The following is a 72,089-nucleotide window of genomic DNA, read 5'->3' on the forward strand; positions in this document are numbered from 1 at the left end:
TTGATATGTTGTTTCTGTGTTCTCATTTACCTGTAAGAATTTTTTAATTTCCTCCTTGATGTCTTCTGTAGCTCATTGTTCATTCAGTAGCATATTGTTCAGTCTCCATATGATGTATATATTTTTTTTCATTGATTTCCAATTTTATTATATTATGATCTGATAAAATACATAGTAGTATCTCTACTTTCTTGTATTTGCTAAGAGTTGCTTTGTGGCATAGTATGTAGTCTATTTTAGAGAAGGATCCATGTGCTACTGAGAAGAAAGTGTATCCACTTGATGCGGGTTGAAATATTCAATATATGTCAGTTAAATCTAAGTTATTAATTGTGTTATTAAGCTCTATAATATCTTTAGTCAACTTTTGTTTGGAAGATCTATCCAGCAGTGATGGGGTGTGTTAAAGTCATCCATAATTATTGTGTTGTGGTCAATTTGACTCTTGAACTTGAAAAGGGTTTCTTTGATGAATATAGCTGCACCATTGTTTGGGACATATATATTTATGATTGTTATGTCTTGTGGGTGTATGGTTCCCTTGAGCAGTATGTAATGTCCATATTTATCCCTTTTGATTAACTTTGGCTTGAAGTCAACTTTACTTGATATGAGTATGGCAACCCATGCTTGCTTCCGCAGTCCATGTGAATGGTTTGATTTCCCAACCTTTCACCTTTAGTCTGTGTGTATCTTTTCCTAACAGATGAGTCTCCTGTAGGTAGCATATTGTTGGATCTTTTTTAATCCAATCTGCTAGCCTATGTCTTTTAATGGGTAAGCTTACGCCATTAACATTTGGGTTTACTATTTAGACATGGTTTGTATTTCTAACCATATTTGTTTATTTTTGTTATTTAATTTGACGTGGTTTTCTTCTTTGATTTGTTTTTCCTTCAATTCACTATCTCCCTCTGCTTGTTTTCATTGTTGTTTTTCATTTCCTCTTCATGAAATATTTTGTGAAGGATGTTTTGTAGTGCCAGTTTTCTACATATAAATTCTTTTAGCTTTTGTTTATTGTGGAAGGTTTTTATTTCATTTTCAAATGTGAAGCTTAATTTTGTTGGATACAAGATTCTTGTTTGGCACCCATTATCTTTCAGAGCTTGAAGTATATTGTTCCAGTATCTTCTAGCTTTCGGAGACTGTGTTAAAAAATCTGCCATTATCCTAATTGGTTTACTCCTATATGCAATCTGATTCCCTTCTCTTGTGGCTTTTAAAATTCTCCCTTTATTCTGTATTTTGGGAATTTCTAAAATAATGTGTCTTCTTGTGGATCTGTTGTGATATTGCACATTTGGCATCCTGTAGACTTCTTGGATTTGGATTTCCATTTTATTCTTCATGTCTGGAAAGTTTTCTGATATTATTTTATAGAACAGATTGCTCATTCCTTTGGTTTGGACCTCTATGCCTTCCTCTACCCAATAACTCTTAAATTTGGTCTTTTTTTGCTATCCCATATTTCTTAGATATTCTTCTAGTGGTTTCTTATCATTTTTGCTGTGCTGTCCATGTTCTTTTCAAGATGATATACTTTATCTTTATTGTCTGAGGTTCTATCTTCTATGTGGTCTACTCTGTTAGTAATGCTCTCATTTCAGTTTTTAATTTGGTTTATTATTTCTTTCATTTCAAAGATTTCTGTTTTTTGTTTTGTATAAGTTCTATTTCCCTGTTGAGTTGATCTTTTGCTTCTTGGATTCGTTTATTTAGCTCATTGTCAAAGTGATCTTTCACTGCCTGTATTTGTTCTCTAATGCCTTGTTTGAGATCCTAAAACATTGTATATATATATATATATATATATATATATATATATATATATATATATATATATCTTGAAATCTTTATCTGTCATTTTTTTGCTGTAGCTATGAATTCTCCTAATGATGTGTTGTCTTGAATTGTTTGTGGTACTTTCTTCCCTTATCTTTTCATGTTGCTTACGTCTCTTTCTTTTCAGCTATGTGGAACTAGTGTGTTATTATTTTTACCCTATAGATTTATAGTGCTCTTCTTGTGTGGTTCCAAGATCCCTCCTTTTTGGGGAAGAACAATGTTACCAGATCCTAATATCAACAGTACATTACCTATGAATCAATTATTGTTATTAAGACATTTTTAGTTAGTCTCAATGTACAGAAATTTTGGATTCAATTATTATTTAAATTATAAGCAGTAGATTCATAAAAGTTGCACAGTTTCTGGTGAAAAACAATGTACTGGGGGTTGGTTGTAGGATGATATGCTAAAGGATAAAGATGTGAGGGTATGGGGCTAATATAAATTAGGAAATTTGAAGAAGAACTCTAATGAAGATGGTTAGAAGCAGGGGAATAGACAGGAGGTAATTTAGGGTATACAAGTATGTGGGAGGACAGTAGCATACATAAAAACAAATACACATATGTATTTAGAAAATTATAGGATGTTAAAATGGTAAAATTTTGAGGGTGAAAGAAGAAAGAAAAAAAGGGAAAAAAGGAAAAAGAAAAAAGAGAAAAGAAAGGGAAAAAAGAAAAAAATGGAGGGGGCCTTATGCAATTCCACTATATTATATTATTCAGGTGCCTGGGTTCTCAAAGTTCTATTTCATGTAAAGTTCTTAATTTCACATATGTTGGGGTTGTCATGGCCAGAGGATAAAAGGTAGAGGAGGAAGAAGATAAGACAGAAAAAAAAACCTCTTAGAATTTTGTTGTCTATTTTAAGTGGAGTCTCTGTCCTCAGGGTGGTGTAGGTAACCAGGGTGAGAAAACATGAGCATCCCAATATCATCTCCCTCTGAATCCTGGAGCTTCCCAATCCTATTCTCTCTGATTTGCTTCACTTTTTTAGACCACTCACCTCTTTGCTTATCAGGTGCCAACTGCGGGACCTCTCATCCTCAGGGTCACCCCAGATGGGGGGTGTCCTGGTCACACTGTGTTTCCATTTAGCTGAGAGCAGTTTCTGAGATGAATAGTCACTGTACTGAGTAATCACAGCTGGGGAGGGAGGGAGGGGAGAAAGTTGGAAACCAGATACCTGCACTGATAGCCATTCCCACCAAAAAAATGAGAAAAGAGGTTTTCCAAGATGGAGTCAATCTTCTTTCAGTGCTGGGGTGTCTGGTGAGGTGGGGGGAGCTGAGATGGCTTTTGCTGTGGCTAGATTGCAGCCATGTGGCCTATGAGGGAGAGGAGTGCAGCTGATTAGGTGTTTCTGCTATGCTGCTTGAGAGCCGTGTGTATGCTAGAACTGCAGGCTTTGGGTATGGAGACCAGAAAATTACTGGAACACAGAGGGTCTGATTTCTGCACAGGTGGTTGCAGTTCTGATGGTTTTTGCAAAAATCCACTGTACAGGTGTCCTGTTGCATGCTCTGAGATGTTCTGTTCCATCTAGATGAGACCTTGTGGAGATGCCACCTGACTGTTTTCTTGATTTAATTCCACAGAGCAGCCAGAAACAGTACCTTCTCTATTCCACAATCTTGGATCCCTCTCTATGTCAGCTTTTCAAATCAGGCTTTTTTCAAATTTTGAGAACTTTCTTCTATTACATCTACCCTGCAGTTGGCTAAAATGACCATCAGACAGATATTGAACTCAGTTACACGAAGCTGAATTCCTTGCATATTAGCTTTTCTGTTATATTTCAATTTTATACATTTATGCTCTATGTTATCATAAAAATTTTTAAAGGTAATTCTTGTTCCTTGTTTCCAGTTTGTGTTTTATATTTACTTCAGCAGTTATATATTCATTTCTTGTAAAATTTTGTACTGTGATTGCTATGTTTGTCCTTGTAGATAGTGTTTATTTGGTGGATGCATCAACTTCTTAAATATCTCTGACATGAGTATTGAATGAATTGAATGTTCATGTATATCTCTTATCTATGGGATGTAGGTCTGTTTGTTCATATTAATCCTTCTCTTTTTTTAAGTAGTCAAGTAACTGTATTGATAAATAAAGGTAGCTGACACTGTTTCATCTATCGAAGATTAGGATAGATTTCTCAACAGATTTCTTCCATGAATTAGATGTTTAATTACATATCTGCTTATGTGTACAAAGAATGTAAAATAATTTAATTCCATTTTAGTCATTATTTGGGTAAGAGATATAGTATATAGAGCACACCCTTCCCCCAACTGGATGCTTTTATTTTTGGCACAGAAGATTATTTTATGTATTTACTCTTGGATAGAACTTTATTTTCATAGTAATTAAAACATTTTCTCCCTTTGTGTAAATAAAAACTCTGCAGTAATAGATTTCTCATATTCTCTGGAAAAAAGTTATTTGAACCCTAGAATGGGTAGTTGAAAGACAGAATGTACTTGTTGGTTCAATGTTTCTAGGCTCAGTTCTTCTTTAAATACTTTTCTTCCTATTCCTCTGATGATGTGCAGCTGCACTAAAATGTGTTAACTTTGATCTTGTAACATCTTCTAAGACTTGGATGCAAAGAATTTATCAGACTGTGGTCATCTTTGCTATTATAGTTCTTTAATCCAAAGTTTGGATTTACTGCAGGCTTTCTTATTTTCAAATATTATTTGAGTTTCATTATATGTGTATGAAAATATACATAAATTTATGGGTATGGAGATATATATATATATACATGAACATCTATATATTTCTGAATTTCAATGAGACCTCAGGAAAGAGGGATATAGAATATTTTGGCTGGGTGTGGTGGCACATGCCTGTAATCCTAGCAGCTTGGGAAGCTGAGGCAGGAGGATCACTAGTTCAAGGCCAGCCTCAGCAAAAAGGAGGTGATAAGCAACTCAGTGAGACTCTGTCTCTAAATAAAATACAAAAAAATGAGGCTACAATTGTGGCTTAGTGGTTGAGTGCCCCTGAGTGCAATTCCTGGTATCCTCCCCACCCAAGAAAAAAGAATATTTTTGGTCTGTCATTTTTAAAATAAAGCTCCCGAAATTGCTTTAAGTCTATCTCAAAATATTAGGCATAGGAAACTTCAGATAACTGTGTATTTTTTTATTTCTATACATTTTATAAGTTATAAAAACTAGTGCAGGAAGAAATGTTCTTAGCTAGAGACAACTTAAAAATTCTGATACTGCTATTGTCTTAGTTTAAGTTATGTCTTTGCTATTCACTAGCTATGTGAAAAAAATATAGGTACAGTGTTGCTACTTACTTTAAAGTAAGGTTACTACTAGTGTCAATCTTATTATGTTGCTGTAATGATTAAATGTATTGATATATTAGTGCACAACATAGAACAAGTAAATAAGTATTTGCTGTTATTGTTATTACAAGTATCTAAAGTAAGCTATTCTTCCATACAAATTACAAATTGTCAGAAGTATTTTTGTGCAAGTAATAAGAAAGAGGTTGTATTAATAAATAAAGACCATTTCTTACATTGTAGTCTTCATTCTCTCTATACTATACTTTACAATATGGTAGCCACAGATGCTTATTTAATTTTATGATTAATTAAAATAAAAAGCCCAACTTTCATTCAGACTAGCAGAATTTCAAGTTCTAATTAGCTATACTACATTAAATTACAGAATTCTAGAACTGTCCAATCAGTTCTAGTCAACTCAGGTAACCTCAGGGTAAAGATATAAATACCACTAATTTAAGAGTGTATAGGAACAAATAGTAAAACCTAAAATCATATATGATTATGTCTTATTTAAATGGGACTTTCTTAAACTGAAAAGTTTTTTCTTAGTAAGAGAAACAATAAGAGAGGTAAGTAGGGAGACTACACCATGGGAACAAATTTTTACTCCTCACACTTCAGATAGAGTCCTAATATCCAGAGTATACAAAGAACTCAAAAAAAAATAGACAATAAGATAAAAAATAACCCAATCAACAAATGGGCCAAGGACCTGAACAGACACTTCTCAGAGGAGGACATACAATCAATTAACAAGTACATGAAAAAATGCTCACCATCTCTAGCAGTCAGGGAAATGCAAATCAAAACCACCCTAAGATACCATCTCATTCCAGTAAGATCGGCAGCCATTATGAAGTCAAACAACAACAAGTGCTGGTGAGGATGTGCGGAAAAGGGTACTCTTGTACATTGCTGGTGGGACTGCAAACTGGTACAGCTAATTTGGAAAGCAGTATGGAGATTCCTGGGAAAGCTGGGAATGGAACCACCATTTGACCCAGCTATTGCCCTTCTCGGACTATTCCCTGAAGACCTTAAAAGAACGTACTACAGGGATACTGCCACATCGATCTTCATAGCAGCACAATTCACAATTGTTAGACTGCGGAACCAACCCAGATGCCCTTCAATAGATAAATGGATAAAAAAATGTGGCATTTATACACCATGGAGTATTACACAGCACTAAAAATGACAGAATCATGGAATTTGCAGAGAAATGGATGGCACTAGAGTAGATCATGCTAAGTGAAGCTAGCCAATCCCTAAAAAACAAATACCAAATGTCTTCTTTGATATAATGAGAGTAACTAAGAACAGAGCAGGGAGGAAGAGCAGGAAGAAAAGATTAACATTAAACAGAGACACGAGGTGGGAGGGAAAGGGAGAGAAAAGGGAAATTGCATGGAAATGGAGGGAGACCCTCATTGTTATACAAAATTACATATAAGAGGTTGTGAGGAGAATGGGATAATAAACAAGGAGGGAAATGAATTACAGTAGATGGGGTAGAGAGAGAAGATGGGAGGGGAGGGGAGGGGGGATAGTAGAGGATAGGAAAGTTAGCAGAATACAATAGTCACTAATATGGCATTATGTAAAAATGTGGATGTGTAACTGAAGTGATTCTGCAATCTGTATTTGGGGTAAAAATGGGAGTTCAGAACCCACTTGAATCTAATGTATGAAATATGATATGTCAGGAGCTTTGTAATGTTTTGAACAACTAATACAAAAAGAAAAAAAGAAAATAAATAAATATAGGAATATTTTCTCTACTGATTAGTTCAACTTAATATGATCAATAAAGAAAATCTAATTATCATTTCTTTTTAAAATAAGCCACGTTTAGAATGATAGTGAAAATTTATTTGGATCTGTTAATTTCTATATGTAATAAAATTAATATTTCAGTATACATAAGATAAAAATCCACCTATTAGTATAAAATAAAACTTCTAAGGTAAAACATTCATTGAACAACTACTGGATATAGGAATCTTATAGCAGATACTTTGAGATATTTTGAGACACTTTAAAGTATTTATGCCTTATTTATATTCAATGATTACATCTCTATGGTGTTTCAAAGATTTATGAACATTCTCATAACACCCTGCCTATATTGGATTTCTGTGATTGTCCAAAATATTATTTTGGAGATGTTTCTTTCTTTACACGTTTTATGCATTTGATCATCCAATTCTGCTTAGAACAGTCTACATACCTTTCATGCTATTGATATATTTGGACATGTCAGGCCAATGGTCTTGCAAAAATGTTTCCTTGAGTCTGATCATTTCTCCTGTCCCTTAATCCCCTGCACTTCCTAGGCATTTCTTATTCCCAGCCAGTGAAGATAGAACTGACAAGAGAGGCAGTATACTTCTTCATTCAGTCATCTGAGGATTATTTTTAAAGAACCCAGGTACCTATGTTTTTAAATAATATAAACCAGCATTTCTTTATGTTCTTAGCAGGAATGTGACATCAAGGAAAAGATTGTCATTTCATTGTTATACAGAATTTTTCATAAAATGTTTTATGAATCTCTGTTCTCAATTTAAACTTGTACATTCTATAAGGACATAATTCCTCATGAAACTTGAATGGAAATCTCATAGTTAATAATAGATAGAGGGTAGTATTTTTTTCTCCATCTTTCTCTTTTCTTTTAGTTGGTATTATCTTCCAGATCTCTAAATCACTCTGTTGTGATGCACTTAGCTTGAAAACCCATTCTTGTGGTCACAAGAGAGGTCAGTAATTATTCTGTGAAAATAGTTCATATGTGGACATCTCCAATGATGACCACCCTTATTTTCTTTACTCCCAGTTGTGATCAATAAAGAAAATCAAGTAGACTTTATCAAGACTTTAAAATAACGTCATCCTTACCAATTCTCTCATTGTCAACTATCTCTGTTTTAACTCCTTTGTATTTATCCTGTATTCATGTTCATTATAAATTTTATTACATTTACTGACATTTTTTCTCTATTTCATCAGTTCTCTAAACCTAACATCAGAGAGCTATACAGACATCTACACCATTATTCATATAATTAAATTGAAGAGCACAACTAAAAACAATCACAGACTCATTGAAAAGCTAGTTTTTGAAGGCCAAAAATGCATGGAGATGCTTCCATCATTGCCAAAATAATAGATGAGTGAGGGGAATGTGAAGCAGTGGAATGTCTAGCTCACTGTAAATATCTTGTATTTTAACAGAATCAATTACTGTTCAATTACAAAACCTGATTTCCATGTTACCTCTTGTTCATTTTGACTAAGATAATAAATATCTTCATATGACTTTATTCCTTCTTCTGCCAATTCTAATTCTACCTAGTCTTCAATTTCCAGCTCAAATGGTTCCTCCTTTAATTTGCCTCATTATTAGAAGGTATCATGTTTCCTAACTCTTATAATTCCTAAATAAGGATCTCAGGATCTGTGTTAAAGACAAAAATATTTGTATTTTCATTTTAGTGTTTGGTTCTATCCTAGTTATTAAGATTAGAAATATTTTTCATAATGCCATTATATCTGTGACCAGTTATATATTTTCTTATCTACATAATGGAGATTAATAATATCTATTTATAAAATAATATCTATTTTGCCTGTTATTTCAATTTTCAATGATAATTTATAAGAAATGTGTTTGTATCACATAAATGCCTTTTAAAAATTCCCTTGCCACTTTCAAGGATACACTAGAGATGAGGCAAGTAATTATTGTTTTCTATTTTTCCCTGAAATACTTTATTACAAATTTAGTTATCTGTTGATCTCCAATGAGCATGATAATTATTTGTAGTTTATATGACCCATGCCCACCACAGATATCATCTTGCAATGAAGAGGTAGAATGGAGAAGGAGATGCTGAAATCTTGGAACAAAGCTAATGCTTGTATGTCCAGATCAGAGGCAGCATGCTCTCGCTGCTGTGCTTCTGCTGCCTGTTCTACTTTGAATTTCCAATGTGGTGAAACGACGCATTTCCTAGTGTTTCAGGTATGTTTGAGGTGGGTTTTCTGGTTTTATTGTTTAAAATATCAAAAATACATTGTTCTTTTACATAAATGTATTATTATATCTTCATTTATCTCAGGCTCTGCTGCTGTTCCCTGCATAAGTCAGGTGTCAGTAAAATATTAAATTACAGGAAACAGAACAGCCTTCAAGAAACATGACTCAACATTCAGGGTGGAACAGCTTGAGGCCTTTCCACTGTGCACAGCATTTGTTCTTTCAAGGCACCACAGAGCATGTAAAGCTTCACATCTCTGGAAGCAACTGCCCATATGTTCACCTTTACTACTAATATGAAGTTTCCAGGCATCTGCTAAATTACAATTTTGAGTGCTCAATGGTGATTTTATTTGCATAGGAAAAGGAGACTCTTTGTCTCTCATTAAGTTAGAATTGCATTGCACCTCACCCTAGAGTTTTCATATAGGTCCATTGAGAGAATTGGGTAGAGCTAAAAGGATTAGAAGCTTACATGTGCCTTTAGGAGGTAAAGAATCAGGTTGCATTCATGTGTGTTTATTGTTCTTTCTCAGTACAATAAACAGATTCCTTTCTCTGAGAGAAAGGGAGTTTCAATAAAGCATAATTACCTTTGTTCCTGTCTAGATCCCTTATGTCTTTTTAACCCCAAGGAACATATCACAGAGTATGTAGGAGAATGCTGACCTCACAGCCACAGATTCTCCCCAATCCCACACAAGCTGATTGTTCATAGAGGCTTCCTGTCTGCACCTTTCTGCAGAGCTTCCAGCTTGTTCTGTCATATCACCTGGTTGGACAGCAGTGCCTGCAATACTCTTGGTCCTCCTTTCATCTGTTGGTTAACTTTTCTTGTCAGTGCAATTAAGTTGTCACAATGGTATAAGTTTTATGTCAAAACCTTTTCAAATTTACAGCACTAGCCATGCAAAGACTAAGACAAATTATGTTCCAATTACATTCTGGCAGCCTGCTTTTATAGATTAAGACCACATATCTCCAAAAAGCAATGAAGCAGAAAATTTAAAAGGAGGAAAATAGAACATAGACTATCTGGAAACAGAGATAAAATAGTTCATTACCTGGTTAATATTTGCATTTTTTTGGTTTAGAGTATGCATAAAATTACAGAGATCAATGTGACACTTACTAGACACTGGACAATTCAAGAGAAATGTAATTTTAAAGATATATTTTTTTCTATTTTGAAGAAAAATAAGGGGTAGGGGAAGTAGATTTTTTCAGGAACAGATCACAAAGGCAGAACACACAGAAGAGAGGACTAACATGTAACCCCAATTCTATAAATTTTTAATTATAGAAATCTGGTCAAATTATTTCCCTCTTGCAGGGACTTAATTTTCAAATATATTACAAAGAAATTAAAACAAATGTTTTCTATTATGCATAAGATTGTGGCAAAATGCAACTGCATTGCTAATGTGAGAAAATAAGAAATTCTAAATCATAACCAAATCTGAACTACTTTTTTACTTGAAAATGTATTATACTGAGTATGAATCTCATAACCTGGGAGTCAAAAAGGCACAGAACATGTGGCTTTGACTGAGATAGCCATTCACAGAGATATTATATTTAATCTGACAGCCTTTCAGAGTTGAGAGGCACTTTGGAAAGTATCTAGTCCATTTATAGCTAGAGATCCATATATCTCTCTGCTAAGGAATTTTTCTGCAATATCTGGACTCATCTTGTGACAGGGAGTTTATCATTTATTTATTGAAGATCAGTATCTGCTCTCTGAAGTGAATTGTGTGGTGATGCACAAAGCATGGGTCTCATGAGAAAAAGGTTTAAGTGTTTTGCTTTGCCATTGTCTTCTCAAACTTGATAAAGTGAGTTTCAGAGATAACTGCCTCATTTATAAAATGTGCTATCATTTATTATTTATAAAATGTGCTATAATTCCACACATAGTGAGGTTCATTGATTTCCATGTATAATTACAGTGTCACACTGAAGATAGTATTGCATTATTTTTTAAAGAGTTAGATCATCAAATACAAATATCTTGAGAACTAGAATGTCTAGGTTGGAATTTGGATTTATAAATTATTATTTGTATTGTAATAAGCATTATTTCAACTCTGATTTTCAGTTTTTATATAACAGGGAAAATAATAATACCAGAGAGAGAAGATTATGGGCCAGAGGGAGGCAGCATTCTGTGTTGCTCTGTGATCCAGGTCACACCTAGTCGGAATACTGCATCTGTTAGAGTGTTAGAAGACCCCTATACAGCTGATGTCTGCAGAAATCACCAATGCTGTGGCTCCCATGCAGGGCTCTGAGACTCAGTGTTTGATTAGAACTCTAGATTCTGGCTCCTGAAACCCAAAGCCTGAAGTTCTAGCCCACAGAGGGCTTATGAGCACCTTAACAGAATCACCTATCAGCACCTCTGCACCTCTGCAGAAGCCTCAAACTTTGCTTTACTCCCACACAGTTCACTTGGCTGCTACCTACCCACAGTACAACACCATCACCCGGCTCCCTCCACCTCATCAGACACCCCAGTGCTAGACGCAGACTGCCTCCATCTTGGATCATCTGTCTCACCATATTTGGTAGGGGCAGCTTCTAGATCAGATCTCCATCTGGCCAGGTACAAGGTTTCCAATTCCTCCCTCCTCAGTGTTGATAACTCAATACAGTAAATACCCAACACAAAACAACTCTCAGTTGGATAGCTGTGCAGTATGACCAGGGCATCACCCACCTGGTGTGAGCTGTGGTGTGAGAGGTTGTGCAATTGGAAATTGCTAAGGGAGAGGGAGATGGGGCTAAAGTTTGGAACCCAACAGAGAGACCAGGAACTAGAAAATCTCCAGGCAAGCTAGGGAGATAGTACCAGGTGCACAAGTCATAGGAGTGGTCCCAAAAAGAGACCTGTGAGGTGCAGTCTCCCTTCAGGGACTGGCAGGTGTCACTCCCTGCTTGCAGGCACCCTACACCAGGCCAGTCTTCCCACCCTGGTTACCTCCACAATCCTGAGAGCAGAGACACCGTCTTACAACAGACAACCCCAACTATTGGATGACAAGAGAAGCAGGAAAGATTCAGATCTCTAAAACTAGCAACAACCCTGGCTTTTTTTTCAAATTTTTTTTTCTCTTTTTCTTCTAGCCCTCAATCCTCTGACCCTCATAGCCCCATCATATGTGAAATGAAGAACTTTGCATAAAATAGAATTTTGAGGACTGAGTCACATGAATAATATAATATAGAGATGTTGTATATGCCCTTTTTTCTTTTCTTTTATCTTATTTCAAATTTTACTATTTTAACATCCTGTATTACATATGTTTGTTTTATGTATTCTACTGTTTTCCCACATACTTGTCTATCCTAAATTATTTTCTGATATTCCGTTCCTACTAACCCTCTTCATTAGATTTTTCTTTCACACTACCTAAGATATATTAACACTATATCCTCACATCCTACCTCCTCAGCATAACATCCTACACCCCACCCCTATTTCATTGTTCACAATAAGAAACTGTAAACCTTTTTACAAAACTACTCATTATATTTTAGACAATAATTGAATCCAACATTTCTGTACATTTAGACTAAACTGTAAATGCCTTAATAACAACAAATTGTTTATATGTGTTATATTGTTGATATTGGGGTCTGTTAACATTGACCTTCCCCACAAAGGAGAGATCTTGGAATGCTACAAGAGCACTAAAAACCTATAAGATAAAAATAATAACACCCCAGACCCACAGAGCTGGAAAAAAAAATACATGAGCAACATGAAAAGACAAGTGAAGAAAGTGCCCCAAACAAATCAAGACACCACATCATTAGAATCATTGGCAGTGATAGTAAAATTAATTACAGAGAAGGAGTCCAGGATGTACATGGTAAAAATGTTTGGTGAACTCAAGGAACATATAAGAGAGAAAAAACAAGCAGTAAAAGAACACTTTGACAAGGAGTTACATAAACATATACAGGAAGCAAAAGATCACCTCACCAGAGTTTCTAAAAAAAACAAACAGAATCATTTAAAAGAAAGAAACAATAAACAAAATTAAAAGCTCAAATGAAAGCCTCACCAACAGAGTAGACCACTTGGAAAATACAACATCAAACAATAAAGATACAATATATAATATTGAAAAGAACTTATACCACACAGTGATAATGGTAAAAAAAACATGAGAAGAACATTCAAGAAATATGGGATAGCATAAAAAGACCAAATTTAAGAGTTTTGGGGATAGAGGAAGGCATAGAGGTCCAAACTTAAGGAATGAACAATCTATTCAATGAAATAATATCAGAAAAAATTCCAAACATGAAGAATGAATTGAAAACCAAAATTCAAGAAGCCTACAGGATGCCAAATGTACATAATTACAACAGATCCACACAAAGACACATTATAATAAAAATGCCCTTGGGCTGGAGTTGTCGCTCAGTGGTAGAGCACTTACTTCACAAGTGTAGGCACTGGGTTTGATCCAACCACCACATAAAAACAAATAAAGGCATTGAGACCATATTAGAACAAAAAAATAAAAAATGCCCAATATACAGAATAAAAAGAGAATTTTAAAAGCCATGAGAGAAAGAAATCAGATTATATAAATGGGAAAACTAGTTTTTCAACACAGACACTGAAAGCTAGAAGATCCTGTAACACCATATATCAAGCTCTGAAAGAACATAGGTGCCAACCAAGAATCTTGTATCCAGCAAAATTAAGCTTTCGATTTGTATTACAGGTGACATTTATTTATTTGTGTGTAAGTACATATACATACAAAGGTTGAATATACCTTATCTGAAATGCTTGGGATAAGAAGTGTTTCAGATTTCAAGATTTTTCAGATTTTGGTATATCTGCTTAGATTATTTTAACAGTTGAGCATTCCTCATCTGAAAACACAAAATCTGAGATGTTCCAAATTTTACTGAACCCTCAAAAAGCATTTCAGTTTTGAAGTTTTGGATTAAAAATGCTCAACCTGTTTTGTAATAAACATTATTGAAAAAAAACAAAAACCCACAAGTTCCATTTTAAAAATTCCAAAACATAAAATCCACCAATACTTACTCTACATTTTGCAATGCTTCTACCAATTGTGTCTTCTGATCAGGTGCCATACGTGCAAACACAGTGCCATGCAACATCAACTGGAAAAAATTAAAATTTATTAAAAATATTGTTCACAATATAATCATGAACATGTCCATAAACTTCTATCACTTACCTTAGGAACAAGGTCTTAAAAATGCTCCAATATCACTGAAAATGATTTTCCATTCATTGCAAAATGATAACGAGTCAATTGAAGATCTTCTAAGCTATCATGAACCAACTTAATTGGAATAGCCTGTATATGAAACATCCAGAACAATACTTACACAGCCAAACCAAATATCATAATCTTATGTTAAATGTAATTCCTCCAAAACTAAATTATTCCATATATTTCATATAAGACACTAAGACTTTAACATTTACTCAAAGAAAAGAAAAATGAGATTCCTCAGTCCTAATGAATCTTTGGGAAGTTAGTTGAGGTTTCTGTTTTCATTTAGATTTTGTTTGTTGTTGTTGTTCTGTTTTGTTTTAATACACCATTTTTCCTTTTCCAGACTAAATTCAAATAAACAAGTTTTCAAAAGAGAATTTTGACATTACCTCAGAGTCAATTGCTGATGAATTACTGCACTGTGTTAGTGAGTCCGCATAATGCCAATTTATGTTGGCAACTTTCCCATCCTTTGGAGGTAATGCTTCAGCAATAATAATTTTATCTTGATGCAGAATCATTCCACAGTCTCTGGCCACAGAGACAGCAGTCAACATGTTGTCACCTATTTTTCAAAATATTTTCAATGTATTAAGATTAAAATTACAACATGAATGTGTATCAAACAAGTATTTTCTGAGAACCAAATGGAGTTGCTATGACTGGGCTGGGAAGAATGAGGATTACATCCTTGATCCTTGGGAGTCTTTTATTTATTTATTTTTAATTTTGACACAGGTCTGGCTAAATTGCTGAGGGACTCATTAACTTTCTGAGGCTGGCCTTGAATTTGCAATCCTTCTGTTTTAGCCTCTAGAGTTGTTGGGATTATAGACTTGTGCCACTGTGCCCAGCTATCCTTGGAAATTTTAAAATAAGCAAATCAATTGGCACACTTATTAAGGAAGCCTCAAATGATGCAAAGTACATATATGCTAAAATCTTGCTCACAACTTCTAAATACAAATACAATCTTTTCCAGACAGTATTTGTGTCCCATAACAAACAACACAGTGCAAAATATACAACAGATGCACAATAAACACTGAAATATCCTAGGAGGAAGAATACTAGGGTGGTATCACAGAAAAAGATGAGATAGAAAATCAAGATTACACAAAACAAAATGTTAAGACAGGTAATAGGAACAGATGTAATAAGAAGTAAAAAAGAACTTCTCCGTCATGAGAAGGAAAGAACTGAAGAGAAGCAAGGACAGGAGAAGTAGGCGAAGGTTTGGGGATACCACTGCTACCAGAAATGAAGAGTTAAATATCTTTCTCCATTTTCTATAGACTACCTCCTAGAGTATCTTCCTGTGGCCCTTGAGAAATAGTCACATTCTGTCATGGTGAAGGAGAAGGAGACACAGATTGTAAAATGCCTTGAAGGAGACATTAGAATTAAGAATTTTCAGAACACCAATAGATTTAGTTATCTTAAGCCATGCAGTAAGAAGTGTGCTATTAGATCTTGGGAGTTAAAGACAAAAATGTACTCAGGTTTTTTCTCAAAAAGTCTTACTGATCACACAAATGCCAAAAAGTAAGGTAATTTAAACCTGATTATTTACTATGAAAAGCGCTGGTACAATTTCACACAGCTAAAGAATAGAAATTATGTAACATTTTCAACAGTATAAAAACACCAAAGAAAATCAAATATTGTGTCAAAAAAGCAAAATGAACCTCGAAAGTCATTATGAATTCAAGTAAGGATAATATTTTATATATGTGCACACACACCTATGTATATAAATCTAATTCTAACAAGTATCTATTAATAATTTTCTATATACCTTGCAGGTCTGAAAATTGTAAAGGAGCTCAAATGGATAAAATGTGCTCTTAATTCTCAATAATTTTATATTCTAGAGAAAGTAACTAATTAACAAACTAATTTACAAGTAACTAATATACAGCAAAGTATGTTACGTGCTATACAAATATATGATTTAAAGAAATAATAAAAAGGAAAGTTGGAAATTTTATAGTTTTCTTAATTATTTTATCAGAATTTTTATAAACAGAATTTGCAAGACCTCAAGAAGAGTACTCCAAGATTATCTTAAACCTTGGAAAGATATTCAGAGCTGAAGCAGGACAATGTAGGATGGAGCCACTACAAGATATACTTTAATAACTAACTTATCCTCAGTATTACATAACTTGGACTTTATAGCCACATTCAATTTTCTTCTGTGTTCTTTTATAAAGTCTAACCTGTGACCATGACAGTGCGAATGTTGGCTTTATGCAAATCTTCAAGTACTGCAGGGGTTTCTTGCTTTAATTTGTTTTGCATTATAATTAATCCCATAAAATCCATGTTGTTTTCAATGGCATCTCTGCAAGAAAAAAAGTGTTAACACATAATGGTTTAGTCAAGAGAACAATGTTGTTCTCTTTATGTTGATAAAACATTTTAAAATCTATAAATTATAAAGTAAAACATTTTATATGCTGAATAAATCATGTGTGCATCTAAGTTCAATATTTCAAAAAAATTTAAACCTGGAAAACAATTTCCAAGAACTATACTTTTGAAATATTGAAATAAAATTCCACACTTTTAAACATGAAAAACAAGGAACATTTGGAAATCTATATCTTTGTGAAAAAATAGTCTATTCTAGCACTAGGAATACTAGTCTAGGAATGATCATTTTATATCCTATCCAAATATAAGCATAAATATATTCTTTACTGTCCTTCATAAAATATAACCTAATTTAAATGTCAAGAGAAAAAAGGAAAAATAAAAACTGTACCACAAGCACATTTGATATTATTTTCATTATTATGTCTCAATACTATAAAATTTCTAAGAAATAGAATTCTTAATCCTAGAAAGTTTAAGAACCATTAGAAGTACAACAATTAGATCTATTCAAGATCCAGAGATGAGCCTTTTAGAATACTGATAATCAATACAGTTATCAAGATGCTAGTCTTCAGATAGCTGAATGCACCAGCACTATGCTAGTCACAAGTATGCCAATCACTGGGAGGTGAAAGACAAAAAGGCATAAATGATGACTACTTTTAAGACACTTAATGAGGGAAATGACATGTAACTAGAGAAATATGTAAAAATAATATGTACTTCAGAGTTATAATGAAGAATGAAGTCTGTTCAATGACAGTCACATTCTCAAGAAATTTCATCCTACCAAAATCATACCATAGAAATGTTTTTCAATAGGGAAAGGGGACTTAAAGTTAGCAACTAGAATTTCAGACTTGCAATTAGCTAAGTAATTTCTCTACATAAAATTTCAATAGTAAAGGAGCTGAGTATACACTTATGCAACCTAAATGCTATATCAATAAATAGTAAAGATATTAAAGAACAGATAGAAAACAAAGTGAAAGACACTCTGTAGTAAAAAAAGGAGAAAAAGCTTTGAAGCCTGATATTGTCTTAAGTATGAAGTTGTACCAATGTGAAACTATTGGGTCAACAGTACCAGGTTTCCTATAAGGTTCTATTTCCTGGCTTCAGTTGGTTTCCTAACTCACCTGTGAATAATACAAGTTAAGGAAATCATGACCTCTAATAGACTGTACTGTTCAAGATATAAAAGATTAAGCTATGAGAAAGGCTTATTTCTGTAAGGCAGAATGCAAAAACAGAGGTCTTGGTGACTAAAGGATGAAGAATAAAGGAAATAGAAAGAGACAGTTGAGAGGGAGGGATAGAACATTCTGGGCAAAAGAAACAACCTATTGACAGGCTTGGAAGGCTCTGTGAAACATGAAAAGCTAGTGAACTACAGCTAATTCACCAATTAATCTATAAGAGGAAAACAGCAAAAGGTGAAGTAATAAAGAAATAACAAGAGACAAATGTGCCCTTTGCAGGAATTAGGAGGTATGATACATCTGTGGTTCCTGCCTATGCATGCGCATCAGATCACAAGGTAGAAGTTGTTTTGTTTAAAAACACATGCTTAGAATACCCCCAAATACATGGAACTACCAGGAAAACCAACATATGCTTAGAATACCCCCAAATATACAGATTACCAGGACAACCAATGAACATTTCTTTCTGTTTGCAAACTATTAGGCACACTATAAGGTTCCTAAACAAAAACTCTATCTTCAAGGGGTAGGTTTTAACCAGTTATAATAAAAGTAACAATTCTTTTTTTTTGTGGGGGGGGGTATTAAACATTGAACCCAGGGGTGCTTACCCTCTGAGCCACATTCCCAGCCCTTTTTATTTATTGAGACAGAGTCACTAAGTTGCTTAGGGCCTCCCTAAGTTGCTGTGGCTGGCTTTGAACTTGTAATCCTCCTGCCTCAGCCTCCTAAGTCACTAGGATTAAAGGCATGTGACACTGCTCATGGGCAAAACGTAGCAAAATCATACCATAGAAATGTTTTTCAATAGGGAAAGGGGACTTAAAGTTAGCAACTAGAATTTCAGACTTGCAATTAGCTAAGTAATTTGTCTACATAAAAATTCAATAGTAAAGGAGCTGAGTATACACTTATGTAACCTAAATATGGGGGAAACCAATATTTATATATAGAAAGAAATGTGATGTTGGTAAAGCCATTTGACCAAAGGCAGAGATAAATGGGGTGGAGAAACGGTATTGGGTACTGTGACTCATGACACTTTTTACCAAATTAGTGTTTAGATCCAAACACTAGGCAAAACAAGATCATCTGGGAAGAAAAAACTTCTGTAGAATTGCTCAATGTTTCAAGAACATGCCTGACACATAGTAAACACTTGATACTTAACAAATTTAAAGTAGTTTCAATCACTTTTAAGGAAAAACATACAATGTTATAATAGTATAGGCAAAAAGTCAATATTAAATAAAAAGGAAATTAGAGGCTGGGATTATGGCTCGGCAGTAGAGCACCTGGCTAGCATGTATGAGGAACTGGGTTTGATCCTCAGCACCACATAAAAATACAGAAAGAAAAGAAAAAAAAGGAAGTTTATTAAAAATAAATATTTAATTTTAAAAATAAAAGGAAATTAGATATTGGAAAAAATGTACTTTTACCTCAATTGTCTCAAACCATATTGCATTATAAATGCACATGTGCATATACTTGCATACATTCAATAAAGATGTGTATTTACTGACATATAAACATATATGATGCATTACTGAGAAAACTGTAGGGACAGCTGTCCAACCTTACCTACTAATATTCTGTACTTTATGCCATGTCAGTTTTGACTCCAATTTTCGATGTGCAAGAGCAATCACACGGAAGCCTTGTTTAGTATAATCTTCTAAAACTTCCTCAAAATCAATAGGAACTTTTAAAAGAAAAAGTAAATTTCACAGTTAACACTACTAATACCAGCTTACAGAAATACCAGAATTTTATCCAAATCCTAGTTATTTCCTTACCGGTTTCTGGTTTACAAAGACTGGCAATGACCTCGGGGGCTCCTTTCATGTAGGCATCCATTTTCTTATCCCCTAGCACCCTTGCAACCACACTCATACGTTGCAAAGCAGAAGAAAATGGGAACTGGCGAACAATTCCTATCTCATAAATAGCCTATATAATTTCAAAAGATGCACAAAGCATTTATTATTCTTTAACAATAAAAACAAATGCATTTAGGTAACAAATAAATGTTCTTCACTTACTGGAAGTTCAAACAGTTCCTAAAACCAAAAGAAAAGAGTACAGATTAAGTCAATCAATGTAGTCAAGTTAGAAAAAACTTTAAGCATCCACAAACATTGGGAGAGTATCAAGGATCCCTCATTATTTGAAAGTCAAGACTTGATATTCCTTCTCTACCATTATGTTCTTGAAACTTTTCAAATATTCTAGTATTCTAGAAATATTAAAACATTAAATGCTACAAGGGAAAATTTAAAAAATCACTTAAAGATTTTTCTCATTAAGGAATTACTTAAATATTCTTTTCATGAAATTCTAGGTATACAGATGTAATTTTAAAGGATTAATGATCATGTATGTAAGTCATAAGACACTAAAAGCTGCTCACTATACAGGAAAGAAAAGTAATGGCATGAGAATTAAATCTCAACATTTTATAAAGAATGCACATAGCACACCAAAGGTATAGTTTGATAAATGAACTAAAACATAGATGTCTGCATAGGAGAAAGACATCTGACTCCCTCTTCTAGCAATATTTCAAAATCACAATTAAACATTAAGGATGCATCAATAAATAGTACTATCCAGCATTAAGCAATTTCACACCATTTCTTGGTTTCCTGCAGGTGTAGATTCAGGAAGCAGCTGTTTAGGAGGACCAACCACAGTGGGCATAATTCGATTATGAAGTGCTGTTTCTTCTTCTATTGCTTCTTCCAGAATCTGGAAGGAAAATATTCACTGCTGAGAGCCATTGCCAACAAGGAATGATACATCGAAATTTCCTTGCCAGCGTACCCCATGTTGCTTAGAGGATGGACTCTCCATTGTGGAAACGGACTTGTCTTAGATCATTTGCAGTGACATTGCATGTATGCTTGAGTAAGGTGACCTTGCTCAAGGACCAGGGCGGGTCCGGGTTTAGGGCGGATCAGGTTTTAGGGAGTATCCTGCTCCTTGGGTTTAGGGCGGTTCCAGGTTTAAGGTGTACCCTGCGGGAATCAGGCGTATCCTGCTGCCTCAGGCACGCCCGATCCTTGAGTTCCCGTTGAGTTCTCCTGGGATTCAGAAAGTATTTGGGATTCAAAGCCTGATGGAGTACATGAATTTTGGAGAAGAACGTGGATTTCCCCAGAACGTGTTTGTAGAGGGCCAGTGTGAGTTCGGGAATAAAGAATTGCTGTTTGAATCTACAAAGCTGTGAGTGGCTCGTGATTTTGTGCCCAGCCAGACTGTGGCAATTCACTATATCACTTCATAAAATTCAGTTCATTGAATACATTTTTAAATGGAATTAATGGCCATTTTCAGTCAATTAAAAAAAAACTGCTATCTCACATAAGTAAAACAAAATACAAAGAGAACTAGTTGGATACCTAGCAACACATGATATAAGGGATACATGAGGTTTAAAGTTGAGAAAAGAAATGAGAAAAACATCTCTCATTTTGCTCCTATAACCTACTGGATTTAGGTAATAGCTCTGTGAAAACAGAGTTCTTGCGGCTCCTAAGGACTCCTTTCCTCCAACAGGAGAAGATTCCACAGTATATGGAGCTCACAGATATAGTTAATAGAACAGGTACAGAACAGACTAAGGCACCAAAATATGAGTTTAGAGTTTTAGTATGAACATTTCTTGTTAGGCTAGTACTACCTTAATCCCTTGAAATTTTACTTTAAAAACATTTTCCTTGGTTAAAAAAAAATTCAAATGGGGGTATATAGTTCAATGGTAGAATATGTGCCTACTATGCTCAAGACCCTGGATTTGATCCCCAACATCAAATAAATAAATTAACTCAAACAAAACCCTATATTAAACTTGTTTTCAAGAGAAACAACACACTAATTTGACTATAACTGAAGTGATTTATCAGTAAAAAAATGAAGAAAATTGTGACCAATTAACCAATCTTATATAATTCTATTTCTCTCTACATGTTAAAGTCTCTGGAATTGGGATGTAACTTTTATGACATTAATTACAAGGATCATTCGTGCCTGGTTATATGAAACCATCAACTGATATATAAGATCTTATCAAGTCAAGGATCAAAACATCTCAGGGTCTACAAAACTGCTATTATGCGAATTTACTTATTTATACAATTTTTTCAAAAGATCAAACATTGAACACTAAATCTATTGAAAACCCATTTACTGGAGAAAAGCATTAAAGAACAAAAAAGATAAATCATCCCATTTTGCTTCTCTCTCTATAAATAAAGTGAGGCGCCTCTTCAGGAATTAAATATGAAGAGTACTTACTGTGAACTTTTAAAGATGGCAGACAGAGTATGTATCATCTACCTCCCTCTCTTTCAAAATGTTAACAAATTACAAAAACAACAAAAAGAAAACAAAGAAGGGGCTGGAGCAGATTTCAAATAGTAAACAAAAGGCAAACTTAAATACTGATTAATAAAAACTGATTTAAAAGAGACATATGGGCAAAAATAAAAATCTGACTGCAACTGCCCAGAATTATCAAATCAGACCTTCAAACTTGAATAGCAAAGTAACATCCAGTTGAATAATAAAAACCAAAAACAAACAAAAGGGGAACAGGGGAAATGTTCCCAGACAAAATGAATAACTCAAAAGCTAGAAAGGATCTTTAAAATACTATTATTGCACCTATAAATAAGTGGATGCTGTAGCTGAATGCAGTGGTACACGACTATAATCCCAGCAACTTGGAGGCTTCAAAGCCAGCCTCAACAACTTAGCAAGACCCTTACTTAGCACCTTAGCAAGACTGTGGTTAATTAAACACCCCCTGGGTTCGATCCACAGTCCCCCCCCCAAAAAAAAAACAACAAGAAGTGAATGCTTTCAAAGTGTAACAACCATAAGTACTTACAAATTAAAATTACCAGTGGCAAAACAGAAGGAAACTTAAAAATGCCAAGAAATTGAGGTCTGAAGTCATCCTACTGACTCATTTAAGGTCCTCCTTATTGACTTCTAACATACTTGCACCAGCTACAGATACCTGAATTACTTTATAAACATTAAACACAGCCTAAGTGATCAGCCTCTATTAAAGGTATTTAAATGTGTTAATTCAGCTGAAACAGATACTTTTCATTCAATTAGAAATATTTCTCCATCATTAGAAATTTCATAGTTGATTCTTTTTTACAGTTTTAAGATAGACTGTTATCAAAACTACCAACAGAAATAATCCTACTGTAGAGTAATTTAATTTTAATATAATTTTTTTGAAGTTACTTATATTTTAAAATGTTGAACTTACCCATCCAATGGCTTCAAACATTTTTCAATCAAGTGGATCAACAGAAAGCATTCCTTCAATTTTTGTAAGTGAATGACAGGTAGCCAGCCATAGAAGCAACAAACTGAGATTTTACCAACATTTCACTGCAAACATTTTCTTCTGGTAAAAGAAATCTAAACAGAAAATACACTGAATTAGGTTCATAAATCCCTAGACTCAAGACAATATTCTAACAGGCAATTTCAGTTTTGTATTACTTTCAAGTCAGGTAGGGTGGCACATGCCTATAATCTCAGCTACTTGAGAAGCTCAGGCAGCAGGATCACAAATCTGAGATCAGCCTGGTCAACACAGCAAGACTTCACTTAAAAAAACAAAACAAAAACAAAACCCTTCTAAATTCAAGCTGGGCATAGTGGAACACATCTGTAATCCCAGTGACTCAGGAGGCTGAGGCAGGACAACTGCAAGTTCAAAGCCAGCCTAAGTAACTTAGTGAGACCCTGACTCAAAATTTAAAAAAAATATAAAGGGTTGGGGATACATGAGTTTGAGCCCCAGTGCAGGGGCTGGAGAAAGAGAGACAAACTTTTAAATCCAAAACTGATCTCCTAAGAAAGGGAAGTGTTCCAAGTGCCAGAAAAAGAGGGAAAGGAAAAGCGGAAGGTTGTGCACATGAGCTGATGCTGTGGCCCGTGAGGGAGGAGAGGAAGCCATCTCTATACTCCAAGGACTTGGATTTTAATATAATACAGAAATAGGAAACAAAGCTATAGCCACATACAAAACAAAAGTGTCAGGAGAAATGAAGTAACACCTTCAAAATGATGAGAAAATAGAAATGACAACCTAGATACCTGCATAGTTATACAATCATTCAAGAGTGACAATGAAATAAAATCCACGAATGTAGTTGCATAAAATGATAACTTAATCCAGAGGAATGAAACTTTTTTCAATGGCAAATCTAAACATGCAGACTTTATAAAATCAAAATCATAAAACACTATGTAATAAATATACTTAAGAAAGGAGAGGAATAAGCAGAATAAAAGTAATCTATTGTCTGGGTTTTCAGAAGGCAGAAATGAAAAAAGAAATTAAGAACCAGCAGTAAAGATAAGGATGCATAAATTCCAAGAAAATGAGAGAGACAGTGAAATAGGAGAAAATTTAAAAAATATGCATATAATTTGGGATGAAGGATAGTAGAAATAATTTCAAATATATCTAAATATATTTATATGTAAATGGATAACAATAAGTACATCAAACACAATGACTGAAAAGCAAACAGACGGAGAAAGATATTTTAGGCAAGTGTTAGGCAAAAGAAAGCTGTGTGTAGCTACATAAATATTAAACGAAATAGAATTTAAGGTAATATGTGTTACTGAGATAAACAAGCAAGAAGATACAACTCTTAAAATTACATAACCAAATAATACAGTCTGTCAAAATATATAAACCCAAATCTGGAAGATATCTAAGGGGATTAAAAAATGATATAAGCACAACTATAGTACTAGAACTTCTGAGCTTCAAAAAAAAAGTAAATAGATGAGCCTAAGGGAATGTGCAATGCACAGTACTAAAACAATTTAATATAAAACCCAGAAAATACAAATGACTTCTAACAATAAGGAAAAGAATAACCACACAAAAAGTTATAAATAGGTAACAGAGAGAATGACAAATGACTCTCCTCCCCCAAAATATGAAGATGCTTAACTTTGTAAGTAATGAGAAGAATGTAAATAAAGTAATAATAAATATCCATTTCATATCTGTTCATTCAGCTAAAATTACAAGTCCAACAAAACTAAATTTAAGCAAGGATATGCAGCAACGGGGAGAGTGTAATCTTCTTTATTGAGGGAGAGTGTAAATAAGAACTACCATCACCAGGCAGAGAACAGGCAATATCTGGTAGCACAGCTGAAGCCAAATCCAGGCTACCACCTACAAGGATCTGCTTATGTAGACTCAGTCACATGTCACAAGCTGTGTCCAAGAAATTTAATTGTAGTATTATGGTTAAAGTGCAAGGAGAAAAAATGATATTGTCTTAGTAGAACAGACATTATGTTTAATTATACATCAGAATAATTTTATTCAAATTAATAAATTAGATCTACATATCAACATGAATAAATATTAAAAACAATCTGAAAGGCAGAAAAAGCTGCAAAAACACAACATTCCACTCATGTATGTTTATTCAGATTATGTAGGTAATAAAAATATAAAATATACAAAAATAAAAATAATTTAAGAATGGTAATAGCAACAGGGAAAGGGAGAGTGGGACTCTAATTTCTACACAATTTCTTTAATATTTTAATCTTTTAAAAGTAAATATAGCCAGGCACAGTGGTGCATGCCTATAGTCCCCATTGGCTAAGGAGGCTGAGGCAGGAGGATCACAAGTTCAAAGACAGCCTCAGCAAGTTAGCAAGGCCCTTAACTCAGCTAGACCCTTTCTCTAAATAAAACAGGCTAGGATTATGGCTCACTGATTGAGTACCCCTGGGTTCAATCCCTTATACCCACCCCCCAACAATAAAAGTAAAGATCTAAAGTAAATATGGCAAAATGATAACTGTTCAGTTTGGCAGTAGTTATGCATTTGTCTCATTTTATTTGTTATGTAATTGAATGCTGCATGTGCTAAAATATGAAAAATTAACTAATAAACTATCAAATCCAGCTGATATTTACCGGGCATTCTCTACTTGTTGAATCCCCCAGAGATCTAAACCGTCTTCAGTAAGCGTTCCAGTCTAAAATAAAAAGAGCACATATGCACAAAGTAACTATTATACCTCAAGAAATAAGAAAATGCACACACATATCATTAAAAACTATGCTACATATACACAATGGAGTAATATAAAGAATCTGAAAGAAAAGAACAGGAAAGATCACCAATTACTAACAGAGAATGTCTCTAGAACAAAGGGTTAAAATAGGAAGCAAGGTTCAGAACAGTAGTTACTATATGGCCCTACCATGTAGGAGTGAAGTGGACATATCTGAACAGTCATATGTTTATGTGCTTATATTATAAAAAGAATGCACCAATCAATGTATTAGTCAGTAAACAATACCTATAATGCTGAGATGGCTTAGGGTATAGGGAGTCCAGAGAAGTAAGTTAAATGGTATTGGGGGAAGAAGTTAAGTCCAGATGTAATGACCTGGTTTCTTCAACAAAATGATTAAGGTTGAGGGAGAAAGAAAGGCAAAGATTAGTTATGTAACCAACGTAATACAAAAATCCCACCTTTAAATATGAGACATTTTTGAGATAGGCAATGAAATCTGAATATAAATGGATATTAGACAAAACTTAAGAACTGTTAAACTTTAAAAGTGTGATAGAGGTGGTGTGGTAATGACTTTTTTTATAAGCATCTTATTTCCAGACATATGAAGGTAATTACTGGTGTAGATGTTATGTTACAATGTCTGATGCTGCCTCCTTCACAAAGAGAGAATGGGTGGGGTAAGAGACAAAATGCTGATAACTCTTAATAAGTAGATGAGAGCTTATTATACCTGTATCTTTTCTCCACTTTTGCATCTATTAACTAACTTCCTTAATACAAAAGATTCCAAGAGCTGTGGTACAGCTCAATGGTAGAGCATGTACTTATATATGCTTGTGAGCTCCTAGGTTTTAATCCCCAGCACTCTTACACACACACACACACACACACACACACACACACACACACACACACATAAACAAATTTTTTGAAGAGATAAATAAAAGTGATGGGAGTATATAACCTTTTAATTTTTTTCAAAACATACTTTTTTTAATTTTTAAAATTTGTTCTAGTTATACATGACAAACAAAACATGTTTGCACTTTTATATAACATACATAAATGGAGCATAGTTTCTCATTATTCTGATTGTACATGTTGTAGAATAACATTAGTCATACAGTACATAATTTGTTCTTATTAATTATAGATGACAGCAGAATATATTTGGCTTATCATACACATAAGGAGTTTAACTTCTCATTCTTCTGGTTATACATGATGTGGAATTACATTCACTGGTCATGTATTTATATGAGCACATAGGAAAGTAATGTCTGATTTCTTTCTACTTCCTATTCCCATTCCTTCTACCTTCCCTTCATCCCCCTTTGTCTAATCCAAAGTAGTTCTATTCTTCCCTACCCTCCCCCACCTTAATGTGATTTAGTGTCCACATATAAGAGAAAACATTCAGTCTTTGGTTCTTTGAGATTGATTTATTTCACTTAGCATGATATTCTCCAGTTCCATCTATTTACCAGTAAATGCCATAACTTAATTTTTTTATGGCTGAATAGCATTTGATTATGTAAATGTACCACATTTTCTTTGTCCATTAATCTGTTGAAGGGCACCTAGGCTGATTCTATAGTTCAGCTATTGTGAATTGAGGTACACGATGTGGCAGCATCACTGTAGTGTGCTGATTTTAAGTCCTTTGGGTATAAAGTGAGGATTGGGATAACTGAGTCAAATAGTGGTTTCATTCCAAGTTTTCTGAGGACTGTCCATACTGCTTTCCAGAGTGGTTGCACCAATCTGCAGTCTCACCAGCAATGTGTGAATGTACCTTTTCCCCACATCCTTGCCAGCATTTATTGTTAGTTGCATTCTTGATAATTGCCTGACTAGAATGAGATAGAATCCCAATGTAGTTTTAATTTGCATTTCTCTGTTAGAGAGGTTAGATATTTTTTTCATATATTTGTTGACTAATCTTGTTTCTTCTTTCTGTGATGTGCCTGCTCAGTTCCTTTGCCCATTTATTGATTGGGTTATTTGGGGTTTTTTGGTGTTAAGTAAAACATACATTTCTCATGTTTGAAAACAAAGTGATCAAAAAATAAAATTCTTTTATCAGTTACCTAGAACAGTTTGAAGAAAGGTTTTCTAGTTTAATCTTTCAGCAATACCTAACTTCCCTTCAAGAGGAGAAATAGGCCACGCATGGTGGCACACACCTGTAATCCTAGCAGCTAGGTAGGCTGAGGCGGGAGGATTGGGATCGCAAGTTCAAAGTTAGCCTCAGAAACTTACTGAAGCCTGTCTCCAAATATAATAAATGCGTGTGTATAATAAAATATAATATATAAGTAAATAAGGGCTAGGAATGTAGTTTGGTAGTTAAGTGCCACTGTGTTCAATCCCTGGTACCAAAAAAATAGAGAGAGAAACATTAAGGGAAAACATATCTCACAAAAGTACACAATTTGTTATTTTCATAAAATTTCTGACCTTCATAATTTTGCAACATGTACTCAAAATTAGAGCAACATTAAACACATATACTTATGAGCAAATAAAAAAATCATAGCAAATGTGTCTATGGAGCCTATTCTGTTAAATTAAGACTACCTAAAAATACAAAGTTCACATAATTTTTACACTTATTGCTACTATATTTGAACCTTTTTTATTATTATTTTTGTTTGAGACAGGTTCTTGCTATGTTGCCAAAGCTGACCTCAAACCTGTGGACTTAGGAGAGCCCTGTCTCAGATGTTGTCCAAAGCACTGGAACTAAAAGTGCATGCCACTGTGCCCAGCTTACTTATTACCCCAGAACAAGGCATAATACTGGATGCACTTAATCAGTTGCAGATTTGAGCAAATAAGTAACATCCAAAAGCTTTAAAAATTGAGAAAATAAAAAAATATAAAAAAGATGTATAGGGCTGGGGATGTGGCTCAAGCAATAGCGCGCTCGCCTGGCATGCACAGGTGCTGGGTTCAATCAAGGAAGGAAGGAAGGAAGGACGGAAGGAAGGGAAGGAAGGAAGGAAGGAAGGAAGGAAGGAAGGAAGGAAGGAAGGAAGGAAGGAAGGAAGGAGGGAGGGAGAGAGGGAGGGAGGGAATTGTGTAAACTAAAACTAAAAAATATTTTAAAAAGATATATAAGTAAACAAACTGAGAAAGAGGAAAATTAGAACCATTAAAAAAATGACTATAAATTTGTTGACAAAAAATGAAAGCACTCTAAATATTTAAAAGCTACCCAGTAACCTTTGAGAACAATTATGAAACTGAACCAACCTTGTCAAAACAAACAAGATTCAGCTGTCCACATATATTTATCTGTTGGGAACTGATACAGAAAATACCAACATTTTTCAGTCTTCTCTGAGCATACACAATACCAGCAGTCATTGCAGCAGGAAGTGCAGGTGGCACAGTAATTGTAATGATATCAAGAGACTCTATAATTATTACCCCAACTTCTTCCTACAAATAAAACAAAAACTAAATGTCAAACCCCATATTAAATATTTACTAAATTAATGTGGATATTTATTCAATAAGTCTGTAAACATTTTTAATTTGATATACAAGCATGTGTGTAGCTACAAGTGTATATATGTATACTTATACATACATATACACATCTATTATGATATCTAATTTTCTTCCTTCAGAGATTCTACAAAATAGAAACTCAATGAATGGTCAAGAGAACTGTAAAATCCCAGCTACAGGAAACTTCTGACAGTTATATTTTTATAGTCCTACATTTTTCACAAGGCACACTTCTAAAACAAGTTCAACAAACTCTGCCAGATATAGTTCATCTGGTAAGCGCCATACTGACCTAGTCTCTACCAGGGGAAAAAAAAGAGATCTTACAAGGTCCTTTCAATTAAATGTTCAAAAAATAAATTTATTCTGTATATTCTATCCCAAAGATAAAAAATAAAGTTTCTGGTTTATGTGTTTTTTTTCTTTTTCCTTTTTTAAAGTCACAAATAGGCAAGAGGGACTGGGGATATAGTTCATTTGGTAGAGTGTTTGCTTTACATAGCACAAAGCCCTGTATTCAATCCCTAGCGCCTCCCCGCTCAAAAAAAAAAATGGCAAGTAAAAGCCCATCTAACCCAGAGTCATCAAAAAAAAAAAGAAAGAAAGAAAGAAAGAAAGAAAGAAAAAAAAAAAAACCAAAAACCCCTGAATGCTATGACAGAAATATCCTATATTTGTTCTTTGTAATACAATAACTATTAGGTTCATATGTCTTCTTTAAATTAGCTTAAAAATTTAGTTTCTCAGTCTTACTAGTCACATTTCAAAATTCTCAACAGTCACATGTGGTAAATAGTTAAGGATCAACCCTAGTAAGAGCCCTCATACATACCTCATTTAAAATGCTATTGATAATCGTGTAGATGAACCTAATACCAGCCACTGCCACAAGACACAGCAGAAACAAGTAGGCATCTCTGTAGAGTTTAAAATCAGTTGGTTTGGGATACAATATGGCACAAACAAGCTGTCCTTTGGAAGTACTAAATCCTTTCCCCCATGAAAAAAAAAAGAAAAGAAAGAAAGAAATTAAAATTACTTACATTTTCTATACAGAAATAACAATTATCTCCCAGAACAGAATATCTTTTTAAACATTCAACAGGTATAAAACATGCTAAAATATACAAGAGATGTATTTTCTACCTGTTCGAACTACTATGGCTTTGACGAGCTCTCCAGTGTAGAAACGAGTCTGAATAACAGTCATCCCCCAAAACAAAGTGTGTCATTTATGTGTTTCTGGACTATATATTTCCTCACCCATTCCTTTTATATCCACTGAAGGATTTGGCAAATTAGTCTTTGTCACTGGAACACTTTCTCCTATTTAAAAAAAAAATCACAAATTATTAAATTAAATGAAAGCACACAGAGAACTAGTACCAAACATAAAAACCTTAAATTGTGAAATATTATAAATACTAGAGTACTGCTTACAATAGTTGTTAAGAATTACAGCTGAATTAATTAGCCTTTTTTCTCTGAACTTTGTCACCTAGATATGAAGTTTTGTCTCTCATACAAATTCCAGAAAGAGATCTGTGACTAAAAGGTAGTATTTGTCTATATTTGGAAATGATAGTGCTATAGAGTTTCAAATAATTTTGAAGATGAACAGGGGAGTTGCAATACCCTAGCACCTGTTCTTATACCCCTAACAATGGAACTAGAAAGCACTGTTACCTCAAATACCCTATAATATGAATATCCACGGCTAGCCAACCACTATACACACACACACACACACACACACTCTTTCTCTCTCTCAAACACACACACACACACACACACACACACACACACACACACATACAAGGAAAAGGCATCTGGGAAAGGGAGATAAAATAAGGAGTTTGGGGGTTATCCCAAGCAATCACTAACAGCCAAATTCTTTTCAAAATTTAGTTCTTTGTACATTTATATAATTTGTTTCAAAGGAGGCACTGGATATTAAAGCATATATGTGATTGTGTATTTTAATACAAAACTCTAGTTTCTTAAGGTTATATAGGAAACATCTTCTTATCAAACTGACTACATTCACATATTTAAAAAGATATAAATATCTACCTCCAGATTATGGTCTGGAGGTAGTCTACTTTTTTAAAAGTCTACGTTTCCCCAGTTTAGCTAAATATAAATCATTATGTATTCCCATTTTTTACAAAACAAACAGGGAGGCAAATATGTTATGTTTTCTGTAGGCAAAGGACTTTTCTTCTTTCCTTACTATAAATCATTTCCTTATGTCAAAAAATAGCAAGAGATGGGGCTGGGATGTGGCTCAGTGGTAAAGTGCTTGCCTAGAATGCATGAGGCACTGGATTTGATCCTCAGCACCACACAAATGTAAAATAAAGTGTGCACCTAAAACTAAAAAATATTTTTAAAAAATAGCAAGAGACAGGCCAACACACGTACCCAATACCAGCATGGTTATTTAGGATCACAGCTAAGTATTTTGCAGAATTTGGTCTACGCACATTTATGAGTAAAAGATATACATGACAGTTAATTTTAAAAGTTTAAACAGTTAACTATTTAATGTTAGTATCAGTTATAAACGATTGATACAATTTTATTGGTTTGGTTTAACTCACCTGTTAACATGCTTTCATTTACAATGCAAGTACCATTAATAAGTACTGCATCACAAGGCATGACTGTTCCATTTAAAGGAATGACCATCACATCTCCTGGCACAAGGTCTGTAGAAAATATCTCTTCTATTTCTGAATTTTAAGAAAGAAAAATCTGAAAAGAATATCCTTAAACTTGAAATAAAAGCAGGGCAAACAAATCAATGATCCATTCAAAGGTCTCCTGATCTTAGTGTTAACACAAAAATACTCATAAATCCAATGTTTTGAGAAATAGGATTAAACCAACAAAGTATGGGTGTGTCAGTTTGTCTCCTGACAGGATAAACTGTGTACAGAGGATGACAAGTGCCTGTGTTTACACTTTAACATTCATGACACCTGTTAATGATCAATTTTAGCTATAACATATCCATCCATCCATCTCAGAAAATAAACACAATGCATCTATACAGAAGAGTCACTGAAACAGGTCAAACTCAAATTTCTATTAACATGAAAACATTAAAAATTCAGAAGATTTTAAAGAGTATTTTTATTATAATATTCTTCTATGTATGGTATGTGTGTGTGAAATATACAGCATTTGAAAATTTGCACATGAAAGATATATCCATAGACTATTTCTGAATACAGTTCCAGTATTCTTTTTATACTATTTATAACCCTAATGTCTCACAGCCTTCAATATTCTTTAGTCTTTTTACATATTATTTTAAATATGACTAAATTTATTAAATAAATTAAGCATTATAACATTTTACCTTGTGTATTATTTCCTTGAAAATCTAAATTAGCTAAACACTTTTTAAAAAGATCTTCCAAAGGACAAGAGGTTTTTCTTGAGTCACCTAATATTTAAGCATTCTCTCTTCCTCTTACTTCTTCATTTCCCAGCCCCCCCCCCCAGATTTAATATTGTTTGCAGGAGAGTCACGTTAGTTTGAATATAAAGATGGGTGAGGAAAAACACTATTGTTTTGCAATATTAGTCTATATGACAAATACTTCTCTCTCTAAAAGAGGAAATAGTTTAAATTTTGATTAAACAACTTTTAAAGAATGATATTTAATTCATTTTTTATAATAAAAGCCTTATTTTAAAACCATGATCTTTGGCAGGTGTGATGGTGCATGCCTGTAATCCCAGCAGCTCAGGAGGCTGAGATAGGAAAGATTGCAAGTTCAAAGCCAGCCTCAGCAATTTAGAGGCCCTAAGCAACTCAGGGAGACCCTGTCTCCAAATAAAAAAGCAAATGGATTGTGACTCAGTGGTTAACAGTTCAATCCCTGGTACAAAAAAATAAAATTAAGACTTTATTTTTCTTAAAGCTTTAGCACTACTTAAAATTCCGTTCTTTTCAGTGTACCATAAAACATTAGGACCACACAAAGGAGTGCTTCAATGGCTTGCTGTTGGATTGAGTTCAAATTCCTAATAAGCTTTGCCCATAATCCACTTACTATATGTGCCACACTGATTTTCTTTCAGCTCTTATAATGACCACACAATTTGCAATTTCTGGCCTTTAGGCACTTAGAATCTTCTTCTAGCCCTCTCTGTCCTTCACTTTACCAATTTCTCATCTTATTTGGCCAATTCAAATAGTCACCACTTAAAACCACTTCCTCAAAGAAGCTATCCCTGATACCTGCAGTAAATGACCTCTAGGTATCATGGCATTTATCACACTATGTGTGTTACTTGTGTGTGTGTGTGTTGCTAGGGATCAAACAAAGGGCCTAACACATGCTAGGCAAGCACTCTATGTCTTATCTATGCCCCCACTCTTTTTGTTTTGAAACAAGTTCTCACTAAGCTGCCCAAGCTGTCCTCAAACTTGTAATTCTCCTGCCTCAGCCCGAGTCCCTGGGATTACAAGTGTGCACCATTACACCTGGCACACTTATCACACCTTATTGTTACTGTTTAACATCTGTCTTTCCAAGAAGACTAAATCCCTAGAGCGCATAGTGCCTACACTACACTACCTTTTTGTATTGTAGAAAAAGAAAATTTAAAATTTACATAAATGAAGGAATTAGATATAAACTCAGGAATCCAAACACGTATTTTTACCTCTTTTAAAAAACAAATGTATATGTATAATTTGGATTTACTTTACACTTTAACACTTAATGGTCATTTTTTTTTAATTCTTAACTGTCACCTGAAATATGTACTTTCATTTACTCTACAAACTTAAACTCTCACAGTGCTGTGAGCTGCCACCATGTCATGCTACATAACATATTGCTGAAAGAGGAAAAGAAATTTAAAACAGCCAATATAAATCAACTTCTAAATACACTAAAAAGAATGCTAAAATATAAGGTACATTAATATGATAAATACGTAATACTCCACCTTTATAAAAATGTCAAGAATCAGTGATTGAAGGATCATTCACTTTTTTCTCTCAAACAAAAAAAGAAGTACTCTGCAATAGTTCTGAAAATAGTGGTGGGACTGGGGTTGTGGCTCAGTGGTAGAGAACTTACCTTACCTTGCAAATGAGGCACTGAGTTCAATCCTCAGCACCACATAAAAATAAAATAAAGGTATTGTACCCATCTACAACTAAAACTATTAAAAAAAGAAAAAGAAAATAGTGGAACCATCCTTTCAGTATTCCACTCTGTGACAAGCAACTAGATTTCCCATAGTCAAGTGGTAGGTAATCTAATTCTAAAACAAATCTAGCTTCCCCCCCAAAAAAAAGCACAAGGGCTTATAAATCCATTAAACTAAAATAATGACTAATGAGTATTCATTTTGTATCAAATACCATTCCATACCTTTATCGGGTTATCACAAAATACAAATATAGTTCTAAAACCATAAATTTTGACTCACCTTTCTAATGGAATATATGGAGCTGACAATTGATACTATGGACATAATCACAATGGCTAGAGCATAGTAATAGTATTCATCAGTGCTCCACAGTATAACACTGAACAGCTGGAAAATGTAAAATGGATTGAGAACCTATATATATATATATATATATATATATATATATATATATATATATATATATATATATTGAAAGGTAAATTGAATGACATATTTACAACCATGTAGATTCTCGACCTTAACTAGATATAAACTCTGTAGTAGCCTAGGGCAACATGTGTTACTCTAAAGAGTAGGGCAGTATATTAGTATGTTCTTTCTTTCTTTCTGAACTGGGAATTAAACCAACCCAGAGACTCTTTACCAGAGATATGTTTACAGCCCTTTTTGATTTTCAGATAGGATCTTGCTAAGTTGCCCAGGCTGGCTTTGAACTTGCAATTCTCCTGCCTCAGCCTCCTGAGTAGTTGGGATTATAGGTATGCAATACAACCATGCCTGGCTGTATATGCTTGTTTACCAAGAAATTACTAGAATTTGGCCTGATTTGAATGATTTGCATAGAAAAAGCTAAAGTATATGAATAGTTGTTCTGCATTCTGCTTCAGTAATAAAATACATTTGTTTTCTTTTTTTTTTTCCTCTTAGTTAATGAATTCTTTTTTTTAATTTATTTTTTATTTTTTTTTATTGTTGGTCGTTCAAAACATTACACAGTTCTTAATACATCATCTTTCACAGTTTGATTCAAGTGGGTTATGAACTCCCAACTTTACCCCGTATACAAATTGCTGTATCACATCAGTTACCCTTCCATTGATTGACATATTGCCTTTCTAGTGTCTGATGTATTCTGCTGTCTGTCCTATTCTCTACTATCCCCCCTCCCCTCCCCTCCCCTCCCCTTTTCTCAACCCTGTTTAATGTAAATCTTCTTCTCAATTATTGTTTTCTCAATTATTCTCAATTATTGTTTTCAATAATTAATATACTCTGGACTAATAAAAGATAAATAAAGGTATTGTGCCCATCTACAAGTAAAAAGTTATTTTTTTAAAAAAGAAAGAAAATAGTGGAACCAGCCTTTCAGTATTTGTAAAATACAAATCTTTTATCAAATGGAACAAATCTACTCATGTCAAAAGGTCAAAGTTCAAAGGGAAAACAAATAGGAGATACTGGTTAAACTATTTTTATTTCTTAAAGGAAATTAAGGATTAAATCCTGAATAAAAGTAAAATAAGGGAGCCCTGACAATAAAATTCATTTAACCAAATTTCATGGTATTTTATCAATTTCATTAATAACCTCTCTGATGTCTTAACACTGATTCTATACTTTTTAAAGCACTTTCATATATACAGTTCCACTTTACTCAAAACCATGAGATATTTAGAAAGAACTTATTCTAATTTTGTAGATAAAAAAACAGCAGAGAAAATGCTTTCAAAGTAAAAAAGACAGAAAAAAATAGGGAAGGCAAGTTTTCCTCTGCTGCTTAGTCTGTTACCCCTGCCTTGACATGCCCATTATCTTTTATTCATGCTTCTAATGGCACAAACAAACCCTCATCAAAATAACCACTAACATGGTTCTTCCCAGAATACAGTGCAAGTTCCTCAAGATCAAGCATCATACATGTCATGTGCTGATTTTCAAAGTTCTGCTACAATGCTTAGTCTCCAATAATGTACCATGAAATACCATGTGAAGAAAACAATTTTTTCTTAAAAAGGAAGAAAGGTATTACATCTGTAACATAGGAAAAGATTTACATGTGCAACTTTTTGAAAATTTAAAAAACTCAATAAAAACAGAATTAAACAAAATAAAAAATTCATACCCCAAATTCTTCTCTGCCAAGGTTTTTTCATTGTAAAATGCAAGCAAAGTTAGCAAACAGAAACCAAGAATATTCTATTGCTTAATTGTGACTCTTTCTTAATAGACAAATTCACTGATCACAAATATTGAGTTCTATATGGTCTTACCTCTTTAATTAGAAGCTTGAAAACAGAAGGCACTTTCACAGTAATATCATTTACACCATAGAGCAATTTTCTGTAACAGGAAAATAGAATTAATAGTATTACCCTGTATCATGAAATAACAGTATAATTTAGGAAAGATTGCATTAGATAAGATTCAAACCACAGACTGTTCTTAAATTTATGTTTTTAAAAAACATGCTTCTACAATTAAAATTCTCTATGAAAAAAAATTCTCTACCCACTGTATTTAAATCACAGACGTCAATCCTGGATAACTAAACTGTTTCATTTCATTATTCAAATCTTACATGTGAGTTGATAATAATCCCACTAGTCAATAATCATTAAGCAAAAGGATCTCTTCTCCATCCTTGAAGGCAACAGATGTTAACAAAGTTTGAATTACAATTAAGTTTTACAAGAGATTAAATAAATTTAAGGAATCCTATATTATTCCTCTAATAAGAATATTGCACTGAGTATTTATTTCAAAACACTGTACATTTGACTTATAAGGAAAAAATATTTTTAAAATGTTCCTTAAATCCTTCTAGATAATTCCTATGGTACCTTCTATATAATAATTTTACATTTTATAGGAAAGTGTAAGTCTGACTGATTTTTTTGTTCCAACTCTTTGAAAAAAAAATGCTACACAAATACAATAAAATTTCTATTATAATCTGAAAATGGCATTTATCTAAAATAAGCAATATGCATACTTCACAAATGTAAGTATAAAACATACAATATGTATATTTTCTGCTTTAATAACATGAAAGAGTAGGACTCTCATTTTACAAATTTTCCTTGTGTGAATCTGAAAATATATTTCAGAAAATCTAAGATGTTATCCTTTTACAAGATACACCACTATTTTATATATGATCAAGAAAGATAAATCTTCAGTCAAGCAAAGGATGATATTCAAACAGCTACATGGAATGGCTCAATTTTAGAGATATTAAAATGGGGAAAAATGTGCACCTTAGAATTGAGGAAATACTGTAGAACTTTGGGTACATCAACTTCAACTTCAGCTTCAACATTTTTATAATTCTTAAAACTGAGACAGTTTTACTCAAATGAAATAAGTTCTCAACAAGTAGTCTGTAGTTTTGAAACACCTGTTAATATGTACTACAAGGCAAAGGACCTAGTGTGTGTGTATACACACATACACATATATATTTCTAAGTTTAAAAATTTTGAGAACAAATCTAACTTTAGTTGAATAAAAATTACCTGCAGGCATGCATCTCTTTTGTCAGTCCCACACCATGTTTTTCATAAATTGATGTACAAGAAACACCTTCATCCAGCCCCCTAAATAAATTCAAAGTTTTCACTGTAATCAAAGTTTAAAATATCCAAATTTCTTAATGTCTCATTTTTCTACATGGCTGATTTTAAAAGTGTAACTTCCTTATAATCTTCTTAGAAATGCTTACCATAAATTTAGAAACGAAAATTAAAAATCTCAAAATCTTAACATAAATAATTATGAATGGCCTAAAACATAACAAATAAGTTAATTAATGCATTTCTCACATAAGATGACTCTAAATTCTTGTTTATGTAACACCATTATCCTTTTAAGGCTATGCAAAAGCTATAAGAGTCAATAATAAAAGTTAAGATTAAGCATAACTTACTTGAGAATTCCAAACTAAAGATTAAATTATTTTTACTTTCTATTTGTAGTTTCTCCTTTATACCTTTAGCATCAAACTAAGAAATCCTATGCGTAGACTATCATCTTCAGAAAGGCATCAATTCAAATCCTTCCCTGAGCTAAATAATGCAGAGGTTAGAAGTACAGAATTTATGAGTCAGATAATGTCTAAAATCTGTAAAAATCTTAAATAGGACCCAACTAACATTTAATGTTCCCCAAAATGTCTTATTTATGTTTATTTTAACTAAGGTATAAGCACAGTACTCCACAACAAACAGAACCTTACATATATTCAATTTCAATCCATTTCCACTTTCTTAAAAGTTATATGTGCATGTGAGTATGCACATACATATGCTCACTCACATGCTGGAGATGAAACCCAAGGCCTTATACATGCTAGGCAAGTGCTCTATAACTGAACTATACCTATAGTCCCTCCATCAGTCCTCAGGAGGTTAAGACAGGAGGATCACTTGAGCTCAAGAATTTGGGGCCAGCCTGGGCAAAAATAAATTTTAAGGTATTACTCCAATGTATGCTACCCAAAGATAACACGTCTGACAACATTTCATTCTTTATCCAAACAGTAAAATTAAATTTCTATTTCTGTATATTAGTATGGTCCTCAAGAACAATGGATGGGACTGTCAACAAATCAGAAAGTAATAATTCAGATCCTCTAATTAAATCATAGCAGGCTACATATGCTGCTCAGAGGTAGAATGCCTGCTTAGCAGGTTCAAGACCCTAGGTTCAATTCCCAGGACCACCTACATGAATAAATCTATTTTAAACAAGCTATTAGACATAATTTTTTTAACAAAATCACTTTGAGGTGAAAATCAAAAGACCTCAGACTTCGGAATACTTTGGTATCATACTGCTTCTAACTTTTATGTAAATTTTACCCAATGCAAGTTACAGGTAAGGATTTAAAAAAAATACTGAGTCTTCAAAACCACTGGGGGGAACTGGGAATGGTGGTGTATGCCCATAATCCCAGTGGCTTAGAAGCTGAGAAAGGAGGATCTCAAGTTCAAAGCCAGCCTCTGCAACCCAAATGAGGCACTGAGTAACTATGTGAGACCCTGTCTCAAAATAAAACATAAAAGGGCTGGGGATGTGGCTAAGTAGTCAAGCACCCTGGGTTCAATCAGTGGTTTAAAAAAAAAAACTACAGAAGTTGTTAATGAACAAATGAATAAAAGTTATGCAATAAAATCCCTTCAATTCTATGTAAAATTACAATAGATTCTTTTCTACTTAGAACATTTTCAAAAAATTCTTAATATAGTCCAAAAAAAGAAAGATACTAACTTTAAGAAATCAAAATTGCGAATGGTTTCATTCCAGAAATATCTTACACTATGGTGGGTGAAATAACGAATCTGTAGACCATACATAAATGTTACATCAAAGCATATCATCATTTGTTGTAACATGTAATTTTTTTTAAGGAACACCTAAACTGTTACATTTAGTGATAGGTATTTTATTTTATATGCATATAAATTTATCTCAAGCAATAACAGTAAACCCAAAATATGTATCCTATAAGTTACATATGATAGCACAAAATATTCACAATTCTAGTTTATAAAGAAATTTGGACACTAGATCACAATACCTGTTGTGTCTGAGTCTGTGAATATTTACTCATCTCATGCCTATTCTCTTCAGCAGGATTCTCAGTTAAATGAACTGCATGGTCATTTGAAATCTTATCAGTTACAGATTTTGGATTTGAAAATGGATGATTTTCCAGAGAAAGAAAACAAATTTTTGCACAAAACAACATTCTGAATTCATCCTTAGAAGAAAGGGGAAAAGAGTCAATTATGTATATTATATGACTGCCTGTTTTTAATTTCCATTTTGTACATACTTACCCACCTCTAATTACGAAAGCATAATTTCTCCTCCTGCTTCCCCAACCCAAATGGTCCCAACCCCATGCTGGGTATTGAACCCAGAGCTGTTTCAACATTGAGCAATATCCCCAGGCTTTTTTTATCTGTATGTTTTATTCTTTCATTACTTATTATTTATTGGTACTAGGGATTGAACCCAGGGATGTTTTACTGAGCTACATCCCTGGTTCTTTTTATTTGAGATGGGAGTCTTACTAAGTTTCTGAAAGTCTCACTAAATTCCTGAGGCTGCCCTGAAACTTGCAATCCTCCTGCCTCAGCCTCCCAAGTTGCCAGGATTATGTGTATGCACCATGGTACCTGCCTAAAAACATAATTTCCTGTTCACTAAATGTTAAACCACAAGAAGATGAATAAATTAAAACATGAAGTATAGTTCATTGCTCACGAATTTTATGACACATTTCACCAGTACAAACATCAATATACTCCATGAAAGATTACAACTAATTCCTTAATCTACTCATGAATCTGTACATGAACATTAGAAACTAAAACTTTTTAAAAAATGCTTCAAATTAGAATAAAAACAAACCAACCAACCAAAATAATCTGAGATAAAGCAGCATCCACAGTAGATAAGCAGCTGGCCTACTAAATGAGAAACAGCCCAGAGAGTCCTAAAGGACCAGACTTTTTCTAATCTCTTGGGACATCAAGAGCTATAAAAGAAGGGAAGAAACCTGACCATTTTAAAGATTCCTTTAAATTCTAATCACTCTAATAATATTCACTTTAAACACAGATACTTTAGAAATACCATACTCAAAATTCATTATATTCTGGCACCTCCCCCTAATGTTCCATTCGAGCATGGTTTTGAACAAAGTAAATACAAAACCATTATTTTGTTCCTCAAATAAGCAGCTATCAGTCAATATATGGACTTACAGTAGTCCTCAGCAGCACCACTTTACAGTATTTAACTGCAGCTCTGATATAAGTTGCTTTCACCCGCCACTCAGGCATCCAGTACAGGAGGAGGAGAAGAAACCCACCAGTACAAATCACTCCTAAAGAAACTATAGCAAGCTTCCAGCGACACAAATTATAACCATAAATCTCCTTTATGGACACAATGATCAGATGACTAATTATCAAATTATACAGCAGACAAATGAATTAAAAAATGCTTTTTCACCCCAAGCACATACTTTGTCACATAAATAGTAAATATTTTCTCAATCAATAATTTATATTTTGTTCCTGACAAGTTTATGAATAAAATTAACTAATTTTAAAGTTAAATTGGCTATTTATAATTTATGGCATGGTATTTGATGTTTAATAAGTTCTTTTCCACTAACACAGTATACTCATAGTAAGTATATTTTATTATAATTTTTACAAGTCTTAATAATTCTTCAAGTATTCACATTGTTATGAGGTAGTTTATTTACAGAAAAGTTACAAAAATGAGAGTTCCTGTGTCAGCTTCACCCTAATGTTTTTTTTTTTTTTAAAGAGAGAGTGAGAGAGGAGAGAGAGGAAGAGAGAGAGAGAGAATTTTTAATATTTATTTTTTAGTTCTCGGCGGACACAACATCTTTGTTGGTATCACCCTAATGTTAATGTCTTGATACATTTGTCAAAGCCAAAAGATTAACACTGCTATATTACTATTAACTAAATTCAATATTAGAATTTCAAGTTTTTCCACTAACATCTTATTCCTATTCTAGGACATAATCCAGAATATCACACTGCATCTAGATAAGGTAGGTTTTAATTTTTTCCCAAGTCTCAGTAACACTATAATTGGATAAACTAGACCCCTGACTAAAATTATTTTAAATATTACCATTAAAACAGAAACACAAATGCACACATACACAGAGGTTGCCAGGCATAAGTGTAAATAGGTCCTCAGCAAATGCTGAGGACCTATTTACACTTAAAATTTCAAATAAGCAACAAATAACTTTGCTGGTCCCATGCAACATTCTGGGTATATATAATACTAAAGGTTTATTTCTTGATTATCTGAAATTTACATATAATAGAAAAATTTATAGCTTATCTGGCATATTTCGACTTGCACTTCACTAAAGAGTTGAGAAGTTCATTTTTTGTTCTGTTTTGTTTGTGGTGCTGGGATTGAACTTGGGGATAACAGCTCAATTGTAGAGCGCTTGCACATTAAGCAAGGGCTCTACAATTGAGCTGTTATCTCCAGCATGAAAAGTTGTTTTGTTTTGGTTTGGGTTTTTTGTTTGTTTGTTTTTTGATATCAAGGACTGAACCCAAGGGCGCTTAACCACTAAGCCACATTCCCAGACCTTTTTATTTTTTATTTTGAGACAGGGTCTCACTAAGTTACTCAAGGCCTCACTAAATTGCTGAGGCTAGTTTTAAACTCTCGGTCCTCCCAAGCCACTGGGATTTTAGACGTGCACCACCACAAGCAGCTAAAGTTGGGTTTTTCTGTTTGTTTTGTTTTTATGAAGTTGATTTTTAAATTTTAAAATCAAAATTACAAATCTTCTTTTGGAGTTATATTTAAACATTAGTTAATATAGCAAATCAAATCACCAAATGTAAAAGCATACTTCTTTTCCCAAGTTTGAGCAGCTCACAGGTTTAAAAAAAAAGGAATTATACTAAAAACAGCAAATATAGATATTACATAATACCAACTGAAGAACATGATGAGGAGAGAAACTCACTGATTTAGATTTGTTTCATAACTGTACTTTTCTACTCCTTAGAATAATAAATGGAAGAGAGTACTTCTTTATATTTCACAAGTAAATCATGAAAGGTGGTTACCATTTCATCTTCTTGACCCTGGTTGATAGTCTTCCTTTCTTCTTTGTCCATATCTACAGAGCTTTGAAAGGTCTTACGCTTCCCAACAACTGAAGAACTGACGGAAAGAAAGAAAAGATTGTCAGTGAACTATTTTTAATCTTAGTAGACTTTACCGAGTTTCTACTATACCATCAAAGCATTCTAAAAAAGCCAGGCACAGTGTGCATGCTTATAATCTGGTGACTCAGGAGGCACTGCAAGTTCAAGGCTACCGCAGCAATTTATCGAGGCCCTAAGGAAATTAGTGAGACCCTGTCTAAAAATTAAAAAGAAAACAAATAAGAAAGGGCTAGGGATGTGGCTCAGTGATTAAGCGCCCCTGGGTTCAATTTCTGGTACACCTTACCCCCCCACACGGCCAAAAAAAAAAGGTCTAAAATACTTTGAAAGAATTTAAATACCTCCAAAGCAATGATGAACACCTGCTGATGGGAGATTTCTTGTAATACATGCATTAAAGTTCAACTGATCTCCTAGTCATTAAAATGCTAGATGGTTCTAATGACAGTTCCAATGGTATTTCAGTTTGTGAACCTGCCTTATTTAATATCAAATTCAGTATGTCATTAGTTAATTTATGCTCATGGTACAGAACTAAAATTCAGAGAGCAATTACACAGAATCTTCTTTGTGCAATCCCCAGAAACAGGACTAGGGATGTAGCTCAGTGGCAGAGTAAAGTTACCTAGCATGCATGAAACATTGGATTTAATCCCCAGTAGTGCAAGAAATAAATAAATAAATAAATAAATAAATAAAAGCAAATGTTCATCCCCTAGATTCAAGAAAGTAGCCTACTTTAACCACCTTGAGCTATAATACTTCACAGAACTAAATTTTATTTCTTAAACTATTGTCAAGTAATATACCAATTTTAAAACCTACCCAAAACTTCTCACAGGTTATTAATAACCTAACAAATATTTGCTGGGCATCTATTACACAAATGGGAATCACTGGCCAAGAGTCAACTGCTAGGGTAGCCATATTCCAACTGGAAAGCACTCAGTTGACTCCCCTGCCAAGTCTACTAAGCAAACGTGTGATTATTTCTGACTATCCATGAAACTTGTCAGGCAAGAAAACTCACTGAGCCTACTGATACATTTTTCTGTTTATCTACAAATCAAATGTCAGATATACAGCTACACGTTTTCTGTATCCCATGGTTAAAAAACCCTCTAGCTATTATTAACATGGCTTACCTATCATTGCTAAAATTACTATTGCTAATTACAATAGCATCAAAAATACTTGAAAAAAAATTGGATCTGTACTGAACATGTACAGACTTTGAATCATTATTCATTAAACAATACAGCATAACAACTATTTATATAACATTTGTACTGCGTTAGCTACTATAAGTGATCTAGATGTGATATGAGGTATACAAGAGAATATGCATGGGTTAAATGCAGATACTTTTCCCATTTAATTGATAAAACACTATTTGATATAAGGATTTGAGCATTCTCATATTTTGGTATCTGACAGGAATCCTGGAAGCAAACCCCCACAGAGATCAGTTATATTTAAATATAAGTTTTAACTCATAATATGGTACAAACTGATAAACAGAAACAAAAGCTCTTTAGCATCCAGGCTCATCTTTACAGAACACAGTGGCACTATTACCCACCCCCCCCATTTCAGATTCTATATTTGACTATTACTCTATTCATTATAAAGCAGGTTTGACACATGTCACGAACTCAAACACCTGTCTGAATAAATGACCTGAGGAAGACATTTGTACTAAGATAACAAAAGTTATTTGTTTCTTATATGATACGAATTGCCAAATAAAAGCCAAATGCAGAATTTTAAAATAATCCCCTAATACAACTGTTGAAACCTCATTAACCAAATAATAAAAATATCAGACCTGGTGCCACACTAGAAAAGGAGACATTGTGAAGGTCCAACTTCTCCAAAGTAAGTCACATAATTACACAAAACTCTTTTGGCAATTCAGTTAAGAATTCTTCTCAATCTAGGACACTGTGTGTCCCCTAAAACATACTACTAAAGGTGTTCCACTACAGTAACAGTGACGCATCAAATCAATATGACCTGAAGTGGCAGTTATTCTCAAAGTCTATGCCTGCTGCTGTAGACCATGGAAAGATTAAGTGAGCCCAACTTCTTTTCCCTGTGAAAAAGATCAATAGTCACTAACTAAATGTGTAGGGTATAGTCCAATATCACACATGTCAACCTACAAAGGATAAGACAAAAGCCCTCTTTTCCAAAACTGTTTTCACTAAAGGATACTGTACTAGGATCGGGTCCTTCTGAGGTCATTTTTGATAGCCAATTTTGGTCCTTATTTCCCACTTCCCCACCTTTATATGTTTCCTGAGGAAAGGAACTGAATTTTTACATAAAGAGACTTTGGTTTTCAACCAAGATGGAAAGCAAAGATCAGATTTGCCCAACTGCCTAAAACAGCAACAAAAAAATGGACAAACTATATAATGGTTTTCAATGAACTGGGCACTAGACAATGAAGGGAAATGATAAACAAGGTGAGTTCTACAACTGTTCCAGATTATTAACTGAGAAGAGTTTATCCACAAAACGGGAGGACAAGGAAACCAAAGAGAGCAGTGAGATAAGCTGGGAGTCTGGGGAGGCATCAAAGGAACTCAATTTATAGGTCACATCTCTAAAAAAGACAGATCTGTACAAAGAAAGAACTCCAAAGATCAGCAAGATGGTTGATTCCCCCAACTCTAGTCTTCAGCTAAGGACTGTTCAGAGCTTATAAGGAAAACTACCAAAGGCCAGAACAAGAACAACTCAAAGTGACTAAGGGGGGGAAACCACTGCTCATTCAGGGATGGGAATAGTACCCATTCCTACCAACCAGAAAGGAAAACCTCACTGGTCAAAAAGTAAATGAGGGGGCTGCAGTTGTAGCTCAGTGGTAGAGCGCATGCCTAGCATTTGTGAGGCACTGGGTTCAATTCTCAGCACCACATATAAATAAATAACATTAAAGTTCTATCACCAGCTTAAAAAAAAACAAGTAAATGAGGCCAAGTGGTTGTACATGCCTATAATCCCAGAGGCTGGGGAGGCTGAGGCAAGAAGATGTCAAGTTCAAAGCCAGCCTCAACGACTCAGTGGGACCTTGTCTCTAAATAAAATACAAAAAGAACTGGGGATATGCCTCAGTGGTTAAGTGCTTCTGAGTTCCATCCTCAATAAAAATAAAAAGTAACTGAGGGAAGAGTATTCAAAAGATTTTTGCTACAATACTGGGATAAAATTAGCCCTGAACAAAAACTGCTCAAGTCCTGCCTAATAAAGCTTAAAAATAAGACCTGAAATGAATTTTTAAAAAAAGAAAATAATAAGCATGAAAGAATAAAACTGTTTCCAAGTTAAACTAACAGAACAAAGTTCAGCAATATTTGCATCCATTATATCATAATGTTTGGCACTGAACTGAAACGTAACTTAAAAGTCATTAGGAAAAAAAAAAGTCAACCAATAATGAGAAATTCAATGACCAAAAAGGACCCAAAACTGACAAAATTAGAATCTAAACAAGAATATTAATACAGCTATTGTCACTGTATTCTATATATTCAGAGAAGCAAGGTAGAATGTACAAAGTAGACATCAAAGACATAAAATAAGAACCAAGCAGGTATGGTGATGCACACCTGTAATTCAGCTACTTGTGAGGTTACAAGAGGGATACAAATTTGAGGCAAGCATACACAACTTATAAAAACCCTGTTTCAAATTTAAAAATGACTGGCAATGAAGCTCAGTGGTAGAGCATTTGCCTATCATGTGCTGGGTTTGATCCCCAGAACTGCCCCCAAAGAATAAAGAAAGAACAAAATTAAACTGCAAATAAAAAAGTACAATGTTCAAGAAGGAAATGCACCAGATGAGATCAACAGCAGATTAGATTACTGTAGAAGAAAAAAAGAATCAATGAGCTTGAAGACATTATAGTGGAAACTATTCAAAAATAAAAATGAAGAGAAAAAAGATGAGAGGGGAAAATAAACCCCACAGCATTACTAAGCTGTGGGGCAGTAGCATGCTAATATACATGTAAGAAGAGGGTTGGACCCAAAAATGTATAATGTAATGGTCAAAATTTTTCACATTAGATGAAAACTACAAACCATCAGAGCCAAGAAATTCAACTAATAAAGTACTAAAGAAACATTAAGAAGTAATGTCAAACTTCTCCCAAAAGAGTCATGGGGGAAAAAATCATCTAATTATAGGAAAATAGACATGTTAATAACAAGACAAATAAGATGTTATCCTTCTTGTCCAAAACAATGCAAATGAAAATTACCACAACATGACTGTTTTTTTTTTAAATCAGTACATTATAGTTGTATATAATGATAGAATCTGTCAAAGCAGTAGCTTCAAAATAGTGAAACCACTAAGAGAATGCTATTCCCAGAAAAAATATCTTTCAAAACTGAAGATAAAATAAAGATTTTTCAGACATAAAACTTGGGAGGAGGTGATCATAAGTCACAGACCTACCCTAAAAAAAGTGTTAAGTCCTTCGAGCAGGAAGGGAAAAAAAGGACACCAAATGAAAATACAGACAACAAAGCAATGAAGAGCATCAGAAACAGGTAACTACGTAGGTAAATAGACATTACAACAGCACAAAAAAGGAGGGAAGAAACAACTATACTATTATAAAATGCTCACAGAATATACCAAAAAGTTTATTATCACTTGAAAGTAGATTGTGGTAAATTAAAAGTGTATATTATGAACTCTAAGGTGGGCACTAAAATAAAACAAAGACTCATAGCCAAAAAACTAACAAAGATGATCAAATGCAACCATAAAAAGAAACATGCAATTGAAAGCCAGGGCTCAGAAAATCACAGAAAGAAGGTGTGGCTGAGGTGGGGGGGACCTGAATACCGTAAAGATACAAGGAAGATTGGTAGAGAAGAATGAGAATGAGGGAGGAACAAAGAAAAAGGGGAAGAAAAATGAAATGAATTTAACAAAATCATGTTATATTCACATATATTTAGAAGAGAGTAGGAGGATGGGGGAGAGGAAAAGGGGGAAGAATGGGGACTGCAATAAAATTGCTTGCAAGTATGATTTTGTCAAATAAACTCAAATACTACGTATAATCATAATGTTCTAATAAAAATAAAAAAACTCGACAAACAGCCTTAACCTAACCATATTCTGCCTACAAGAAACCTGGTTTTTGTTGCTGTTGTTGGTGGTGCAGTGTTAGATTGAACCCAGGGTCTCACACTTATTAGGCAAATGCCACATCCCCAGTCCTAGAAATGCATTTTAAATATAAAGGCACAAGAAGGTTAAAAGTAAAAGAAAGTAAGATACAATATGCCAATACATTTAAAAACAAATCTGATGCTGGGGTTGTGGCTCAGTGGTAGAGCACTCACCTAGCACGTGTGAGGCACGGGGTTTAATTCTCAGCACCACATAAAATATAAATAAATAAAATAAAAGGTAATCCGTCATCTACAACTAATTTTTTTTTTAATCTGGAGTGACTATTGTAGTCTTTTGAAATGAAAAAGGGAGATAAAAAGGGAGATACTCATGGAGATAAAATAATGATCCTAAAAATGTATGCACTTAAGACCTTCAAAATATCTGAAGTAAGACCAGATAAAACTGTAAGAAAAAATTCAGAACTATTGGAGATTTTCCTAATACTCCTCTCAATAACTGAAAGTAAATTACAAAAACAGAACATATAAGATTTAAACAACAATCAAGTGGACCTAACTGACATTTACATAAAACTCTACGCAACTACAGCATAATACACATTCTTTTAACATACACAAAGCATTTACAGAGAAAGGCCACATTCTAGAACATAAAAAAGATTCAAGTCATACAAAGCATGTACTTAACATGATGTAATTAAATTAGAAACCATAACAGGAAGACGATTTGAAAATTCTAAAAACCCACAGGCCAAAGAAATTAAAGCAGAAAATACAAAGTATGTTGAACTGAATTAAAATGAAGGTGTAACATGCCAAAATCTGTGGAATGCCACTAAAATAGTACTTAGAGGAAATTTATAACAACAAATTCCAATGTCTGAAGAAAGGTCATGATCTCGGCCAGCAACTACCACCATAATAAACAGTAGAGGAGAGAGAGTAAGTAAGCATTAAAAGGGAAGGATGGTTCAGAGAAGAAATCAATAAAATAAAAAACAAAAATAGAGAAAAGGTGATGAAGTCCAAAGATGATCTTTTAGATTCATTAAAATTAATAATTTCTAGAGAGACACATCTAAAAGACAAAGAGCTGGGGAAGATCCAAATTTACCCAGGAATATGAGGACAGACAAATTCTCTATCAGAATCTGCAGATATGAGAAGGCTAATCAAGGAGCTTTGAGAACAACTTTACATTAGTACACCAACTTTTCTGTTGCTTCCAAATAAAAAAAAATTAAATAAATAAACTCATCTTTAGAGGTTAAAGTTGCCATAAAATGACAACTGCTAAATTTGAGTTAAAAACTGAATAGGTACATGAGAGTTCATTATACCAATCTTTCTACATTTTAGCATGTAGAATTTGTCCATAACAAAAGTGCTTTTTTTTTAAAAAATAAATAAAACAAAAGCTACCTAGCAAAGTTTTCAGGTAGAAAACAAAAATTTTTGAAGACATTTATTCCTGGCATAAGGGGACATAAATCTTGAGAAATCTGCCTATGGAGTCCCAAATCTACTGCTCAATCTGCTACATTCCAGGCATTATCTGTTTTAACTCATTACAATAACCTCCTCACCAGTAGATAAATAAACATGGTTTTCACAATTTTAGAAAATGAAATGCTATTAAAATTCAATGTTTTCATTAAACTTATGTATTTATATTTTAAAACTTTCTCTAAATATGTTGAATGAGTTCACCTTAGTGCAGCATAACTGTATTTTCATCTTCAATAGTTTTTTTAAAAAAAACTTACCAAGAAATACTACAATTATTTTAAATGAGCTATCACAATTTACAGCCTTAGCAATCTTATTTTCATACATTTCTAAATACAATTACTGAACATATTATAATTATCACTCATTTTACGAGTATTATTTCTCCAGAATTCAGTTGCTTTTTAAGACAAATTCTTAAGTCTTAGCAAATTTTGCCAAAGTAAAAGTGCTAAAAATAATTTAAATATTAAATTTGCTCTAAGAACCAGTTATTCACTTTAAGCATATTATACATACCTGATAGGAAATTGTCAAGAATTCACATTTTACATAATCTTTTAGAAAACTTCAATGAGACAACTGTAACACTACTTATTTAAAACATAGGTATATTATAAATGCATATTAAGATTTTAAGAACATGTACATGTACATAAAATTATCAATGACTCCATAAAAATAAAGAATTATATAAAATATCCTAAAATATTTTAAACAGTGCTTATCAGGATACACATTAAATACCATTCTATCATATATCTAATTAGATTCTTACTTGAAGAATAGCAAACTTTTAAAATATACTAAACAAAGTATATGGTAGTTTGTTGGTGTATTTTCTAAACAATTCAATTTTTAAATCACAGAAAATAAAGAAATTTTTCTTACCAATAGCATTATATCATAATTCCTCTCAAATGTTGATATTAATAGGGCTTTCAAAATCTGACTCTTACTGAAAATAAAACTAAGCATAAAAATTCATTCAAATGAGAATTCTACTCCAAATATTTATTTTAATTGTTTTAACTGCTTTCAAAATGATTAAGGCTTTAAAATTTAGAATTTATAATTAATTCCCCAATTTTAAATGGGTTTCAAAAGATCTGTCACTGGTAGAGATCCTATTATTTGAATAAATACTATCTTGCTAGCTCTCTGAAGTTCCAATTCCACAGTGCATGCCTGAGTCTTGATGTTAATAGCAAGGAGCTTATAGGCTATTGTGCTTAACCAAACCCTTCCTTGAATTTATAATGAACCTGACTTGCTGTGTTTAAAAAAAAAAAAAGGTAATACAGTACAAAGTGAAACTATCAGAATTCATTCTCATGAAATTTAACATAATGATTATGTTTGAAAGTTTACTTATCTTTTCACATTATAAAATTTTTATTAAGGAACATGGTGTTTAATCTAAATTAAAAGATGGTCAGATTTCATTTCCTATAACAAGATAAGCCGGCTTCAACAGGTTCCAAACCTCCAACCCACCTTTGCTTCAAACCTGAACTTTTCACAAGCTATATAACAATAATACTGTAATAGTTAACTGTGTAGTAGAGTTTGAGATTTCTAAAAAAAAGGATAATCTATGTGTGTGCCTAGAACTAAGAAGTAGGTTATTTTACAAGGTGATTTAGAGAATGATCTGTTACACAAGTAAAACATCAAACAAACAATTCTAAATAATACATTCAATTTTTAGTAATTCAAAAATAATTAATGGGTTCATTATGATCATTCGCAATAGTATGATTCATTGTTACATATTTGTACATGCAAAAACTATATCAATATAATTTGGTCAATTTTGTTTTGAATAATGTTGTCATTGTTATTGTTGTTGTTGTCTTGGTAATTTGGTCAATTTTGTTTTGAATAATGTTGTTGTTAATGATGTTGTTGTTTTTTTTTTGGTACCAGGGGCACTTTACCACTGAACTAATCCCCAGCCCTTATTATATTTTATTTTGAGACAGTCTTGCCAAGTTGCTGAGACTGACCTCAAACTTCTGATCCTCCTGCCTCAGACTCCCCAGTCCTTGGTATTAAAGGCATGTACCACAGTGCCCAGCTGAATACATTTTTAATTTAATTATTTACTTCATTCTATTTGCCACTTTAAGCAGGATCCAATTAAAAAGCTGAAATTAAAGTATCATTCAGAATTCACAAAAACTAAATAAGAATAGAAGAAATTGAGGCAACTGAACTTTCAATGGTGTTTTCAAACATTTGTAACATATATACCTCTGAAGTTAAAAAACTACACTAAGTCTTCTGGGACACCTTTACTAGAATGAGAGAAGGAACAGTTCCTTTTGTTTCATAGCTATAATTTTTTTGTTGATAATTAACCAATACTTACTGATGCTAAATAAAGAGATTTATAAACTCATCTTAAGGGCTATGTGAGCAAAGTGTGCTTCAAAGGCTGTGAAACAGGAACAGAAGAGCTAGCATTCTGAACATTATTTTGTAGCATCCACAACAAAAAGAATGACCTGTGACTCAAAAGCAGTTCTACCTTTTGCAATGGAAATAAAATGTGCCCTAATATACATAAAATCCTGACTCTACACACTGAACCACCTCAATTTAATATCCACATAAATATTTTCACACACAAAAAATAAAAATATCTAAATCTTTCAACTGCAGTAATCAGAATGTGACAACTCTTTGAATGCAAAACCTAAAACTTCAAGTCAGCTCCTAACAATAAGCATGACATAATATAATTTAATGAATACATGGAAATTTTACAAGGATACCAGCTAAATTTTAACAAAGCTTTAACTCAATACCCATTTTATCACTTCCCATCTTAGACTTTCTCTTATAATACATGCTTTTTTTTCTGTGTTTAGGCTTAAGGAACACCATTGTATCCAATATAAACCAAACCAAAACTGTATTTCCATTTGTAAAGTGAGGCCTTTGTATAATTATACTTTTTTGTATGTTATAAAACAATGTGATAGCTATAACAAAATAAGTTATAATTAGGAATGATAACAAAATTACCTGTATTTGGATCAATATGAAGAATTAATGTTGCCTGTACTACACCATTCTTGCAGACATCTTTATCACTTTTATTACATACATGACTTTTAGAAAAGAAATCAACCCTTTTATTCAGAAATACCCTACATACATGGTAAGATTGTCATCATGAGACAAAATAGTAGCTTTTTGTCTAATTGTATAGTACTTAGTAAAAAATGAATAAAAGATTTGTGAATAAAAGATTTTTCTATTTCAATTAACATTTCCCTGAGTTGAAGATATATGGACCTTAAAAACATCTCTGCCAGGATCTCACAAGTCATTTTACATCAGGCAAGAGAAAGTCATTTTAAAGGTTTCTTTAACAAGCCGTTTCTATGAAGCTATAGTTGATCAGATTTATTTATCTCCTCTACATTTTTAAAAAGTACTATCTAATAATACAGCATAAGTACCGGGAAATTCTTACTTTATAAAAATAATTCACTTGTAAGGATTAAGTGAGCATATATGCCATGTTCATTATTATATTAGGAACAGAAAGATATAACTTTGTCCCCACTCCAAAAGAAACAAACAAAAAGATGAAATGAACACAGAAATCGGGTAACAGCTTTAACTCGTTCATAAATGACAATTCGACATGAACTATTATACAAATTATTATACCTCTCTTGGTCTCAATTTCTCCACTCCCATGAAGCAAGAGAGATACCGTCTATGACAGATTTCAATCATGAATGTTTTGGCCTACAGGACCACTGCCTTTGTGTATAGCCTGATGATGCACTTTTTAATCCCTAGGTGGCGATACAACATTGGTAAGGAAAAGGGTTTGACAGTTTTAATAAGCCTTAATAAATGTAGCAGCTGCAATTATTCCAAGTAATCAAAGAAGTGTTTAAAGATGAAAAAAATTATATATAAGACTTTTTAGTACCACTGGAGATCATAAGGAAAGAATAAGTTGCCTTTTTAAAAGAGCCACTGTATTCATGTGTCTCCACAGAAAAATAAAGTATGCAATAATCACAAAACAAACGATAATGGGAGAAGAAGACAGGTATATTATTACTCCCTTTATATAGATTACTCCCAAATTTACAACTGTCTGAAACTACAATTCAAGCATCTTACAATGTTATGGAACAAAGGAGGGAAAACCATAACAATTAGAGAACACAGAAATCTACTGGAGGACAAGATGATAAAGTATAATATGAGCCAGGTGCCATAGCACACACCTATAATACCAACAACTCGAGGAAGATCACAAGTCTGAGGCCAGCCTCATCAACTTAACAACACCCTATCTCAAAACTAAAAATAAAAAGGGCTGGAGATGTAGCTCAGTGGTAGCATGCCCAAGTTTCAATCCTCAGTAACCAAAAAAATAAAAGTAAATAAATAAAGCATAATAGTATGTGGTAAAACATTACCTTTCCATTAAACAGGCAAAGAAAAAGAAAACATACAAGAGGCACCCTTATAACACTGCTGTTAAGAGTAAGTCTTTTCAAAAGATCAATTTATAGTATATTTAAATTTAAAATCTATATATACTTTGATCCAACAATTGCAATTTTAAAAATCCATAACACATTACTTATTTATGAGTATGTATGTACAAAATATGTATCTGGCTATCTTTTTTATAATAAAGGAAAACAAAAAAAATCAAAACTAGAACACCTTACTGTCCATTAACAGAATGGATGAATAACTCATGAAATTAAGGAAAATGAGATTTATGAGTAGAATCCAAGACAGTTCCATAAAACATATAAAAATGGGGAAAAATTACAAATATACTATTTTTTAACAACCAAAAAACTATAGATTTTTTTTAAAGCAGAGAAAGGTATAAAATACACATAAAATTATTAACATTATCTCAAAGGGTATGTGTGTTATAGGACACAGGTTACCAGTTAACAGGTACTTCAAATACCTCTGCACTGTTACTTATGAAATAGACTTAACAGTTTTGTGCTTTTATTTTTCTTTAGAGGTGAGTGTGTGTACCTGGAGGCAAAAATCACCTAGTTGACCAAATGAGAATATTTCTAAATGTGCAAAAGAAATTTGGTGATATGGGTAATTAACGCAATAAGAATTGACAAATCAAGAGTTCCAGGTACCAAAAAAAAAAAAAAAAGTTCCAGTAACAGCTTGTGTAAACAAACCAAATTGATAAGTAAGCCTAATTTCCACAAACTAAAAACTACAAAGTTCAGCAATATATAAAAGGAGTTTCTTCCATTTTAACACAAATTATTGACTATTTGAAACTATAATAACCCAGGATATGGTGGAACAAGCCTGTAACTCCAACAACCTAGCAGGTTGAGGTACTAGGATAGATAAATTCCAGTCCAGCCTCAGTGATTTAGCAAAAGCCTGTCATAAATTAAATTAAATGGCTCAGGTTGTGGCTTCTGTGGTAGAGGGCCTGAGATCAATCCTCAGTACCACACACGCATGCACACATACATACACACAAAACCTGTAAGGCAATGCTATTAATACCCTAATTACACTTAACATTTCATTCACAATTTAAAGATGGTCTTTGAAATTTAAATTCTCAGATGAATATTTTTCAGATGCAACTCATACTAAACCTTACTGTTATGGTCAGCAAGTGACTGCTTGTGATGCAAGGGTCATTGCACATACTTGCGCAAAGTTGGTGTCTCCAGTCTTCTTATTGCCAATTAAGTAATGTGCATTGTTGGTAGTACAATGTTGAGTTTAAATTGTTAACTAAAATATTTAAAAGATTACACCAAAACTGCATCCTGAAACAAAAAAAAAAAGTGTGCGGAGAAGGGGGGAGGAGGAGAAGGGGGGAGGAGAAGGGAGGAGGAGAAGGGAGGAGGAAAAGGGAGGAGGTAGAAGAGGAGGAGGAGGAGGTGGAAGAAGAGGAGGAGGAGGCAGCAGTGGAGGAGGAAGAGGAAGAGAAAGTAACCTGTTCTAAAGCTAGAGGAAAAACTAGGCAGGGTGTGGTGGCACACACCTATAATCCCTACAACTCAGGAGGCTTAGGCAGGAGGATCATGAGTTCAAAGCCATTCCAGTCACTTAGCAAGGCCCTAAGCAACTCAGTGAGACCCTGTCCCAAAATAAAATATAAAATAAGGGTGGGGATGTGATTCAGTGGTTAAGTGCCCCTGGATTCAATCTCTGGTACAAAAAAAAAAAAAAAAAAAAAACTGGCTGCTGGAATTGATGGACCATGAGCTTCCAACCAGCTGTCAACTAGTAAAAAAAAAAAATTTTTTTGGTACCAGACAGAGGGTCTCAGTTGCTAAGGCTGGCCTCAAACTTGTGATACTCTTGTATCAGCCTCCCAAGTTGCTGGGATTCAAACTAGTGACTTTTTACATGACTTTTTCAAGGGTAATTTTTACTACATAGAATTTTTATCTAAAATGAGAATTTAAGCTCAAAGGCCCCACATAAAAACATGACTTCACTTTATTTAGCTGTTTAGATCAATCACAAATAATTGGGAGCCAAAGCATTTTCATTTTATATTCAAATAAATTAATTACTGAATTTCATCCAATTTCCTAAATGGGAAAAAACAAAGCTTCAGAGATGCTGTAAAAAAGCCACCTAAGACACATATATGGGAGCAATTCCATGATTCATTTTAAAACAAACTAAAAATAGTTTAAGAAGTTTGTCAAGCAATCAAACCTTAAAAGTTGGTTCTCAGGCCAGGAACAGTGACACACACATGTAATACCAACAACTAGGGAGGCTGAGACAGGAGGATTCCAAGTTCAAAGCTAGCCTCAGCAATTTAGAAAGCCTTTAAGTAACTCAGTGATATCCTGTCTCAAAATAAAATATAAAAAGGGCTGGGGATGTGGCTAAGTGGCTAAATTCCCTGTATTCAGTCCCCAGTACCAAAAAATAAAATAAAATTTAAAAACTTGGTTCTCCTTAAAAAAACATTTTGAGTTTTGAGGTGTGCCATTACTACAGAGTACAAAATAAAGGCAAAGGTGAAAAGAATACCCAACTAAGAGAAAGATAGGAATTCTAACCTTGGATTCCTTACTAACATGGTGGCACCTCTCCAGTTTCCTCTTTTAAAAGAAGTGTTTAGTCTAAATTATCAGTATTATTATTTTCTAGCCTTCTCTCTTCATTTCAACGTTCAAGAAAATAAGAAAAACTAAATACAATAGTCAATTAATATAGCTTGCTATTACTTAGGCAGAAATCATCTTACCTGACTATCCAACAATATTATATAAGTATTTGTATTTAAAGTTTCTGATATTCTATAAACATCAGCAAATTCCATAGTATGTAATCAAGAAATTCTACTTTATATAGCTAACTCCCTTCTCCTGGAAATTTAGTTTCTTTTCTGACTAGTCTCTGAGTGTCACCTGATTATTTCCAATCAAGATCCACAGAGCTAAGCGTAAAAGACAAAATTCTGATTAACAAATTAATTTGGCAATCTTAAAAGTTTGCTATTTGAGTTAATGTTTTACCATCTTTAATCCTAGCAGAAGTCCCAATATGACCTGTGAGTCTAAGATGTTTACAGATCTAGTGTTGGGGTATCTTTCTTAGAGAACTGCTCTATGATACTCTCCATCAATCTCAATCCTAATATAACTTCTCTCAGTCTCAGACATTTGATTATTTGGATAGCTCTCTCTTTCCTTCATTCTGTTTTTCTCCCTTCTTATTTGGTACCATAAAAATATTTTTTAAACTACTGTAATACTGGTCACTTTTTTCCAGATACCATTCATTAATGACATTTTACATTACCTTTCCCCCCCATACTTTGTTTTGTTTTTTTGTTATTGCTGTTGGCACTCTTCCAATGAGCTACAAAATGCTACCTGCTCTTTAAATTTTTATTTTGAGACAAGGTCTTACTATGTTGCCCAGGCTGGCCTTGAACCCCCGGACTCAAATGATCCTCCCTCTTTCAGAGTAGTGGGGATAAAAGATACTCACCACTTTTCCTATGCCACATACAACAACATTACCTCTATTTTTAATCTTAGTAATGCAAATGATATTAATTCATAACTTACCCTACCACTAGTTATCATTAACTTCAGGATATTCTACTCTACAAAATACCTACTTTTCTCAAGATTAAATAATCTCAGAACCCTTTTTTCCTTTTTTTTCAATAAATCTTAACTAAAATGTGCCCCAATTCTCAACTTCTCTTATTTCTTACTCTCAAAATATGAAAATAAATTCAAGTAAGTACGTAAGAATTATTTCCTGGGTTCTTCCACATTATCTGAACTATCAAGTGAACACAGGTTAACTAGAACGGTTTTGATGACTACAGATTTGTTCTCTCTATAAGCCAATTAACTTTAACTCATAAAATTCCAAAATCAAAAGGTAAATCCTGTCAGCTACCTCTAGGTCCAGATTTATTCAGATAAGATGGCATAAAGTTGCTCCTTTACAGCAAGAGACACAATATAACACCCCCAGTGGATATCTGAAGCAGTGGATATTACTAACCATATATATACACACACACACACACACACACACACAGTGTTTTGCTCTCTAAATATGTGTACACACACACACACATATACACACACAACTATGATTAAGTGTGAGTTATAAATTAGGCACAGTTAAGATTAACAATAAATATTATAGCAATATATTGTAATAACATTTATGTAAATTTGGTGTCTCCATTTTTCTTTTTTTTAATATTTGTTTTTTAGTTCTCGGCGGACACAACAACTTTGTTCGTATGTGGTGCTGAGGATCGAACCCAGGCCGCACCATGCCAGGCGAGAGCGCTACCGCTTGAGCCACATCCCCAGACCCATGTCTCCATTTTTCTGTCTCAAAATACCTTATTGTACTTTCACCTTTTTACTTAAAGGAAGCACTTTGTGCCTTCTCTTTTGACATATGTGAATTGCCAACATCACTATTCTAATGCCCTAGGTCCATTACTAAGTAAAATGTGTCACCTGATCATAAGCATTGACACCCCATGGTGGTCCATCTCAATAGAGATGGCTACTAAGCAACTAATAGGCAGGTAGCATACACAGTGTGGAAATGAAGAATAGAGGCATGATTCACATCCTGGACAAGGATTAGACAGTTCAAGATTTCATCACACTACTCGGAACAGCAGGAAACTTAAAACATATGAATTATTTCTGAAATTTTCCATTTAATACTTTCAAACCATTACTCTTTTTTAAAAATATTTTTTAGTTGTAGATGGATGCAATATCTTTATTTTGTTCATTTTTTTTTATGTGGTGCTGAGGATCGAACCCAGAGCCTCACATGTTTGAGGCAAGCGCTCTGCCACTGAGCCACAACCCCAGCCCCAAACCATTACACTTCATAAACCATAGTTGACTGAAGAATAATTCAAACTGCAAAAAGTGAAATCACGAACAAGTAAGCAGAGACTACTGTCAGGTTTGTAACCTTCAGAAATGTCAGACATTAGATTAACTACCCCACTCCACCCCAGTACTTGGGATTGAACTCAGGGGTGCCTTCTACTAAGCTACATTCCCAGCCTCCCCTCTTTTAAATTTTGAGACAAGGTCCCTCTCAGTTGCTTAAGTTTTGTTAAATTGCTATTGCTGGCCTCAAACTTGCAATTCTCCTGCCTCAGCCTTCCAAAGTTGCTGGGATTACAGGCATGTATCCCTAGGCTAGGCTTAGATTATCATCTTTCAGCATACCTCTATAATTAGAGTTTTAAGAGTGATCTCTTTAAGATGTCATGGTGGCCCACACCTGTAATCCCAGCAGCTTGGAAGGCTGAGACAGGAGGATGGAGAGTTCGGAGCCAGCCTCAGCAAACTTAGTGAGGCCCTAAGCAACTCAGTGAGACCCTGTGTCAAAAAAATATATAAAAAAGGGCTGGGGATATGGCTCAGTGGTTGAGCGCCCCTAGGTTCAATCCCTAGTACCAAAAAAAAAAGTGTTCTCTTTAATAAAGTTCTCCTTAATAAGTGATAAGCTGCTGCTAACTCCTGTTCCATTTATGGTCCATTTATTTATATATATATAGTTATTTTAGGTCACCACATATACCAGCAGACAGAACCCATTTTAGATAAATCAAGTTTATCAAGATCATTTTGAAATTCTGTTTTTGTCTTCCATGTTTTCAGAAATTACAATCATTTTGTTATCATTCACAAGCATAAAGTTCTTATTTCACCAACACCTAGAGTACTGAGAAAAAATAAATTAAAACAAAGTTCTACAGGGTACTTTCATATCACTGTTCATTTTCACTGTTTGAGCGCTGAGTAGGTTATAAGTCTGTAGTAATATCATCTAGGACATATCTCCTAGGATTACTATTCATTTTAGGAATAAAGCATGTTCACATTTTAAAGTCTCATATTAACAGTGATCACAAACCACCATGCCACAGAAGCATATGCTGATTCAATATATGGAATGGAAAGGAGAAAGGAACTACTTACTAAGTGCCAATAATAAATAGTACTCAGTACCTATATTATGAGCTAATTCTAAAACCTCTCTGAAGTATATTAATATTCTTTGTTAATTAAAAAAGAAAAAAAATATGAGACATTAAGCAACTAATACACATCTGATGTTTCTTAAGAAATGAAATCTGTGTTAAAAGGTATGAGTATCTGAATTAATATTTTGTTACATTTCTTTCTGTAACATATACAACTGATAACCACTTTAGTTCCATGTACTTACCATAATCTCACTAGCATTGAATCATTATTTTTGCCTTCATTTTCAGCCATATAAATTTTTCTCAATTACATTTCTTGATTACATGTATGGCTATATTGAACTTGTTATTCACGGGTACTGACTTCTTATAATCATGCTATTTTATTTTTATCTAGTTTTTGATAAGTCATTTTATTTCCTGGCTATTACTCAGGATGTCACTTATTTTCAAATACTTATTGAATGTCTATCCTATGTCAGGCATTTTCTCAGATGCTAAGGATCATATTGTTGAACAAAAGTTTCAATTCATGCTTTATCAAATTTACAAGCCAGTGGAGATAACAGACACTGAACAGATGAGTGGAATGAGAAGAGCAGTTAGCCTTAGTGGTGTATAAAAAGACCCATTAAAATCTAGAAGTTTGACTAGATTTAATCCCAGCCACTTGGGAGGATGAGGCAGGAGGGTCACAAATTCAGAGGCCAGCCTCAGCAACTTCAGAAGACTCTGTCTCAAAAAAATATAAACACACAGGGACTAAGGGTACAGGACTGATCAGTGGTACAGCACCTAGGATCAATCCCAAGTACTGCATCAAAAAAAGAAAAGAAAAAAGAAAAATCCAGGTGCCATGATGCACAACTGTAATCCTAATAGCTCAAGAGACTGAGGCAGGAGGATTGAAAGTTCAAAGTCAGCTTCAGTAATTTAGCAAGGCCCTAAGCAAATCAGTTAGACCCTTTCTTTAAAAAAGGGTGGGGGGCTGAGAATGTGACTCAGTTGTTAAGTGCCTATGGGTTCAATCCCTGGTACATAAAAGTAAAATTTAAAAAAAAAAAAGAAGAAAAAGAAAAAAAAATCTGCAAGTTCAAGAAGGATTTCCCTGAGGAAAAGACTATCACCAAAAAAAGATGAATAAAAATCAGTTAGATAGGAAGAAGGCTGGTAACAACACAAGAAAGAGCATTAAAGAGAAAATGCCATCTACTGGTTTTAAAAGCTATTTAGGGTTGTTTTTGTTTTGCTGCAGTGTTGGGGATTGAATCCAGGGCCTTACACATGCTATGTAAATGCTCTACCGCTGAGCCACATTCCCAGCCCTATGGTTCATTTTCCTTAATAGATATATTAGAATTCATCTTTAATGTCACTTATTATAAACATCATTTTTCTTTTACATGGTATCTTTGCTTGGACAGTCTTCTGCTTTCAAGCAAATTATAATAACTGCCTCTTTTTACGTGAACTTAAAAAAAAATAAGCAACTTATGGTCAAAGGGATTCAAAGACAGCCAGAATCTAAGTTCTATATTACTGTCTATGTCCTAGAAGTTTTTATTTCTAGGTTTAATCAAGTTAGCTGTACATAATTGGGTAACAACATTGTTAAGCCTCCATTTCCTCATCTGGATAATAGGATTTATTAAGTGAGAAAATTCATGTTAAGTGTTTTTTTTTTTCTAGAACCTAAGCACAATAACCTCACTCAATAACTATTAGCACTAGTCAAAGCTAGACTTAAAAAAATAAGAAATCAAAGTCAGGTCTGATTCACAAGTCCATGCTCTTTCTACTAAAATCTGCTACAGATTATGGGGATAGTTCTTAGCTACATAAGAATCAATACATTAAAAAAATGACAGGAAAGGGACAATATATAAATCTATTAAGAGCTAAATCTATTAAGTATTTTAGCTCTAATATCTGAAAAGCAAGATCATATAGTTCATTAGAAAATACTGTTTAGACATTCAGGAATACATAATTTGTTCTAATCACTATTACTATTTTCCTACCCATACAGGAATTTACTCTATTTAAAACCACTTGTAAGGGCTGGGGTTGTGGCTCAGTGGGTAGAGTGCTTGTCTAGCATGGTGAGGCACTGGATTCAATCCTTAGCACCACATATAAATAAATAAAAATAAAAAGCCATCAACTAAAAAAAAACTTGTAAATTAAAATTTTAATTACCATAAGTTATCTAAATTAAGCTTACTGGCTGGTCTGGACAAAGAAATCTAATAAAATTGAAAACACTGACAAATTTATTAACTCATATTTTGTCATTGATTTTTAATTTTATTCCATTATGATCCGATAAAATGCATGGTAGTATCTCTACTTTTTTATTTGTTTAAGAGTTGCTTTGTGGCATATCATTTAGCTATTTTAGAAAAAGATCCATGTGCTTCTGAGAAGAAAGAGTACTGCTTGATGCCGGTTGAAATAGTCTATATATGTCAGTTAAATCCAAGTTATTGATTGTGTTATTGAGCTTTATAGTTATTTTACTCAACTTTTGTTTCAAAGATCTATTCAGTGGTGAGAGAGGTGTGTTAAAATCAACTAAGATTATTGTGTTGTGGTCAATTTGACTCTTAAACTTCAGAAGAATTTGTTTGATGAACATAGCTGCACCATTGCTATGGGCAGATATAATTATGATTGTTATGTCTTGTTGGTGTATGGTTCCCTTTAGCAATATGTTATGTCCATCTTTATCTCTTTTGATTAACTTTGGCTTGAAGTCTACTTTATTTGATACAAAGATGGAAACATCTGCTTGCTTCCGCAGTCCATGTGAGTGGTATAATTTTTCCCAACCTTTCACCTTCAGTCTGTGTATGTCTTTTCCTATCAGATGAGTTTCCTGTAGGTAGCAGATTGTTGTGTCTTTTTAAAAAAATCCTATCTGCTCACCTGTGTCTTTTATTGATGAGTTTAAGCCATTAACATTCAGGGTTATCTTTGAGACATTGTTTGTATTTACAGCCATATTTGTTTATTATTTAACTTGACTTGGTTTTCTTCTTTGATTAGTTTTTCCTTTAGAGTACTAACTCTCTCTGCTGATTTTCATTGTTGTTCTAAATTTACTCTTTATGGAATATTTTGCTAAGAATACTTTGTAATGCTGGTTTTCTAGCTATGAATTCCTTTTTTATTGTGGAAGGTTTTCATTTCATCTTCAAATCTAACTTTTAAGTGCCTCTTTTAAAGAAAGACTCATGCTCATTTGTTTCACTAAAGTATAGTATCTACCCTTCCTCTCTGGATAATATGTAGGTAGAGTTCATTCATTCATTCATTTTAATTTTAGTGAACAATTGTTTCAATTTTTTAAGAAAAAATGGTAGCCTATATAAATATGTAGGCACAAGTATTTTGCTCTAAAGATGAGCAAATTGAGAGATTAGCCCATTTTATGACAAACAAATCTGTATCCCAGGTCCTTTCACTTTCAGGCCAATTCTGCTGGCAAAGCATTATGCCCATGTTCACTGAAATGAAAAGATTCATTAGTTTCATCCCAGAAATCTCTTAGTCTGTTAGCTTTTCATAATTCTGTATTAGAGAAATCTTATTAAGTTAATCACTCTATTTTAAGAAATTAAAATCATAAAATTGTTTTCTTTCTTAGTTACTTTGTTGGCATGTGAGGTGATAGTGCAAATGATTGTGGTGTAAGTATAGATTTTCTGATTTACTTTTGTAGTTCTTGCTGTAGCCTAAATTACATTCATAAAACTTACCAGTTTTCTTAAAACCATTAGGCTTTGAAGAGGGCACATGGAGGCATTTCCTTATCAGAGCTTGAGGCTTCTGTGGCATCTCCGTTTACCTCTAAAACTTCTAGTATTTCCTGTGTGCCAAACCTTATAAGGTAATAAAAACCGAAAAATTTTTTTATTTTGTACTACTGATAAAAAATGGCAGATTATGATTAAAAGTAATGCCAATTTTTTAAAAATAGCACATTTGATCTGTAATTTATTAGTTAACAGATTGCTACTACTCATTTGTTTCAATTCTCCTTTCGATTAGGTTTTTTTGGTAGACAGGTGCTTTGTTGTAGCTGCCAAATGTTGTTCATCTGTCAAGTTACAGTTGTGTTTTGGAGGAGGAGCTTAAAATGCACTTATTTTCATGCTGACATTTCTCTTCACAGGGAAGGCCATGCTGCTTTAATGACTTCCTTCTGCGTGTTTAAATTTATGGCATTGTACAGCATCATACAGTACTTCAGTGTTACTCTCCTGTATTCTGTGAGTACTAACAGTGTGCATAGAGTTGGGGCTTTATGTTAAGACACTTTAAGATATTAGCTATTAATGCAGATTGGACAGCTTTGTTTCACTCTTCAAAATGTAATTCCATGGCATATTTTTATATGTTCACATGAAAGGCCAGAGTAAGGAAAGATGTTTTAGCAATAGTTTGCAGAGGCCAGGCACAGTGGCGCATGCCTGTAACTCCAGCTGGTTGGGATACTGAGAGAGAAAGATCTAGAGTTCAAAGCTAGCTTCAGCAGCAGTGAGGTGCTAAGCAACTCAGTGAGACCCTGTCTCTAAATAAAATACAAAATAGGACTGGGGATATGACTCAGTGGTTGAGTGCCCCTGAGTTCAATCCCCAGTACTCCCTCCCCAACCACTGCCGCCACACACAAACACACACACACACACACACACACACACACACACACACACACACACGTTTGTAGATCTGTGCATTTGCAGAAAAGAGAGTAAACAGTGATGTCCATAGGTATTAGAGTTTATAATTGAAGTGATTTTAGTGTAGATTTTTCTCCTAATGAATGTTGATATCCCAAGTAATTAGTGTGAGCTATCTCTTTTAAACCATTTTTAGAAAGTCTCATAAAAGATGGTGTTGCATATTAAGAAAGTTTCAAGATACTAATTTCCAAGTATATTGAATAATTTAAAGTTTGCTTTTTGCACCCCCAACCCTCCACCCACAAAAAAAAAAAACCAAAAAACTTTTAAGGTTTTTACTGAAATAATTTTAAGAGATGCCTTTTATAGTAATATCTTAAATCAAATTTTTATAAATGTGTTAATGTGGATTAACTTCAAGGCAAATATATTTGAGTTTTTAAGCAGGTCCTTTTGAAGTTGTCATAATGAGGGAAAATAATCTATGACTTGGGAACAATACTGTAAAAGTACTTCTTGGAAAGTAATTATGTTTTAAAATTACTTCTATAGATCTTAAGTAATCTAGGAAACTTTCAGTTTATCTTCATTGATCTGGCAATCATTTTGGTAGTGGTATTTACAAGTGAGTATCTTGCTTTATTACTGGTTTCAAAGTATTATGAAATTCTGATGTGATTTATTAATCTTTGATAAATTTACATCAGCAACTGTAACATAGTTCATCTCTCCCCAGAATCTCTGTAAATGTGCTCTTTTATTGCTAATTGTTTATATCTTGTCTCATTTGTTTTATTGTTCTCCAATTCCCCCTCCCCTCCCAAATATTTGTGAGTGAGTTTTGAGTCATCATGCATGCCCCTTTGCCACTGAACATTTTAGTGATTCTTTCCTTTTTGTTTGTTTGTTTTTTTATTTTACTTATTCATTCTTTCATATATGACAGCGGAATTTTTAATTATCTTTTTATTTTTGTAGTGTCTGTTGTTATATTAACTTTTTCATCACAGATGTTAATTTTAGGTTTTTCTCTTTGTTAGCAAGGCTAAGAGTTTGACAATTTTATTTATTTATTTTTTCAAAAAAACAACTTTTCATTTTGTCATGTTTCAATGTTTCTTTTGTTTTTATTTCATTGATTTCAGCTCTAATTTTTATTATTTCTTGCCTTCTACTGCTTTTGTTGTAGATTTGTTCTTCTTTTGGTATGGCTTTAAGATGTAATGTGAGGTAATTCATTTGTTGACTTTTTCTTCTTTTAAGGAATAAACTTCATGCAATGAACTTTTTACTCTTAGTACTTCATTCATAGTGTCCCAGAGAATTCAATATGTTGTGTCTATGTTCTCATTTACTTCTAAGAATTTTTTAATCTCCTCCTTGATGTGTTCTGCAACCCATTTTTCAATCAGTAGTATATTGCTTAGTCCCCAGATTGAATTAGTAAGATATACACAATTTAAATAGACCAATATCAAGTGATGAAATAGAAGATGCCATCAGAAGCCTACCAACCAAGATAAACCAAGGACTGGATAGATACAGAGCCAAGTTCTACAAGACTTTTAAAGAAAAACTAATACCAATACTCTTTAATTTATTTCAGGAAATAGAAAGAGGGAGCACTTCCAAACTCATTCTATGAGGCCAATAGCACCTTGATTCCAAAATATGCAAAGACACTTCTAAGAAAGAAAACTTCAGACCAATATTTCTAATGAATATAGATGCAAAAATCCTTTATAATATTCTGGGAAATCGAATACAAAAACATATCAAAAATATCATGCACCACAATCAAGTAGGATTCATTCCAGGGATATAAGGTTAGAACAATATATGGAAATCAATAAATGTAATACATCTCATCAATAGACTTAAATACAAGAATCATATGGTCATCTCAATAAATGCAGGAAAAGAATTTGACAAAATACAGCACCTCTTCACGTTCAATACACTAGAAAAACTAGAGATAATAGAAACATTTCTCAACATCATAAAAGTTATTTACACTAAGCCCCAGGCCAGGCTAACGTCATTCTAAATGGAGAAAAATTGAAGGCATTTTCTCTAAAATCTGGAACAAGACAGGGATGCTGTATTTCATCACTTCTATTTAACATGGTTTTTGAAACACTGGCCAAAGCAATGAGACAGATGAAAGAAATTAAAGGGATACATATAGAAAAAGAAGAACTTAAATTGGCACTATTTGCTGATGATATGATTCTATACCTAGAAGGCTGAAAATCTCCACCAGAAAAATTCTAGAACTAGTAAATGAATTCATCAAAGTAGCAGGATATAAAATCAACACCCATAAATCAAAGGCATTTCTGTATATCAGTGACAAATACTCTGAGAAGGAAATGAGAAAAACTACCCCATTCACAATTTTTTTTAAAAAAATAAGATACACGGGAATCAACAAATGAGGTGAAAGATCTATACCATGAACACTACAGAACCCTTAAGAAAGAAATCAAAGAAGACCTTAGAAGATGAAAAGATCTACCTTGCTCTTTGATAGGCAGACTTAACATTATCAAAAATGACCATACTACCAAAAGCACAATACAGATTTAATCAATTCCAATCAAAATCCCAATGGCATTCCTCATAAAATAGAATAAGCAATCTTGAAATTCATCTGTAAAAATAAGAGACCCAGAATAGCTAAAGCAATCCTAAGCAGGAAGTGTTAAGCAGGTGACATCACTATACCAGTCCTTAAACCATACTACCGAACAACAGTACCAAAACATCATGGTATTGGCACCAAAACAGACTGGCAGACCAGTGGTACAGAATAGAGAACACAAAAGCTAACACACAAAATTACAATTATCTTATATTAGACAAAAGTGCCAAAAGCATGCATTGGAGGAATCATAGCCTCTTCAACAAATGGTTCTGGGAAAACTGGAAATGCATATGCAACAAAATGAAATTAAACCCCTAACTCTCACCATGCACAAAACTCAAAGTGGATCAAGGACCTAGGAATTAAACCAGAAACTGTATCTAATAGAAGAAAAAGTAGGCCCTAATCTTCATCATGTGAGATTAGGCCCCAACTTTCTTAATAAGACTCCTATAGTACAAGAATTTAAACCAAGAATAAATGAATGGGATGGATTCACACTAAAAATTTCTTCTCAGCAAAAGAAACAATCTATGAGATGAATAGAGAGCCTACATCTTGGGAGCAAATTTTACCTTTCACACATCATATTGAGCACTAATCAGTAGGATATATAAAGAACTCAAAAAGCTAAGCACCAAAAAAACAAATAACCAAATCAATACATGGGCCAAGGACATGAACAGACACTTCTCAGAAGAGGATATACAATCAATCAACAAATATATAAAAAAAAATCCTCATCATCTCTAGCAACTAGAGAAATTCAAATAAAAACTAAGATATCATCTCACTCTAGTCATAATAAAAGCTATTATGAAGACAAACAACAATAAGTATTTGTGAGGATGTGGGAAAAAGGTACACTGATACATTGCTGGGGGGACTGGAAATTGGTGCAGCCAATGTAGAAATCAGAATGAAGAATCCTGGGAAAACTCATTTGACCCAGCTATCCCTCTCCTTGGTCTATACTCAAAGGACTTAAAAACAACATATTACAGGACAACATAATAAAACACCATATTAAAATCACATTAAAACAACATATTAAAACAGCATATTACACAGCCACATGAATGTTTAAGGCAGCACAATTCACAATAGCTAAACTGTGGAACCAACCTAGATGCCCTTCAGTAGATATATAGATTTTAAAAAATGTGACATATATACATAGTGGAATATTACTCAGCAATAAAAGAGAATAAAATCATGGCATTTCCAGGTTAATAGATGGCATTGGAGAAGATAATGTAAGTGAAGTTAGCCAATCCCAAAAAAAAAAACAAATGCTGAATGTATTCTTTGACATATGGAGACTGATTCATAGTGGGGTGGGGAGAGGAAACATGAGAGGAATATACTAACTGTAGATAGAGCAGAGGTTTGGGAGGGAAATGGAGGAGGCAGGGGGTTAGCAAGTATGATAAAATGTCATGGACATCATTATCCAAAGTACATGAATGAAGACATGAATTGATGTGAACATACTTTATATACAAGCAGAGATATGAAAAATTGTGCTTTGTATGTTTAATAAGAATTATAATGCATTCTGCTGACATTGATTTTTTTAAAAAATCAATTAAAAATAAAATAAAATAAAAAAAAAACCTGTCAAAAACTACCTCAGGTAGGTGATCAAGGTAAAAATCATGTGATTAATCATGTTGATAGAATTCATCTTTAATAGGGTATGATAAAAATAACACCTTACCTTTGTGGTCTTCCTCATGTCCCTCAAACAGAACTCAGTCTAATATGGAGAAAACACTATGAAAAACCTAGTTGTCGGGCTTTCTACAACACATGACCAGTATTCCTGAAAAAAAGCCAAGTTAATCAAAAGCAATAGTAGTCTAGGAAACTGTCACAATCAAAAGCCTAAAGAAATATGTCAATTAAATTTAGCATGGTATCTTACATGTGTCACTTTTTTTTGGGGGGGGGTGCATACTACAGATTGTATTCAGGGGCACTCAACATTTGTGAATGTTTATTAGGCCTATTTGTTTTAGAGTGCATAACTATTCCTTCATTGTGTCTGAATGATCAGCCATTGTTGAAAGTGAGTTTTAAAGTCTCCTACTGTTACTGCATTAGAGTCAATTAATATTTCTTTTAAGTATTTGATGCTTTCATATTGGGTGCATATAAATTAAAATTAGTATTTCTTCTTGCTAAATTAAACCCTTAATTATTCTATAATGACCTCCCTTGCCTCTTTTTACTGTTTTAATTGAAGGTCTATTTGAGGCTACTCCTGATTTCATGAATATCTTATCCTAGCAGTTCACTTTCAGTCTATGTGTGTACTTAGAGATAAAGTGAGTTTCTTGTGAACAATATAATATTAGGTCCTAATTTTTAAATTAATTCAATCACTGTCATTTAGTTAGAGAATTTGAACCCTTTACATTTAAGGTAAATGTTGATAAATAATGTTTTATACAGCCATTTTGTAATGAGTCTTCTCATTTTATTACAGTTCTTTTGTTTCTTCTCATTCCAAGACAGTCTTCTTTAGTGCTTAAGTGATTAATCCTAGTAATGTGCTTTAATTCCTAGTTTATTATTTTGGGTTTGTTTACTATATAATTTTTTTCTTGGTTATTATTATATCGAAGTGATAACAATTTAATTAATATAAACAAAATATAAAAATGAATCAAACATACAGAGAAAATGTACTTATAAAAAACTACTTTTTCACTATTCCTCACCACATTTTGAATTTTGATGTTTTATTATACATCTTTTTGTACTTCATATCTTTTAGCATATTAATGTAGTTATTATTACTATTAACAACATTTTTAGTCTTCATAAAAAAATATGAATGATTTATGAACCCTGTTTATAATGTTAGAGCCATCTGAATTTGTCCATGTAGTTATTCCTGCCCCTGAGTTTTATACTTTGTGATAACTCTCATCTCTTTCAGGATGAAAAACTCATTTTAGTATTTCCTTTAGGACAATTCTGGTGGAAATCTTTTCTTTCCAATTTTATTTGTGTAGGAATATATTTATCCTTCCTTTTTTAAAATTTTATTTATTTTTAATTTATTTGTTTTAATTTGTTACACATGATAGCAGAATGCATTTTGATTCATACACAAATGGAGAACAATTTTTAATTTCTCTAGTTATTCACTATCCTTCCTTCATTTTAAAAGGAAAACTTGACTGAGCACATTACACTTGGTTGGTAGTTTTTTTTTATCCCTTAATTCTATTAAAATTTCATGTCTCCCTCTCCTGGCCTGTAAAATCTCTTCTTACTAAGAAGTTTACTGTCCAGCAGATTTGGACACCATTATACATTATTTGTTGCATCTCTCCTGCTACCTTGAGCATCTCTATTTTTTCTTTCACTTTGAGAGCATGATTATAAGATATCATAAAGTAAATTTGTTGAGTTAAATTTGATTGATGACTGTTGACTTTCCTGTACCTAGAAAGACATTTGTATCCTCCTGGTTTGGGATGTTTTATAACTTTGAATAAACTCTACCCCTTTATCATATCCAAATCCTTTTGAATCCCAATAATCTCTATATTTGCTTTTCTAATGCCATTCCATAATCCCTATGAACTTTCTTTATTCCTCTTCCTTCTTTTTTCTTCTCTGTATTTTCAATAGCCTATCTTTGAGCCCATTAATTCTTCTGTTCTATTTGATCCACTCTGCTATTGATGCCTTATCTCATGTTTTAAAGTATATTTAGTATATTTTTAAGCTCAAAGATTTCTGTTAATATTTTTATAACAAGTTATCCTTTTCCTTAACATGATAACTAGCTTGCATATAACTGAAAATATACCAAGCCACTCCATGGAACAGCATAAAAATTTCTTGGACAATTTCCAACCTTCTCCTTCATATTCTGTAACATAAATATAGATGGTAACTGGGCATG

General features: G+C 33.4%; 1 long non-coding RNA gene and 1 pseudogene across 1 annotated transcript; both read right to left on the reverse strand.

The window, feature by feature from the left end:
* Window positions 1-14,281: 14,281 nt before the first annotated feature.
* On the reverse strand, window positions 14,282-32,435 carry LOC144369708 (polyamine-transporting ATPase 13A3-like; annotated as a pseudogene).
* Window positions 32,436-38,389: 5,954 nt separating this feature from the next.
* On the reverse strand, window positions 38,390-40,583 carry LOC144370189 (uncharacterized). The gene is made up of 3 exons (XR_013430096.1): window positions 40,459-40,583; window positions 40,149-40,219; window positions 38,390-38,476 (listed from the first exon to the last, which is right to left on the reverse strand). It is a non-coding gene; the product is annotated as an uncharacterized LOC144370189 (long non-coding RNA).
* Between the last annotated feature and the right edge of the window lie 31,506 nt (window positions 40,584-72,089).

The sequence above is a fragment of the Ictidomys tridecemlineatus genome, chromosome 13 (genome assembly GCF_052094955.1).
Source record: "Ictidomys tridecemlineatus isolate mIctTri1 chromosome 13, mIctTri1.hap1, whole genome shotgun sequence".
Taxonomy (NCBI): domain Eukaryota; kingdom Metazoa; phylum Chordata; class Mammalia; order Rodentia; family Sciuridae; genus Ictidomys; species Ictidomys tridecemlineatus.